Raw genomic sequence first — 72,089 nt, 5'->3', positions numbered from 1 at the left:
TTAATTGCAAAGATTGCATTTTTGGAAAAATAAAGTCTATTCCATTTCCAACTAGAACTTTTCTTTCATCAAGACCTTTTGAATTGGTGCATTCGGATGTTTGGGGGCCTTCTCCGGTTATGTCTAAAGGGGGCTATTCATATTATGTTACGTTTATTGATGGCTTTACTCGGTATGTTTGGATTTATTTTCTTAGTCATAAATCGGAAGTATTTACTTTCTTTAAAGATTTTCATAAAAATGTTCAAAATCAATTTCAAAATAACATATCTATTTTAAGATCTGATTCCGGTGGCGAATACTTATCTCACGAATTCCAAAACTATTTGACCCAAAATGACATTTGCCATCAAAAGTCATGTCCTAGGACTCCCCAACAAAATGGCCTAGCGGAAAGGAAACATAGGCACATTATAGAAACCACTAGAACATTACTTGTTTCTAGGAATATTCCAAAGAAGTTTTGGGCCGAAGCCGTTCTAACCTCAACCTATCTAATCAATAGAATGCCCTCTTCTAAGTTAAAAAATGCTTCTCCCTATGAAAAACTCTTTAAATTTTCACCCGATTTCAATCGTCTTCGTATTTTTGGTTGCAAATGTTTTGTCTTATTACATAAAAGGGATAAGTTATCTCCAAAAGCAATTGAATGTGTTTTTCTAGGATATGGTGAAAATAAAAAAGGGTATAGATGTTATGATTTTAAGAATGATAAACTATATGTTTCAAAAGATGTAACATTTCTAGAAGAAGAAAACAGTTTTGATAAAATAGAAGAAACAAATGAAATTGATTATATATTCTTATATGATCTTATTGATGACATACAAGAAGATTTTCTTGAAAACATAGACGATACACGTGAGGTATCCCCTCTTGACATAACACCCTCAAATGATAGTGATCCAAATATAAATGTTCATGATAGTGATATAAATGTTAACTCAAGAAGAAATCAAGAAAATCCTATTAGTGCCCTCGAAAAATACTCTCAAATTTCTGAATCCACTGAGGAACCACAAGTTAGGCATTCTTCTAGAATATCAATACCCCCAAATAGGTTTGTATCCTATGATTCCTTAACCCCCAACTATCGGGCATGTTTAATAACCCTACATTCTTATTTTGAACCGGCTCACTATAATCAAGCTAAATCTATACCACATTGGGTTGAAGCAATGCAATTTGAACTAAATGCTTTAAAAAAGGCCAATACTTGGGAAATAGTTAATCTACCCTCACACAAAAAACCTATTGGTTGTCGCTGGGTCTTCAAAGTTAAAACTAAAAGCGATGACTCCTTAGAACGATATAAAGCTAGATTAGTTGCTAAGGGATATTCCCAAGAATATGACATTGATTATGAAGAAACATTCGCTCTCGTAGCTCGAATGACCAGTGTCAGGACCTTAATAGCTGTCGCATCAACAAAAAAATGGCCTATTTATCAACTTGACGTAAAAAATGCCTTTTTAAATAAAAGTTTAAGTGAAGAAGTTTACATAGATCCGTCACCCGTAATTAATATTAAGCAAGGTCAAACACTTCGGCTTTTGAAGGCATTATATGGTCTTAAACAAGCTCCTAAGGCTTGGTATGATCGTTTCAGTGATATCATGATAAAGTTAGGATTTCACTTTTGTTATACTGACACTGCTCTTTTTGTTAAACATGCAGGTTCTAGTATCGTAATTTTGTTGCTTTATGTTGATGATATGATTATCACTGGGAATGATCAAAATAATATTATTGCTGTTAAAAATATGTTAAAAAATAATTTTGATATGTCTGATTTAGGTTTTCTCAGATATTTTCTTGGAATTAAAGTTGCATATTCTCCTAGAGGATATATTTTGTCACAGATGAAGCTTGCTACAGATATATGTTCTAAGTCTGGGATTTCTGATGACAAGAAAGTAGAGACTCCCGAGGTTATTAATGCCAAATTATGGTTGAAGGATGGGGTTCTTCTGGAAGATCCCACACCTTACAGACAACTCATTGGGTCTCTTACCTATTTAACCATCACCAGACCAGATATCACTCATGCGGTTCACTCAGTTAGCCAATTTCAACATGCTCCTACAACTGTGCATATGAGTGTTGTTCTCCGAATCATCCGCTACATTCGGAATACCATCAATAAAGGGCTATTTCTATCCTCCTCTTCTTCCTTGAATCTTCTTGCTTATACTGATGCCGATTGGGGAGGTAATCCCAATGATCGAGTCTCAACTACGGGTTTTTGTGTCTTTTTAGGGGACTCTTTGATTGCCTGGCGATGCAAGAAGCAACAGAAAGTTTCACTATCATCCACTGAAGCTGAGTACCGGGCTATGGAAACCACGACAATGGAGCTTGTATGGCTTCGCAGTCTGCTTAAAGACATGGGAGTTGATATTACCGAAGCTTCAAAACTATGTTGCGACAACAAGAGTGCCATCTATATTGCGAGCAATCATACTTTTCATGAGCGTACAAAACATATCGAAATGGATTGCCACTATGTTCGTGACGAATTCTTACGAGGAACCATTGCTCTTCCATATGTCACTTCAGAATATCAGTTGGCGGACTTCTTCACTAAAGCTCTTCCGGCTCCTCGCTTCATGTTTCTTCTTGGCAAACTTTCTGTCATTTCCCCGTAAAGTTTGAGGGGGGGTGTTAAAATGTATCTAATATATATATATATATATATATATATATATATATATATATATATATATATATATATACTGTATATTACATCAATACTCGATAGGTGTATTTTTGTAATTTCACATAGTTGTTTTAGAAAACAACTATTTTCGTTTTTTAATAAAATGTAATTTTATTTTCTTATTTTTTATTTCTTTTGAGGGTTAAAAGGGGCTCCAACCTTAGAGTCGTTGGAGCCCCCAACGGTCACAAATGTGACCGTTGGGGGCTCCCAACGACTCTATGGGAGCCCCCTTTTGGCTCTCTTTTTGAGGCCTTTTGGCCATCCCTTTGCTCCTCTCCCTCTTGTATAAATAGGGGTGAACCCCTTGTATATTTCTTATTTCTTGAGAGCTTTCTCTCTTCTCAATAAGAGGCTTTTTATATTGTTGCCTTCTTAAAGGCTTGTGCTTGTATTGTCCCTTTGTGGACTTGTGATATTGTCTCTTTTATTCATTGTTGTAAGTGCTTGTATGCACTCTTTATATTTCCGCAATATCTCATTACAGGAGAAAGGGCATACAGTCACTAAAAGTAGCAAAAATGTTTTGGATGACAATTACCAAAAATTATTTTCAGGAGAGCAAGCAGACACCAACAAGCCCCTTGCGGTAATAAACCAGTATGCCAAATTTTCAGCAGCCAATGTGGTAGTCGAATTGCAGGCACATGTACCATATAAGTAAAAGTCAGTGAGGACTCTTCAAGTTCAAACTACTTCAATATATATATATATATATATATATATATATATATATATATATATATATATATATATATATATATATATATTAAATTTAGTATGTAGGCATCACTTTTGTTTGTGGATGTCTAGATGCACACAAGTGCCTATTTCAAGCTCAGACTCATGCAGCCTGCCAAGGAGGCAAATGCAGATAAACTATCACACATTTTTCAAACTGGAATATAGAGATTTCAGTTGAAGACATTGTTGGTTCTCAAGAGGACAAGATATCACCTAACACTAATATACACATCTTGATTCAGCCTACTCTTGGCTCAAATGATGAGATCACGGCCACAAGAACATTGCAATGTGTTAAGAAAGAAGCCAAAGAATAGAACAATGTTTTAATCTTAAGCACGTTTATCGAAGAAAAATAAAAGTAATCAAGTCATTAAACACAAAAGGTATTGCTTAACAGTGAGATTCAAACTTCGATTATATTAGTAACCATAAATAATCAATTCAATATTCAACCACGTTGCTGCATGAGCCAGAAAATATTGTTATACACAAGAATTTTAATAATTTTGCAAACAAAAGGAAATACAGAAGAACAAATTATAGTGATTTATTAGAAAGTAAATCATAAGATTAAGTGAAAAACCTGTAAAGGGGTCAAGTCGAATGAAAAGTGGGCATCACTTTCTATTCTTTGAACACACACACATGACAGACCTCTCCCAATCCAAGCTGCTGATCCTGCAACAACCTCAGCTGTAACAATTGAAGAACAAGTATCAAATTTGATAATTCAAATTTTTATCTAGTGAAGTTGACAATTTTCAAGAGTTAGAAAAGAAAGATATCCTGAGGTGGCAAATATGGCAATTTTCTCCCTATATCCCATTACTGTGCTTCCATAAGAAGAGAGGAGGGTGGCACAGATGATTGACATGGGCATGTGTTCTGATAATGTAGCCAGCTATACAGCTATTTTATCAATAAAATTGTTTGATAACTGATCACAAACACAACAGTAAGAGTAACAACAGCAGAATCACAAATCCAATAAAAAGCAAAATAACTGACCCCACAAACAAAAAGTATTTTCTTATCCAATATAAGACACTAAACTTGTCAGATGACCCCGCCAAAGAGAGCCTTACAGGAACAGAAATTATGGGTTGAAAATTGAAATCCCCAGAAATTCAAACCTGAACGATAAACTGATGAAGCTAACGGAGAACCAAGTTTCAACAACCACATCCACGTTCTGATACAAACGCAGACAATCAAGATTCACAAAATTACAAAACCATCAATACTCATACGACTTAATTCATGTAATTATCCCCTAATGGTGGTGGAAAATCAAGCAATTTTCCATCAAAAGGCCTTTACTTATCGATATTCAAAGTTGACATCCTCTTTACCCAACAGCCTAATTGAGCGCTTACTATTTCTCATCGCCCAACTACCCACCAACAAAAAAGTTTCCCAACAAGAACCAAAAGATTAGTAAACGGAAGAAGAAAATCCAATATCTGAAGCATTTGGTTAAGTAGAATAACGGCACTCTTCCTCTAAACAATTCAAAAACACATAATTCCCAGAACCATAAATAAAAAAGAGAAGGAAACCTACCCAACTCATGAAACAACAAGAAATGTGCCATATAAATTGCGGAGCAAAAGAAAAAAATGCAAATCAAATTGAACAAAATCCAGAGAAGCTACATGACAATTCAACAAAAAAACCAAAAAAAGAAAAGAAAAAAGAAATATCAATTCATACCAGAAGTGGAATGGCACCCGCCGTTGCCGCGTAAACCGCGGAGCAAAAGAAAAGAAATGCAAATCAAATTGACACAAAATCCAGAGAAGCTACATGACAATTCAACAAAAAAAAACCAAAAAAAGAAAAGAAAAAAAAAGAAATATCAGTTCATACCAGAAGTGAAATGGCACCCGCAGCTGCCGCGCTCGATCCCATGAGAAATCCTCCTCACTGCGACAAACGACCCCCCTCGCTTGTCCATTCTCCCCTCCACCTCCGGAAACGAAAACCACCCTACTCAATCAATCTTCCTTCCTCTTAACAGCATCAAACATCAACAAAACCACCCTAGAAAAACTGTCCCTCCCGCTCCTCCACCGAGAAATCCAACAAGAACTCCTAGAAAAAACGGCACCAATACCACCAATAAGGGGTGCCTTGCCGTTCCCGCAAAGAAGAAAGTTCGCGGGTTCCAGAGATGCTTTTGAACCACGGTTTCCGAGACGCAAACGAGAAGAAGCGGAGGAATATGAAGTCGGGGAATTGTCTAACGATGAATTAGTTTTCCCGTTTCCTCTCTCTCTCTCTCTGCGAGAGCGGGCGAGTCCTCGTTTCTTTCATGCAAGAAAGAGCGGAAGATAACGAGACAAGGACAGTAATTTATAAATAGCCGTTATAGTATTATCTATTTACAAAAAAAAAGCTCAATTTTGGGTTAATACGATTCTGCTGTCTACTTTGCCGATTACGTTTCAAGGACAGATTATTGGTTCTAAAAATCTTTAAGCTGACTTGGCTTTTTGTGTAGTCAAAATAAAGTGATTAAAATTTAAAACGCAATAATTTATTCATTGAAGAGAAAAGGTTGAGTTTTAAAAAAAAAAAAGCAAATTGGTGTTTTACACTGAGAGTGCCTACTTGAAATGCATTCAAACAAAGTAATAAGCATGTAAACCAGTTGGATACAGTTTGGGTGTTGGTGTTACTGAATCCAACCTAATCAGGTATTTTCTTGAATTCAAAGTTGGTTCTTAAATCTAGATCCTACTAGCTTGAATAGCTAACCAAATTACAAGTATAATTTGATATCCACAGATTGTAATTCGAGTCAAATTCTAATTCTGATGTAATTATTTATATGGCGTTATGTTTATCAGTTTATCACTAAATCTGATTAAATGAAATCCTAATCATTGAGATGCCCAAAAGATTTTTGGGGTTGAATGCAATAACTGAAATATTTGGCAAGGTTTTCCAAATAGTTATTAGGTTAAGTGGTTATTTTGTAACTTTTAATAAAAATAATTTTCAAAATTAATTTCTTTATTATTAGTTTATTACACAATTTCGGTGCTTCGTGAATACCCTTTTGCCCTTGTGATTCAAGAGAATTACGTCTGTGGTTGATGAGGTGGGGAGAAGGAAATATTCTTATGGAGCAGTGTAAGAATTTAATTTAATCCTTGGAACAAGTCTCAACAAGTCAAAATTCAGTTGCAACTCATTCAAGTCTTATCCAGATTAGCTCTTTCAAGCAGCGTGGTTCAATTATCAGCTCAAATCCAAGTAATAGGTTCATCCAAAACTTCATCCTCTTGGTATATTAGTCAGATTTGGCTTGAGAAATGCCTGATTAGTCTGCGTTTCTTGGTGAATTTCCGTGCAGAACCTAACCGAGTCCGGCTAAGCTCACCGAATCATGTTCAGTGCAAAGCATGACTCGCCATATAAACTTGGTATTTGGCATCAAGGTGGACATGAGGGGAGGGTAAGTTGCAGTATCTCTGTTAATGTCCAAAGATTATCTTTTTTTTTTTTATCATCTTATTTTGGAGAATGTGATTCATTAGTTTAGATTTTAGTCGAATCAAATTAAATTTCATGTCATTATTGTATTGTTTGTCAATATTATACCATGACCCACTTCCAATTTTCAGTGACCAACCTTTTTTTGGATATGCTAAGGAAAATTTTAGATTGTTGACAACACACCCTCTTAGATTCACAAAGGGTAGGCTCGGTGCTCCTTTTTTATTGAGATTTAGAATCACATGGGTTGTCTTGTGATTTTGAATCTCAAGCAATTAATTAATCTCATGTGATTTTGAATCTCAAGCAAATTAGAAAGAAGGCAAATGAGATTTATTTTCTCACAACTAACTTAACTTTTTATGTTCAGCTTCTTATACAAATCAGAAGTAATTCAGAATGATCCAACCGAATGTGTCGTTTGGTTGTGTTTTTGAAAAAGTAAAAATTAATACTGTTAAAAAAAGCTTCACTTTCAAAATCTTGTGAAATTTCAAATCTCAGGGTTTCTACCTTGAACCAATCCTAAGATCAAGGACGATACCAAACTCTCTGGACCCTGCAAATAGAAGATATTTTGAATATGAATCCAATTGAGTCTTTGCCTGGATCCACCTTGGATTTTGACCCACATCCAAATAGTTGGCCTTCTAGAAGCTAGAACAAACACACCCAATAAATTTATCACCGCAGTGAAGTAATTTCCAAATTTGTTTATATTAGGCAGTGAATAAATTAAGCACGTACATCAAGAAATTACAGTTTGGCCAGAAAATATATTTTTTACTACCAACAGTTATCATAAGGAAAGTGAATCTCACACAAATAAGATTTTATTTTTTAAATCTCACTTTTGGGTTACGTGCTAACTCACTTTGCATGAGACTTGCTTTTGGGGTTCCGTACAAAAAAAAAGAAGTTTTATGTTTAATTGATTTCGAGAACTTTTCAAATGAGATTCAGCGTATATTAGAAAGTAAATCTTATGTGATCAAACAAAACATACCCTAAGATGCAAGTACTTATATTGACCCTTGAATCGATAAGTTTTTTTTTTTTTTAAGAAAAAGAATACATAATATTAATAAAACAAAATTTTGAGTACAAGGTTGAGGATGAGATATCTGAAGCCGATGAGGTGAGATTCAAATTTACAAAACCTTCAAAGCCCGATATGTGCACGTGCATCTCAAGATGGATTATTTCATCCATAGAAGATATATGTTACTAATATTAATAATAGCGAGGAGGATATAAATTCGCTACGCACGTGCAAACTAAGTATTAAACAATTTTTTTTAAATTTTTTTTGTAATCTTATACATGTGATGTACATTGTTTATTTAAGTAGAAATTCAGTTGTGGATCATGTACTTGCAAGTTGCAACAAGTCGGTTTTTAAATGACTTCAAAAATTAATGACTCAAAAAATGATATTTTTATATCTAAAAATGTTGATTCAGAGTGTGATCCCTAGCATTAGGGATGTATCTGAGGTTAGATTGGATAGATATACCTTGCACATATTATTTTTCCACTAGATTGTATATAGAGTAGGTAGTAATAGAGCTGTCAAAGGATCTTGTATCAAACCCATGCATCATGAAGGTGTACCCATACCTGCCCACATAACTAGTTGTCAGATTCGGGTCCGAGTCAGGGTTTTGTTGGGTCAAGAAAATGAAATCTTAAATGGTAATCCATATAATTGAAGGATCCTACTTTCACCAAAAAAACATATAAATTGCTATATCCAACAAAAATCATAACTCAAACCCAAATTGCATATATCACTCGGGTCAAGTTTAGGCCAATCTGAGTGACATTCGGGTCAGTATTTTTTATACGTCCATACCTAAGAATTCGTGTTCAAGTCGGATTAATTGGGTATTCAATACAAACCCGACCCATTGGCAACCCTAGATATATAGTAGCAAATGAATATCCTAATAGCGTTGATGATAGTAACTGTAATAGTAATTACAAAAACTTGTTAAGTTGGTGTTGGGTGCCCCCATGTTGAAGCAAGAACTATATGACTTTTGGGGTGGGGTTGCTCTCTCCCCCTCTTTTCTAACCAAACTTTTGACCAAAAGGATCAGTTTTATATGTGGAGAGGATCTATGGTCACATGGTAGGGACGCAGGATCATAAACAAAATTAATTGCCACGGTCTAGTGTTGGCTAAAGCAGGTTCAACTGCAATTCAATAGTCTTACACAAATAGTCGTTCTAAAAAGCTAGTCGATGTCGGCATTGATGAACAAATCCACCATCAAAACTTTTCTCCACATGTGGTCAAATAAATAAATTATATGTACTTAATTTTTATGAGATTCTGGTCTTATAGATGTGTTTGGCATGATTGATTTACTAGGAATCAACACGATTTTAATAAAACTACTGTATTTGGAGTTTTCAAATTTATAAAGATTTTGGGTTATTGATTTTTTTTTTAAACCTTATAAAAACCCACACGTGTAGGAATCTAACAGTCCAAGAGCTGATCCATATAAAATCAAGTAGGTAGATCACATCTATGCAGTAATTAGAATTTAAAAGTAAAATAAAAAAAAGAACAAAAAAATCCGTTTAGCATGTTTCCATCGTTGTTATATTCACTAAAATATACAACAACAAACAACAACAACTACGCCTTCACCCCAAAACAATTGGGGTCGGCAATATGAACCAAAAAAAAATCATTCTGGGTCTTCCACATGAATCCTTCTCCTCCAATCATTTCTATCCAATGCCATGTCTTTAGTGAGGTTCAAAGCATTCATATCATTTTCTATCATCTACATCCAAGTCTTATTAGACTTACCCTGACCTCTTTTAACTAATATATTTTTCCATTTCTCCATCCTTCTAACTAGAGCATCATTAGGCCTTCGCCGAATATGTCCAAATCACCGTAAACGATTCTCTCTCATCTTATTTTCAATGGATGCAACGCCTACCTTCTTACGTATCTCCTCGTTTCGAATCTTATCTTTTATTATATTTTCACACATCCATCTAAGCATATGCATCTTAGCTACACTCATTTTTTAAATATGATGTCTCTTGGCAGCTCAACATTCCGTACCATATAGTAAAGCGGGCCTAATTGTCGTCTTATAAAACTTTTCCTTCAACCGCAATGGCATTCTACGATCGCACAACACTCCAGTTGCACTTTTCCATTTCATCCACCCAACCTTTATCGTATGATTTACGTCTCCATCAATTTCTCCATACTTTTGAATGATAGATCCCAAATATTTGAAACAGTCATCCACTGGTATTTCTTGCTCACCAAGCTTCACTACACTCCCATCACTACTTCGTTACTTACTAAACCAGCATTCCATATATTTTGTCTTACTCTTACTCAACTTAAAACCTCTTGCTTCCAATGTCTGTCTCCATAATTCTAACTTAATATTAACCTCAGCTCTAGACTCATCAATCAAAATAATATCATCAGCAAACAACATACACCACGACACATTTTCTTGAATTGATCTCGTAAGCTCATCTATTACTATAGCAAATAGGAAAGGGCTTAATGCAGAACCTTGATGTAACCCAACCGTTATAGAAAAATTGGTTGTCACCCCTCCACAAGTGCGGACATTGGTTACTACTCCTTCATGTATATCTTTAATTATACTAATGTACTTGAGAGAAACACCTTCATCATTGTCCACCAGAGAACATCCCTAGGTACTCTATCGTATGCCTTCTCCAAATCAATAAAAAACATATGCAAATCTTTATTCCTCTCTCTATATCTCTCAATAAGTTGTCTAAGAAGATGTATAACTTCCATAGTTGATCTTTCAGGCATAAAACCAAATTGATTCTCCGATATCATGACAACCTTCCTCAACCTAGACTCAATCACCCTCTTCCAAAGTTTCATAATATGACTCATGAGTTTTATATCACGATAGTCTGTGCAATCTTGTATATCACTCTTATTCTTATATAGATGCACCAAAGTACTCTTTCTCCACTCATTAGGCATCTTATTTGTCCGCCAAATCTTGTTAAAAAGATTTGTCAACCATTCTAAACATTTTTCACCCAAGCATTTTCAAGCCTCGATAGGTATACCATCTAGACCAATTGCCCTTCTTGATTTCATTTTCTTCAAAGCCTCTGCAATTTTTTTCTTTTGAATCTTGCACATGAAGTCACGATTCATCTCATGAAAAGGAATGGAGAAGTCTTCAAGATCCTGAGCATGACTTTCATTAAATAGCTTATCAAAATAATCTTTTCATCTCTCCTTAATCTCCTCATCTTTGACTAAAACCCTTTGCGTTTCATTTTTGATACATCTAACCATACACAGATCCCTCGATTTCTTATCTCTCGTCTTTGCAAGCCTATAAATATCCTTCTCGCCCTTTTTGAGATCCAACTTGTCATAAACCTCCTTATATACCTTATTCCTCGTGTTTCGAACTACTTTTTTAGCTTCCTTCTTTGCTATCATATATTTCTCTAAATTTTCATTATCATGACTCTTACTTAGATTTCTATAACACTCTCTTTTAACCTTAATAGCTAATTTGACATCCTCATTTCACCATGATTTATCCTTACCTAGCAGTGCACCGCCTTTAGACTCACCCAATACCTTCTTAGTCACCTTTCTCATGCCACCCGTTATCTTATTTCACATTGATTCTGAATCATCCTCGAGACACCAATCAACTTCTTTAACTACCTGCTCTACAAACATTTATTATTTAGCTCCTTTCAGTGCCCACCACTTAATTCTAGGATCTATCCTATGTCTATCCCTTTTGCGGCATTTTCTAATTCTAAGATCTAAAATCAAAACTCTATGTTATGTAGCTGCACTTTCTCCCAGTATAACCTTACAATCGACATATGCAAACTAAAAATATGTGAACAAGAGTGAAGTAAGCATTTTCAATATTTCTTTTTTTTTTTTTGCAAATTCGACCCTGTAAATGTGCTCGACATAGTCCCTTTGCTAGGAATCGTCTATTAGATCATATTTTTTTAATGAAAAGACATGAGTTTTGAATGCTTGATTATGAAAATTTTGAATTAATTTTCAAGCCTTAAGATATCTTGCTTATGCATACTAATCAGACGATCCAAGAGCCAACCTCTATAAAACCAAGCATCTAGATCATCTTGGTGTGGTGAACTTTAAGAAAAAAAACAAAAGGAAAAACCATAAAATCTCATTCACACTCTAGTTCACATATTTCAGCTTAACACACATGCGGATTAAATGAATATTTGAATTATTATTATTTATATTAAGCTAAATTTATAAGGAATAACCCTAAGTGGGGAGTTGAGCCAGAGACCCTCCTGCGGCTTTACCAATCCACCCAACACGGCTAACTTGTTTGGTTAGAAGAAAAATAAAAAAACAAAACAAAATAAAAGAAATAAGCTTGTTAAGGAATTCTTTGAAGTACCAACGGGGAGTTCGCTTGTTTGATAGGAGTTGTTAGCGCACATCACCCTGTGTTGGGAAGTTGCAAGTTCAAAACCCAGTGGTATGTTGTGTAACTGGTGAGGGTCGGACTAACCCCAGCTTGCCTACCTAATTAAAGAAGAAAACTTTTTCAAATAATTTAAAGCAAATTGTTTGTTTTATTCAAAAGATCGAAACTGTAGTTAAAAGAAAGGACAAATTCAATGTAGATAGGATGGGATAACCCAATGAGGTGCAAAATTGACTTGTTTTTCTCTTTCTTTTTTTTTATTATTATACTTAAAAGTAATGAATGGAGAAGCGCCAAGCAGAGCCAGAACGACTAGGTCTCTGATCCTGATCTTGGGGTGAGGTGGTTTCTTGGTGTAATAAGAAAAAAATAAATTTTTTTCTTTTTGGCTATGAAAAAAAAATATGTCTTTTTCATGCCTCCACATTACACCATCATGATTTAGAGCCAAGTGGAAGAATTTAACCTTTGGGTAAATAAATAAACGTGTATACATGGATAAAAGTAAAAATGCAGCAGATGGTGGTATTCACCATGCCAAAAGTGATGATGAGATTACATTGGATTTTGCTGTACATGAACCTGAATTTAGTCTTGAGATTTTGGTAGGATATTGCTATCTATTTGGCTCACTATTCAAGATACACAAGTTGCTACTATAGCATCTGGATTGGCTAATACCAATGAACAAATCTTTGAGGGTGGTGCGCGTTTGACAGACTTCAATCTTAGATCTGAGGATCTGATCGAGGTGGTCACATTTAGATTCAAGGTACTCGAATGACATATCTCAGGCCTTCACTTTTTTGAGGATCTGAGATACATATTTGATGAGGAAACAAACGGTTCTTTGGCCCGACCCAAACGGGTCATGCACGAATGAGAACCTCAGTTCTCAAATCCGATTAAAAAACAGCATGCAAATCTCGTACAGTTTGGTGTGAAAAACCATGGAACCAAATGTATAATTATCTTATGTTGAAAAGCAAACTTTTGTGATAGAGGGTTCCTCATTATCAAAAAACCAAGTAGGGCATGACTTGATCTGAATTTCTGAACCGGTACTTGATCTGATGGGGATTCGGATTTGTTAATAAATAGTAAGGTTTGACTAGACCCGAGGCGGTAGCATAGTTGGAACAGGCCTCGGCTGTTAGACGGGCAGTCGGGGTTCTATTCCTGCGGGCTTGTGTAAGCCGAAACCGGTGGCTACCTGGGGTCAAGGAGTGCGCCTGGGTTTACACCCAGTGGTTTTCCTGTTCTTATATTTGAATAAAAATTCAGGTGGGACCCATAGGATTCAATTAGTATTCAGGGTGGGTGATATAAAATTTCATATATACCAGCCCTGATCCGACTTCAATTCTGATTAACATCCTATTTTTTTTCAATGTAAAAAATAAATAAAATATATATTATTTTACTCGCATGAACTGGGTTTAGTTTATGTAATCCTAATGGAACCCGGGTATAGGTTTTCCTATGCTAGGTCTGGTCGGATCTGCATCTGGACCTAGAACCAGCACCTCAAAGTTAGACCCTGGTCTGGGCTCACCAAAGTCTGCTGAAGGTCCAACCCGTTGACACTCTTATGTCTGATGCAGATCAGGGTCCAGGTGTGTGCTGGCGCGGTCCAAACTTTACTATGCCTTACTCGGTTACAGTGTGGATCTGACCCGCAAGTCCCTGTTAGACCACTTTACACGTAAAGTTGGATCTATAAGCAAATACTATGAAGGATCTGGTTTGGGAAGTAAACAACTCACCCACCCAAATATATGTTCAGTTGGTTCCTTGCATCTGAATCGGAATCCAAGTCTGTATAACCAACTATTGACTCCATTTACATGCAAATTTGTATCCCATTAGGATAGGTAATTGGATGTGGGTCCAGTAAAGTCTTTCTTTATCCGACTCTAAGTCCGAGTATATAGGCCACATCTGATTACGTCCAACCCGGTCTGACCCATTAACATCCCTAGATATGGGTAAGTTGTTACTTGCCCTTGCCCTTGCCCTTGCAAATGTTATCCATGTCCTGAATATAGACATTTTTAAGTTTATGGTCGTGGTACACTTAAACGGGTTCAAATGGATCGGATACAGATAAATATCTGATCCAAATATGACTATTTTTTGGGTTCAGATCCTTAAGGTAAGATCTGATTGTGCATTTAGATCACATACAGATTTGCTAAATCAGATCTTTTTTTGGACTCAGACCATATTCGGATTAAAAATTGGGCAGGATCTAATGTGTATTTGGAGCAAAATCCAATCCAATTTCATTTTTACATGTAAAGAGCTTGTTTTCAATCTGTGTTGCCACATATGTTTGGATCAGGATTCAACCCTACCTTGTTGGATCTGATTCAGGTCTTGACTCAGATTTAGATCCACTACTTGCATTTCAAATTTGAATTTAGTCTGGCATGATGTAGCCCGTATATGATCCATTTGAACCTCTATGTACATGTAAAAAGGATGGATCTGTGCAGGTTCAGATTTATGTCCGACCTCAGAAACCCTTGCTTAGATCCAGATCCGACATGTCTTTGTTAAATTGAGGGTAAGTATAAAACTGTGCTTTTGATCCTACCCTAAGTCTCAATGTGACAGTTGCTGGGTGAATCCAGATCTGGTCTTATTAAGCTGGACTTGGGTCAGGGTTGGCAACTAAACCTCCTTTTTATTTTTCAATTTAACCAATTTGTAGCCATGAAGATTTTCTGCTAAACTGGATGAGGAAAGAATCCGTTCATCAATAATTATAAGACCTCCATGAGAAGGAGCATCCTTAATTCTTAGGTCTTTAAGGCATGTTTAATGGCTTGTCCAAGAATGGACGAAAGGAACAAAAAAGACGGAACATAACATGATATTGTATGTGTTATCCTGATTCGCATGTGAATGTTGTGATCATGTTCCATGCATGGACCACCTGCTGTTAAATACATATTCTTGATAATTGCACAGTTATAAAAAAATTGCAAGGTGATGATTGTATGAAAGCGAAACTGAGCATGCACTTTCGTAGAACCTTTGTGATGTCACACGAGCACTTATGCGATTTATTTATGACATGCTATGAATGTGTAATGTTGCAATGGTGTGATACCTGCACCAATGTGTTTTACTCAGAAATGGACATGAAAATGACTAATGGAGTACGATACATACACCCAACTTATAAAATTAAATATTGAATGCACAGGTGCTTGTCTTGTATATGAGCCTATGATTAAGAGAGAATTGTATTGGTGCCTTATGTGCACTAAGTTTGATGGTGTTCATACATTTAGATTGCCCCGATTGTGGGTTTGAGGTTACGATAATCTCTTGAGCCGCTCTGACTCGCGTCATAAAATAAACAAATTTAATATATGCACATGTAACCTAAGTTACTGGATTCTAGGTATACCTGAAATACAATATATGCTATCAGTTTTACTAAGTTTTGGGTATACCTGAAAGATGGTATATGTTATCTGACCTATGATCTATCGTAAAGAGGGTAGATGGTACAAACTCTGTAGGTCATTTTTGTTTTTGTGAGAGCTATGTGTTTCACTCGGTTTCCAGTCCTCGGAGTTAGGGAGACAGGACTATCAATGTGTCATATGTGTAAAGTCTCGGGATGCATCATATTCTAATTTTTGCTATTAGAGAGTACTCTCTCAAGCACGGGCCGTCTTCTTTGGGTATCTGTATGGCTAGTCATGAATCAGGTTATTCAATGAAAGCCTAACAAAGCCTTGTATGGTCTCGGCCCGCTACAATGTGTGAGCCTATGCATACCCATAAGACAAGTTAAAAAGCAACCTAATTTACATTCCTTACTTGATATTGCAACTATTATAACATGATTGCATGAAATGGTGTTCTTAGTTTTACTAGAAAAAATATATTTTAGTGAATGTCTATGAGGTCCTCAAAACATTGCTATCATATTTTGTATGCATATCAGCAGTTAACACACATGCATTTTTGCTGTGATAGCTGATCTATTATTTGTGTAGTAATGGAAAAAAAAATATAGTGAATTATCTTGTGACATTCGTGGCGATTTTTGCATACTTCTGAAACAACATTCATAAAAAACTTTCATTAGACTTTCTGCATCTATATGTAGTTATACAATAGAAATACATGTAAAACTCTGATCATGGATTTGTATAATCCAGTCAGCATATCCCTGGAAAAAAAATCCTGGCTATAGACATGCATGAAGGTTGCTCGCTAACTATGTAAGGTCGCAGGTTGGACCAAACCAACCTGCACACATTCACGTGTCAATCTGCACCTACCATCGTGAGATTTATTATTCAAGAATATAGAAAACAAATGTAACTGTAACTTCACATTTTTTTTTCTGTGTGAAATTCGATCTGATGATGTAAAGATCACAAAGTTCATCGAGGTAATATAGTTTAAAACCGGAATGGGTTATTTATATAGATCTGTAGCAAAGTGGATACATAATACTACAGGTCAAAGTACCTAATTAAACCAACGGTTTATCTACATATTTTGGTGTACGATTTAACTCTTGTTTCTGCATCACCGAATTTATGTATCCTGTAAACAAAGGGATATATGACCTTTCACGCATATGAGTACACACTTCCAGTTTAAAAAAAAAACATATATATATATATATATAACAAATGGTTGAACCGGGAATGGATTGAGGTTCCGGATCAACCACAATTAAGATTTTTGTTTCTTGCTATAATATTGTGCTCAAACCTGGTGGACGGTCTGATCCAGTTTGGGGTCGACAGACTTGGACCGACGACAGTGGGTAGGGCAGGGAACGCTGCATTCTGCCTACAGATGCTGCTGTCACATTCTACATAGTAGAGGCAGTGGTCTGGAATTCATCAGACTCCTGCACGCTGGTGCATCCAGTGGAGGGTCAATGGCCTTGGTGTGCGACAGGGCATCTTGCGCCCTGCTGAGCCTAATCAATTGGTGGATTGTAATGACTTCAGCCATGACATGTCGCACCTGGCGATGGGTTACTGCAGGACCAAAATAAAATCATAGTGAGAGAACCCAGACGACTTGAGCTAGAGTGTGGGCAGAGTAGTAGTCACCGTTGCCTTGGTGCAATGGGCTTTGACAACAATTGGCATTTAGCTAATCCTACAAAAGAAAAGGTAATTGACAATGCATGTCTCCTTGTGGTGACAACTTGTAGGTTTAAAACTCAATGGTATGTGGGATAACTGGTAAGGTCTTCAAACCCCGCTTGGAAGAAATATATATATATATATATATATATATATATATATATATATATATATATATATATATATATATATATGGATAAATAGGTATCCATACACATTGATAAGCTGGAGGTTCTGCACGACCATCAGACTGCCACTTGGGCACAAGTGACTCCGTTGTTATGCGTTATCAGGTAGACCAAGGGGTGCTATAACTGACACCAAGAAAATAATGAAAATAAAAACCTGAAACATATAGATGAGGAAAAAAAAATTGATCTGGGTATACCGAAAAATGGTATATGTTACCAGCTCTTATGGGGATTCTGGGTATACCTGAAAATGGTATATGTTACCGGTTTCCCCAGGGTTCTTAGTACACCAGAAAGATGGTGTATGTTACTAGACCCATGTTCTACCTTGAAGAGGGTAGATGGTACAAGCTTTGTGGAGCGATTTTTGTTTTATGAGAGCGAGGTATCTCACCTGGTCCCCAGTCCTCGAAGTTAGGAGGCAAGGACTACCAATACGTCTTAGGTGGTAGATCCAAGTCTTCTGCAGAAGTTATCAAGTGCACCCAAGTTATTACTTTTTGTCATATGGGAAATACTCTATCGGTCGTGAATTGTCTCTTTTAGACATCCGTACGGCTAGTAACACGGGGCATTAACTAAAATTGCATAATAGACTCCTGTGTGGTCTCGGTCCACTACGATGGCGAAGGCCTGTGCGTACCCACAGGGTAAACAACAAGAAAATTTTTAAAAAATAACTCATCCTGGCCTGTCTTAAACCACCATTTTGGCTACCATTGACATCGAAATTGTTCTTATGAAGTGCATGATTCTTGTATGATTTGCTATCATCGCATTCAACATTTCATTTTCCTTAGTACAAATCATTATCACATTTGCATCTAACTTTCATTACCGTAAATCGTTATAATGTTTAGCATTCTTAACTAATAATCGCATTCAACATTTTGTCTTCTTTAGTACAAATCGTTATCATATTCAGCATTTTGCATGAATAATTATATCTATATCTAAACCACAATCTCGATTGTACAGGTTGTGTGGAGACCTTATGGGGATGAGGAGGACGAGAACAATGAGGTTGTTGTCAAGGCTGCGAGACTGTCTGTATGCGATATTTGGCTCTTTAGCAAATGTGATGCCAAGATGCAACATGGTAGTCGAGTACTCCTACAAGCTGGCTTGGGACAATCGATACCAAAATTGCCTCTGACACTAAAAAGAAAGATGAATAGTGGTGGGGTCACAAATATAAATTGGCACGAACGCTTTAGGAAACAATTAGATAACTGGAACAAATGAGGTGTTCATGCCATACCATATGATTATAAAGAACGACAATATGACCCCAACTATTTCAAAAAATATTGGCAACCCATGCGTAAAAATCGACAGATTGAGGAGAAACAACTTGAAAGTGAGGTCACTCTTGTCCCTAAGCATGCCGTCCTCCAGCATAGACATAACGTCCATCGTGTCTATTCGACGGATACTACGAAACCATTTGTTGCAGTACACGATAAGGAGCAAACACAACTCCCAAAGGAGAAGGTATCGTCCGACCAAAGGTTTGCGATGCTAGAGAGTGAGAATAAGGAGTTACGGAAGGATACGCAGAATTTGAGTAAACAAATTGGGTCGCTGGTTGAGTTGATTATCAATGGGTTATATAAGATCAAGGGAACGAAGATGCACCAAATAAAGAGACTCCACCAAGTGCATGCAAGAGATGAGTTATAGGTCTATCTGACTCGTCAAGCACAAGTGAATAAACATATGTGATTTGTGTATCCCAATAATTCTATGTTGTAATTTTGACATTTTTGTTGTAATTATATAATTCTTTCCTTAATAAGTGTAACACAGAAGTGCCACTAACTCTTTCATGATTTATACTTACGTATAGCAATTACTGGCTTCGGGTTTATTATGTATCGTGATTCCTGTGATAGCGATTACTTTGTATAGCGATTAATATGTATAGTATTTAGGAAGTTACAATAATTTGTACTTACGTTTGCTAAATCGTATAGCGATTACTAGCTTAAAGTTTATTACTTTTAGCGTTTCTTGTGATAGCGATTACTTAATATGTCGATTACTCAGTATAGCGATTATGAAGATACCATTATTTGTACTTACGTTTGCTAAATCGTATAGCGATTACTGGTTTAGGGTTTATTATTTATAGCATTTCATGTGATAGCGATTACTTAGTTTAGCGATTAATAGGTATAGCGATTATGCAGTTACCACGATTTGTACTTCCTATGATAGCAATTATAGCGATTACTAGTTTTGAGTTTATTATATATAGTGATTACTAGTTTTAAGTTGCAAGAAACATCGCATAACATTAGTATAGGGTTTAGGATCTGACAGGCTACTGATGTTATGCTACGTGTCATTCATTTACATATACTAACATCGTGTCGATGATACTAGCAAATAAAATGACGTCTTTTAATTAATGTGCAATGTAATTTATTTATTTGTTAATAAACTTTCATTGCGTGATTTTTGAAAATCGGCAGGTTATGAAATGATGTGAACAATAAATGAATGAATCATGGTGTTTCGCAAGGCATATAAGACGTTTCCTTTGATAGCATGGAACATGCGGCATTTCATTTAAAGAAGAAAATGAGCCTTTTCTATAACCTGCTTCGTGAGCAACGAACAAAAAAACTGACATTTCCTCTAACCTCCTTCTAAGCGCAAGCTGTATCGATGTCGAAGAAGGACGCTACGATTCAGTCGAACGTCCGCAAAAAAGGATACCTTCGATTTCTATAACCTGTACAAACCTCCTTCTAAGCGCAAGCTGTATCATTTATAGTTCGTTTACTGAATATAATGCTACAGTTATTTTACTGAATATTCAGCTAATTTCAGTGCAGTATCTACAAAACAAGGTGTCAGAAAACTCAACAAAGTGCTCGAAGAGAACATCGACCGGATGCGAAATAAATTTGTAGAAGGATACACTATCAGTAATTTTGTACGTATAAAACCACTTTCAGTTATACATTAACGTATGTCATGGGTATGTATATTAACAAATGCACATTTGTTCTAAACAGACTATACACGATTTTGTCATGTATATTCAAAGCAAGGGAATAACCATATCGGTCTGCATCGTCACTCCTTATTTTATAGTATCAGTTATCTGATATATTTATTATTGAAGGATTTTCTAGTTGAGGATGATACCAAAACCCAGACTGCAAGATTACCTAGAAAGTTATGAAGGACGCGAGGCCCCAAGAGTAAGAGGAAGTCATTTTAAATGTCTATTTGTTCTCAAGGATAACGTGAAGATAGTTACATTCTACTGCTGAGAGAGAGAGAGCAATTTTTTGTTCAACTTTCATTTTCCAATTTTTTTGTGTACAGACATTTGTAACAAATTTTGTAAGACTGTAAAAAATTCATATTGATCCATAAACCAAAATCACGAATCTGACACATGTGTGTTGAACACGCAAATCGCCACCTCAAGCACCCAAATCGCAACAATATAAATTCTGCAATAATTTAAGATATTATAACGATTTTTGTGAGATATTGTACAAATTGTTAATATCAATTTGTAATATATTATGTTGAATTGCCGTATATAGATTTGTAAGATATGTATTTTCTATTGTCGATTTGTGAGATGTTGTTTGATTGTTAATATCGATTTGTAATATATTATGTTCAATTGCTGTATATCCATGTGTAAGATATTATGTGTTTGCTAATATCAATTTTTATGATATTTATAGTATGATTTCTATTGTAGAATTATAACATTACAACACAGAATTATCGTTTAGCATTTTATAGCGTGAAAATGCCACTGATTTGCTTTTACGAGCTGTGTTCATATCGTGATTTACATAATGATTGATAAAAGTCAAATGATTTGCACAAACATTGACCGTGCAATTTTACCGTGATTTGTACTCATGCACAGTGCAATTTTTATTCAGATGTGACTGACAAAGACGTTATTGTGTAAATCGTTATACCGTTGCGATTTACACAATGACGTATGTCTTTTAGACAATGAGCTTTGTCTAATTGAATGACACCTACCATCGCGATTTACACAATGACGTATGAAGGCTACGTGCTATCACGATTTGCTTTTATGGGCTATGTCTATATCAACGATATTTCCTAATTGCTTTTATGGGCTATGTCTATGTCAACGAAGGGCAAACATTACAAGCCTTTGTTCAACACATACATCGCTAATTCCTTTTGCGATTTTCATTCACGTAGGGTGAGCATCATAACGATTTATGAACAATACATGTCTCTAATCACTTATTGGATTTTCATTGATGAAGGGCGAACATTACAAGCCTTTGTACACCGCATACATCGCTAATCCCTTTTGCGATTTGTAAGATATTATATGTTTCCGAGTATCAAATTGTGAGATATGGCTTTGTTTATTAATATCGATTTGTAAGCTATTATGTTGAATTTCAGTATATCGATTTGTAATATATTATGCTCAATTGTTGTATATCGATGTGTAGGATATTATGTATTTTCTAGTGTCAATTTTTATGATATTTGTAGTATGATTTCTATTGTAGAATTACAACAAAGAATTATAACATTACAACAAAGAATTATTTATTTACAATAAAGAATTATAGAATTACAATAAAGAATTATCGATTTACAATTAAGAATTATAGAACTACAACAAAGAATTATAGAATGCTAAACATTACAACGATTTGTAAGATATGAAAGTTAAATGCTACAATTATTTCGAAGCTGAAGAATCCACACGTGATTCCTGTGTTGCGTTGCTCACTTTTGAATTGAACTGAGCCTGTCATGAAACAAAACAATATCAGACACTACATTAAGTTCAACAAGAAATGCTAACATTCTCCTAAAATTGTTACATACCAAAAGACTTGTCATACTCATGACATCGTTCCACTCAAACAGGTCGGGTGGATTGCAGGTTACAACATTGTAGTGTACGTCTGTATGGTATTGCTGCATGTTGGAAATTACACAAGTTAGATATTGATAGGTTGCACGTAATACAATTTACATGAGAAACAATATACAATATTACATACCTATTCATGCAAAGAGCTTGGTTGTTTCTTAGACATTTTCTTGCCAACCAATTTCAGTGCACCCTTTGTCCTCCGACGACTGCGATCAGAAACATGTTTTCTTTTGATACCCTTCGCTAGGTGAATATTCTCATCATAATCTACAACATTTTCTCTTGACTTGTCGAAGATGATGTTTACGCTTCGTCCCAACATCTCACAAGGGTCAAGGGAAGCATGATTTTCACCTACGTTGTTCGATCCTGTTTTCTTAGATTGGTCTTCAAGAGCTGCAATGAACTTATGGTAAATTAACTGCACTTTTTCAAGTAATTTTCTTGACACGTTTCTCATACATACAAAGGCTTCTTCGCTTTTCGATGCCAAATCTGCAACATGCATAAGTGACCTACATAATTGTTGATAACGGGAGGCTATCTAGCACTTCTCATCAACACTAGATGGACTGATATTATTTGTCTCTAGTAGTTCAATCTTTGTTTGTCTCGTCCATCTTCGCATTATATATGACTCAAGTATTTCTTGTATTTTCTCTTGATTAAGTGTTTTTAATGCATGATGACATAAAATACCTTTGAATTCAAACATTTTGCACGTACATTCAACTATTATGCTGTCAACATTTTACGTAACATGTGTTTCTTGCCTTTTTGAATACTCTTCGTCATTCCATACAACATGGTATTTATGCACATTCCCATATTGCATACGTCCTTCTATGTTGCAATTCATAACCTGTATAACCTCCTTCTTAGTCCATTCAAACACAGTTAGTGTATACAGATCTGCAGGTCGCGTCAATATTTTCATGCCCAAAGTTACAGAGCGAGTATTGAAGCATTTTATATCTTGTTCAAGCTCATTTTGTCTAAGACCATCTACAAATAATTCATATTGTTTCATGAAACGAAACATTGTTAAACATGAATACAATATTTTTTTCAGTGTGGTATGCATAGATTCAGCTCTTTGTGTGATTATCATATATGCACAAAAGTATTGTCTTCCATATGTCAATGCCCACTTTTCTTTGTCTCCATATAAATGTTGTAACTACACACAGTCTTCAAGGTCGTACATCTGAATCATTTGCTCCTAATCAAACATAAATGTGACCTCGTCTATGCACTCAAGTACACACTATCTAAACTTTTTATCAAACCCTGTCTTCTGATTAAAAATGTGTCCTATGTTCTTTGCTGCATTTTGAAAGATATGCCATAAACATAGGTGATGATGTGCATATGGCCATACATAAGACACTGCAGCTGCAATTGCATGATCACCATCTGTAAGTACAACTCTAGGGTGCTTCCCATTCATTTCCTGTGTAAATACTCTGAACAACCACTCAAAGGTTTCCTTGGTCTGGTCATAAAAAAAAGCGCCGCCTAATATGCAACTCCGTGAGTGATGGTTCACTACAACAAACTGCGCAAATGGCCATTGTTCCGTATTAATCCTCACAATCGTATAAAAAATAAGCACATCATTGAAGCATTCATAATCTAGTCTTGATTTTGAATCTGCCCAAAACATATTCAGAGCATACCAATCTTCATCTAATTGCATTGCACTAAAGAAACTAGGGTCAATGTTTGATTTTTTCTGTAGGTAATCAACCAAAGAACATATTCCTTCATTCATCATGTTTTCTGACCTCTTTCTTCTCAAGTGGTTTCTTAGATCCATAGGTGTGAATGGTCCATTCTCGCGACCACCATCTACGTGCACGCAGAAATTATATGTCTTCCTTGGTGCAATGCCGACGGTATCAGCTATTTTAGCAATTGCAGCATGTACTGCAGTTACTTTACGATGTGACCTTAACATAGGAGTTATAAATGAAGCAACTAATTCATGGTTATGATCATTGATTAAAGTATGAACTACATATTTCCCATTCAGAAGTCTTTTTAACACCATTCTCGCTGGACAATCGCATCTTGAATCTGGCTTGCTCTTTATTGGATTTCCACTTAACTTCTTCCAACCTTGCTTTGAACAAACATATGTCTTTCTCACCACGACACCCTATGCATTTTTTGCCCAAGAATACCTTCTAACACTGAAGTCAATTTTTAAGGCATAACCATTGTAAAATTTGTATGCAGCTTCCTCATTATTAAACTGCATTCCCTCTATGGGAACAAAGTCAATTGTACTATCATGTAGACTTGAGGTGCCTGCACCTTTGTCAAATGCATTGAAATGATCGTCTACCTCATTATCGAATTGCAATTCGTCTGCTGGAATATTCAAGTCAAGATTGAATCCAATGCTTGCACCCTTCTTATCATGTGCATCATTAGTGCACATATTCAATTCTTCAAGTGCGTCGATAGTATGGATGTCTGTTGCTCCATGACTTTCCAATGATTAAGATATGCCATTTTCACTGCAACTAGTTGATATGCTCAACATTGTCATGTGCAAAATATCAATTTGCGTTAGCCAGCGCATACGTTTACTACGATTTATTGAAGATGCATATAACAACAACTACCAATTAGTTAAGTATAATAGCTTACAAATCGATATTAACAAACACCGTATCTAACAAATCGATACTCGAAAACACATAATATCTTACAAATTGATATACGACAATTCAACATAATATATTACAAATCGATAGTAACAAACAAAACAATATCTCACAAATCCATAATAGAAAATACATAATATCTTACAAATCGATATACAACAATTCAGCATAATATATTACAAATCGATATTAAAAAATAAAACAATATCTGACAAATCGATAATAGAAAACACATAATATCTTACAAATCAATATACGACAATTCAATATAATATATTACAAATCGATATTAACAAACAAAACAATATCTCACAAATCGTTATTAGAAAACATATAATAGCTTATAATTCGATATACGGCAATTCAGCATAATATTACAAATTGATATTAATAAACAAAACAATATTTCACAAATCGACACTAGAAAATACATAATATCTTACAAATTGATATAAGACAATTCAACATAATATATTACAAACAAAACAATATCTTATAAATCGATATACATGTTACTACAACCACAATTTATGTTACATTGCATATACTGAGTGAATGGACGATACTGGATGGGGTAGAGGCCCTTGTTTGCATCTGTAACCAAGCATTCTTGTCAACAGGTCCCAACGTCTTACAAATGTCTTCAAGTTTCCAACCATTAAAATGATAAATTTTACTTGGAATAACAAAACAACGCCTTAATGATACTCACAATGACATACGTTCTTTAACAATAGCACGATGACATGAAAATGTACTCACGACGCTTTAATGGCAATTGTTGGAATGTTTGTGCTTCATTGTTTTTTTCCATACTGCCTAACGAAAACGAAGAAGAAGAGAAGACTGTAAAAAGAGATGGCCGACAAATCTCTCTTGACGCCCACCAATGATCGAACCAGTCGTTCGATTTATAGTTATCTCCATGAGGTAAGAACGAACCAGGAAAAGTTTTGTATCTAACAAGTGGCTTTCTTTGTTTCTTCCTCTCCTCCTCTTCCTCGTTCTTTTGTCTTTGTTTTTAGCTTGTACTACAACAAAAGCGAAACGTGCAAATGTATATATTGAGGAGCGAGAGAACATTTTAGTCCAACACATATCTATTTTATGAAAAGACATTTTTGTCAAAAGCAACATTGGCATATGAGTTATCCTAGGTCCCAAGATATTTGTCCGTACACATAGGAACCCCCCAATTTGTGTTTTTTTTTTTTGGGGGGGGGGGGGGGGGGGGAGGGGGACACACAACACCCTCCCAGTATCTGATAATGCATAGCATAGGGTCCGCATGCAGTGAAGACCCATGTGCAAAAAATCTAAGGCTCCTATTGTTTAGCAAGTTCTAGAACATATCATTACACTCAAAGACAAAGGCCTCATCACTTCCCCCAATCCCCACACACACAACACACAGAGAGATGATGTTGGCTCTCCACTTAGCCGCCCCTCCCACCGTATGCCGTCTCTCCTATCCCTTCACCTCCAACCCTCTCCTCCTCCTGAGACACCGCCCCTCAGCCCCAACCCCTCTCAGAAGCCCTAACTCTATCACAACCACCACCGTCGCCATGAATTGGCTGGGGAAGCTGGGGCTGGGGAGCCCCAGGGCCTTCGACGGGGCCGCGGAGGCGGCGGCCGCCGCGGCGCTGGCTCAGGGCGCCGACGACGACATACCGGCGCCCGGCCGTCAGTTCGCTCAGTTCGGCGCCGGATGCTTCTGGGGCGTGGAGCTCACCTTCCAGAGGGTCCCCGGAGTCACCGCCACTGAGGTCGGGTACAGCCAGGGTAACCTCCACAACCCAACCTACAACGGCGTCTGCTCCGGCACGACCAACCACTCCGAGGTCGTCCGGGTTCAGTACGACCCCAAGGAGTGCAGCTACGAGGCGCTGCTCGATATCTTCTGGGCTCGCCACGACCCCACCACCCTCAATCGCCAGGTACCCTCGTTCCCCTGCCCTCTTTTTTTTTTTTTCCCCTCTTTCTGTGTGCTGTTTGTTCGTGTGTTGAATGCGAGAGTTTGGTTGTTGGAATTGTATTGTGTGTGGTTGGTTTCGTTGGGGATTGATTTAGTGCTTCTGATGCTAATGTTGAATGCGAGAAATTTGGTTGTTAGAAGTGTATTATACGTGTTTGGTCTGATTGGGGATAGGGAGTTCTTTATTTTAGTCCTGATGATGCTCCGTTTTGAATGGAATTTGGGTCATGGTGAGATATTGATTTGTTGGTATGGTGTGTTAATTTCAAGCCGTTTTTGTTTGGATTTTCTTCCTTTTTTATGTATTATTTTCGCTGGGCTACGGTTTTTTTATTTATTTGAAATTAAAGAGTTTGTAAGTTGGTGGTTATCTGATTTTATAATTTGGAAATATTTGAATGCTATCTCTAACGGTTTGATGGTTAGCAGTGTTGCTTGTTTTGGATTAATTTATTTTTCAAGAGATTTTAAAGCTGCTGGAGACAAAATTGGGTTTTGTTGTTAATTTGATTGTATTTCTAGAATTACCTGCTGTATTACGCGTTTATTAGTTTGGAGAATTAGGTAGCTATGGTGGATCGGTTTATACTCCAGTTGGGTCTCTAGAACTACGTGTATCTCATCAATTTACACTTTTGTTATCAATAGTTTCGTTTTTCTATTTCTCCTTTTGAGAATATATCGGGCATTTTTTTTTTTATATTTACACGGAGAAACCGCCCCCAAGAACAGAGACCTAGCCGCTCTGGGCCTGCCCTACTTACTGTCACTGTCCTGACAGCGTAAAACTCTGTGAGCTTAACCCTTGCCCCCAGGGATGAGCCACGCTTGGGCTTGCCCATGGGGTGGCGCCCATGAGATTTGAACCTATACCGCCTGCCTAGCAGCTTAGGCCCCATCTCACTACGCCAAACCCCTTTCCGGCATGTTAATTGATTTGTAACATTATGTTAGTAGTGGTGGCTTGGATTCTAATCAGAAGTAGTTGTTGTGATTCAAGCCGTATAATCGTGATGGTGATCAAATTTACTTAAATGCATTATGAAGCTAACTTGTTTGGTTGTCTGTGCCATGGTTGGAGGGGGGATGATGCCAAAACACACATCGTCTGTAGCTAAATTTGCTTTCTTTTCGATGACCAAGATACTTTTGCTCTTTAAGATCTAAAGTTTGTTCATTGGATTCAAGAAGGCTTTTTCATTGAAGCGAGTTTGTCAAAGAGTTAGAGGGCTCATTCATTATCGCTAATAAGATAATTAAAAGTCTGTATGCAATCTAAACAGCTTTCCACTGTCTTATGCGTGCGGTATTCCACCACGCAAATGTAGAGACATGGCATGTGGCAAATAGGTTATGCTGGTGTTTGTACATGAAATACTAAGTGACTGTTCCTGAATTTTCAGGTGATTGCACAATGTTGCCTAAAATTGGCTCTATAGTGATTAATGAAAGTGAGTCATGACTGAAGTTTTGATTTGAAATGAGTGGCATGCCAGACAAAGTTTTTGGATATTAAAGTTGCTATGAGTTAGGCTTTCTTTTTTTGTTATATGGAAAATTTTCGTGGTCATATTGTTTGAAAATTTGTAATGGGTGATTGTAGTCAAGGACCATGGCAGTTAAAGGTGTTGGGTTGACAGCATGCACATAATAGCTGTGGGGCTGTTGGTTTTATAGATCTTTCAATATGAAAATCTTGAATAAATTTCAAATAAAAATAATTGAAAAACTTGGTAAATAATTTTGAAAATCTGAAGATAGGTGTACGTATTGGTTATTTTTTAAATCAAAGAAAAGGTGTTTGAATTTTTTTGAGGAAAGAGTGACGTTGTGCATAAGTTCTTAAACTGTGCATTAGTGAAATATGAATATATGTCTATTAGTTGTTGTTTCTACTTAGATAATTGATGCTTCTTGAAGGCGTATTTGAACTTGGTAAGGCCCCACCAAGATGTAGAAAATATGTCTTGAAAAGACTAATAAAATGGCTGGTTTTGGAAATCAAAAAGTACTCCAAAACTTTTGCATGGGGTTGGGTGTTCGAGGACTGATAGAGAGTGTGTGAGGTAAGAGAAATAAATATGTATTAGTTTTCCTCTAAAATACCCATAATGAGTGCATTTGCTATTCAACAGTGGTTGGATATTCAATTAATATAAGTTAGTGTAATTTTCTATCAACCACAAGCTTTTTGATATCTCATAGTATTTATGGATACCCTAAATCATTTCTTTACTACTTTCAATTTTCTGTATTTCTTATTAAATTTCTGGATCTCCATCGACACTTTCTGTATATCTCGTACCATTCCTGGAGCAAATATAGATGTCCTTTGCCCTCTGGATATTATCGTTTATTCAATTGAATGTGTAAATAAGTTTAATCTTCTAGGTATTTTAGTTGTAGAGATGATAAATATATTTGTGGATGCTGAACAAACCTATAAATAAATCAAATCAATTTTTACTTATTCTCAATGGAAACATCAATTCGTGGTTCAATTTAGTTGTGTGTTTTTGTTACCAAACAATTTTTTTTTTCTAGTCTTATGCTATTAATTTCAATGTTCTGGCCCATATGTTTCTAACCATAACCAGTGTGTACCTTCCAACTTTATACTGTTGGGAAGTATACGAGCTAGTTCATTGTAGCTCCAGGCCATGGTCCTGACGATACTTCTGTAAGTGTTTTGAGATGTATCTATTTACTTCCATAACTAGAGCTCATAGTTTTCAATATGCACCATTTGGTTCTATGCTAGAAGTTGTATATCTTTCTTATCCGAGGATTTCATCAAATAATCTCTGGTCGTGGATAAACTAGTTGGATACCTAAATTCAACAAAACAACAAAACAACAACAACTACGCCTTCATCCCAAAACAATTGGGGTCAGCGATATGAACCAAAAAAGAAATTCATTTTGGGTCTTCCACATGAATCCTTTTCCTCCAATCATTTCTATCCAACGCCATGTCCTCGGTGAGGTTCAAAGCATTCATATCCTTTCCTATCATCTCCATCCAAGTCTTCCTAGGCCTACCCCGACCTCTTTTAACTAATATATTTTCCCATTTCTCCAACCTTCTAACTGGAGCATCATTAGGCCTTCGCCGAATATGTCCAAACCACCGTAAACGATTCTCTCGCATCTTATTTTCAATGGGTGCAACACCTACCTTCTTACGTATCTCTTCGTTCCGAATCTTATCTTTTATTGTATTTCCACACATCCATCTAAGCATCCGCATCTCAGCTACACTCATTTTTTGAATATGATGTCTCTTGGCAGCCCAACATTCCGTACCATATAGTAAAGCGGGTCTAATAGTCGTCCTATAAAACTTTCCCTTCAACCGCAATGGCATTCTACGATCGCACAGCACTCCAGTAGCACTTTTCCATTTCATCCACCCAACCTTTATCCTATGATTTACATCTCCATCAATTTCTCCATACTTTTGAATGATGGATCCCAAATATTTGAAATAATCATTCACCGGTATATCTTGCTCACCAAGCTTCACTACACTCCCATCACTACTTCGTTGCTTACTAAACCGACATTCCATATATTCAGTCTTACTCTTACTCAACTTAAAACCTCTAGCTTCCAATGTCTGTCTCCATAATTCTAACTTAGCATTAACCCCAGCTCTAGACTCATCAATCAAAACAATATCATCAGCAAACAACATACACCACGGTACATTTTCTTGAATTGATCTCGTAAGCTCATCCATCACTATTGCAAATAGGAAAGGGCTTAAAGCAGATCCTTGATGTAACCCAACCGTTATCGGGAAATAGGTTGTCACCCCTCCACAAGTGCGGACATTGGTTACTACTCCTTCATACATATCTTTAATTATACTAATGTACTTGAGAGAAACACCTTTCTTCATCATTGTCCACCAGAGAACGTCCCTAGGTACTCTATCGTATGCCTTCTCTAAATCAATAAAAACCATATGCAAATCTTTGTTCCTCTCTCTATATCTTTCAATAAGTTGTCTAAGAAGATGTATAACTTCCATAGTTGATCTTTCAGGCATAAAACCAAATTGATTCTCCGATATCATGACAACCTTCCTCAACCTAGACTCAATCACCCTCTCCCAAAGTTTCATAGTATGACTCATGAGTTTTATACCACGATAGTTTGTGCAATCTTGTATATCACCCTTATTCTTATATAAAGGCACCAAAGTACTCTTCCTCCACTCATTAGGCATCTTATTTGTTCGCCAAATCAAGTTAAAAAGATTTGTCAACCATTCTAAACCTTTCTCTCCCAAGCATTTCCAAGCCTCGATAGGTATACCATCTGGGCCAACTGCCCTTCTTGATTTCATTTTCTTCAAAGCCTCTGCAATTTCTTTCTTTTGAATCTTGCGCATGAAGTCACGATTTATCTCATGAAAAGGAATGGAGAAGTCTCCAAGATCTTGAGCATGACTATCATTAAATAGCTTATCAAAATAATCTTTCTATCTCTCCTTAATCTCCTCATCTTTGACTAAAACCCTTTGCGTTTCATCTTTGATACATCTAACCATACCCAAATCCTTCGATTTCCTATCTCTCATCTTTGCAAGCCTATAAATATCCTTCTCGCCTTCTTTGGTATCCAACTTGTCATAAACCTCCTTATATACCTTAGCCCTCGCATTTCGAACAACTTTTTTAGCTTCCTTCTTTGCTATCATATACTTCTCCAAATTCTCATTATCACGACTCTTACTTAGATTTCTATAACACTCTCTTTTAACCTTAATAGCTAATTTGACATCCTCGTTCCACCATGATGTATCCTAACCTAGTGGTACACCGCCTTTAGACTCACCCAATACCTCCTTAGCTACTTTTCTCATACCACCCGCTATCTTATTCCACATTGATTCTGAATCCTCCTCGAGACACCAATCAACTTCCTTAACTACCTGCTCTACAAACATTCCTTGTTTAGCTCCTTTCAGTGCCCACCACTTAATTCTAGGATCTATCCTATGTCTATCCCTTTTGCGGCATTGTCTAATTCTAAGATCTAAAATTAAGACTCTATGTTGTGTAGCTACACTTTCTCCTGGTATAACCTTACAATCGATGCAACAACCCCTATCTCTCTTTCTAAGTAGGAAAAAATCTATCTGACTCGTATTAACCCCACTTTTAAATGTTACTAGGTGAGACTCCCTCTTCCTAAACCAAGTGTTTGCTAAGATCATATCATAGGACAAACAAAAATCTAAAATCCTTTCTCCACTTTCATTTCTTTCTCCTATACCATAGCCTCCATGGATATTCTCAAATCCATCCCTACTAATGCCTACATGTCCATTAAGGTCACCGCCGATGAAAAGCTTTTCTCCATAAGATGTCTCTTGTACTACTCCATCTAAATCTTCCCAAAATTGATGCTTAATGGAATCATCTAAACCTACTTGAGGTGCATAAACACTAATAATATTAATAATATCCGTACCTAATACTAATTTAATAAGTAAAATTCTATCACCCTTCCTACGGACCTCAACTACATTATCTATAAACTGACGACTCATAACAATCCCTACTCCATTCCTATTCCTATTTATTCCTGTATACCAAATCTTATATCCCCAAGGTCCTATCACTTTAGCTTTCTCACCTACCCATTTGGTCTCTTGAAGACATAAAATATCAATCTTTCTCCTACACATAACATCTACTAACTCTACCAACTTACCAGTTAAAGACCCTATGTTCCAAGTGGCTAACCTAATTTTATGGTCATGCTAAATTCAAAGACAGCTAAATAGAGTACCGTTCTGTGCACCAATTGCCAAGTTCAAAAGGTGTGTGCATCTCTGTGATTGACTAGGAGGGAGGAAGTCCTTTACTGTTTGGACATTGACAAATGTCACACTAAAGATTGATAACCTTACAAGAAACTAGCTGTGCATATGACCTAAGTACGTGCCTTAATGTAAGGTGCACAATGAGAAAGATTACTGGCATTCACCTTTGACCATTTTGTTTGTTGGTTATGCCCGACTTTGATTACAAGTATGATGTGGTAACAAATTCCCAAGTATAACTCAGCAAACTGTACAGAAAAAGGTTAGCTATTCTTCACAAAGTGAGCTGACACTCCAATAGAAACCCGACTAATCTTGATCTCCTTGAGTTGGAGACAGAAGCACAATAGATGTCACACCTAATTGACCTTAGCCCGGTTCCTTTAGTCATATTCAAGTTCCAGAGAGCAATGAAACAACTTTTATCCTGCAACTGTTGTGAGATGGAACAAGATACTCCAAGTTAGAACAATAAGGGATAATAGATGGGTGATCATGTCCTATTCCCCATCAGGATAGTTCTTCTAGCACCGCGGCAACTTTTCCGCGGAGTTGTCTTCTGCTGAAAAGGTATTGGACCCCTCCCCCCAAATGGGAAACCTTTCTGCTGAAAGGGGGCGTCCAGCATTGATTTTGGGCTCCCTTTCCTCGCGAAAAGGGAACCCAACATTTGTGGTGTCACTGTGGGCCCCGTGGAAATGCATAGACCGGCGTGCATTTCCACGGCACACAAACGGTCCCTTAGTGTTATTTGTTGGATCACTCCGGCGGGTCGTCCTTCGAAAACAACCTCCACGAACCAAATGTTGCAGAACACCCTTTCGGGAAAACTCAGGAAAGAGAGAGAGAGAGAGCAACAGAGGAGATGGGAAATCGCAGAGCCAGAAATTTGTCTGTCTCGGTCTGTGCGTAACCCCAGCCCTCACCACGCACAGACTGAAAAGTGGAAGGACCCGTTACGGATTCTGAGGAGACGTGATACCCGTTACGGAATCCGAGGGGCCATAACGGGCACGAAATACGAGGAGTCGTGACCCGTTATCCATTCCCACAACCCGTTACTGAATCCAAATAACCGAAGAAACTTTGGGTAAAAAGATACTTTGTCTTGTTTGGATATGGCCCTAAAGAGCCAATTACCCGAACCGGCCCGGCACGGCACGACGGGCAAGCGCGCGCATGCGTGTGTGTGTGGGGGTCATCCCACTCCCTTGTTCTCAGGAACAAGTGTATGAGTTCACTAGTTGCTTATAAAGCCCTCAGAAAACTCAAGCAAAAGCAATATGAGACTATTCCACCTCATCAAGACCACTTTCTCTAAACAACCCATTTTCTTCTTTGAATTTTCTCTCCCTTCATTCTTACACCTAACATTATTTGCATATAGAAAATTCATTGTTGAGATTGGATTGTCTTTAGGGTAGTGATGTGGGTACACAGTACCGGTCCGGAATATACTTCTACACTCTGGAGCAGGAGAAAGCCGCTCGCGAGTCACTGGAGCAGCAGCAGAAGCTACTGAGCAGAAAGATTGTTACTGAGATCTTGTCGGCGAAGAAGTTCTACAGAGCAGAGGAGTACCATCAGCAGTACCTTGCTAAAGGTGGCCGCTTTGGTTTTAAGCAGTCTGCAGAGAAGGGCTGCAATGACCCCATCCGTTGTTATGGTTGAGTGAGAGACCTCTCATGCAAACTCTTTCTCTGTTATATGTTTATAAATCAGTTAAAAAAAATGCTGTTTAGCTATACTTGTTCCCTCCTTATTTTCTAAGATGCATTGAATGTACAGGAAATAAATCATGTAGTGCGTGGCCCTTTATTTAAGATTAGAATATGGATGCTCGTATGAGCACCTTTATGCGATATCGTTTGGCAATATTTTCAGCAGGCGAATATCCTTGATATATTTTAGAAAAAAAAAGTTTTTTTTTCTCGAGAAAAGCTTGACCAAATTTTTAAAAATAAAAAAGGTTTTTTTTTTCTGTTGATAGGTAGCTTATGGACGTGGTAGGGGTGCACACAAGCTGGGTTCGATTGGAGCCTGAGCTGTAAGAGCTCGGCTCGACCCAAAAACTGGATGCTCAGGCTCAGCTCGAGCTCGTTCCGAGCCTAATGAAGTCTTGCCCAAGTCCGGATCGTGTGCAGGGTACCGAGCTTAGCTCGGCTTGACTCGTGTGCACCAGTCAATCTTGAACCCTGGTTAAGCAGAAGCAGGTGCAAATTTGAGAGAGTGAGAGAGGCCTCGAGTTTAGTAGCTCCTATTTAGAAATTATCACCATCACCACCTCTGAGTCGTGACCTCACCCGTTAGATTAGATGCCTAGCAACTCTGCTCGATCATTTCCACGTTGGATTCATCAGCCGGCAAATGAAAAAATGGGGCAGATTGAGCAGAGAGAGAGAGAGAGAGAGAGAGAGAGAGAGAGAGAGAGAGAGAGAGAGAGGGTTAGCAGAGGCTGGGGAGGCCTCGTCGTTGATGTCTTGCGGGGTTGTCATTTTAAGGTTGATGTTAAGGTCGATGGTAGCACAGGGTTGCAGGCAATGGCTTCGGGGAAGGGGGAGAGCCAAAGAAGAAAGGGAAAGGATAAGGGGTCTGTGCTGCTGATTAATCCTAGTCCTTGAGCCCCAACCCTCCTCCAAGATTTATATGGGCTATTCAGTCTATTATGAACCATTGATCATTTAAGATCAATAGTTCGAATTTACGACACGTGGTACATGTTATGTATAACATGTATACTATATAGTTAACTTTAATGCAAGCTTAACCGAGCTTAAATGGGTTTAACGAGCCCTGATGGTTGATCAAACTTGGCTCGTTAGTGCACCCAAGCCCTGCACTTAATGTGCGGGCTTGGCTCACTTACGCTGCGGGGTGACAATGGTTCTGGTTTAAACTAGCCGAGCCCGAGTCGTGCTCAGGCTAACCTGACTCGTTGTGCAGCCCTAGATGTGGGTCTCACCCTTAAACAATGTGAAACAGACAGCACCAAATGTGTTGCAGCAAAAAACTGGACATGACATACTGCCGTGTTCAGGAACGATGTTTTACTGTTCCACTCCACCCCTTGTTATAGTTAGAACGGGACATGGGGAATGACAAGGAAAAAAAAGGACATCGCGTGGGGTAACCCCCCCTCACCGCTCCCCGGCGACATCTCTTTCTCTCTTCCTCTTCTTCGTTCCTCTCTTTTTCTTCCTTTTTATTCTTCTTCTTCTTCTCTTTCTCTCTTGATTAGGGCTTTTTGAATTAGGCTTGAATTATGTTTTTTGAACTAGGGCTTCTCGATTTTGGGATTGAATTAAAGCTTTTCTATTTATGGTTTTGAATTAGGGCTTTTCATTTTGGGGTTTGAATTAGGGCTTTTCTTTGATTTTAATTTTATAATTTAAATTAAATATATAAATAAGAAATTTTTTATTAGGTTTTTTTTCTTTGATTTTTTTATTAGGGCTTGAATTATGGTTTTTATATTTAATTTTATGGTTTATTTATGGTTTCTTTGATTTTTATGGTTTATTTTTCTTATAGTTTAGGGTTTTATGGTTTATTTATGATTTATTTTTTGTAATTTAAGGTTTTGTGGTTATTTTTTTTAATTTTATTGTTTATTTTATGGTATTTTTTTATTTTATGTTTATTTTTCTTGTGGCTTGTCCAATCGAAACAGATGATGGACAATTACAGTTATTTTTCCGCACCAACCAAAACTAAATTGGGGGCTCATGGAGCTTTGGCTTTGGCAGTTGGGTGAGCCCCTAATCCAAACTAAAATTAGAATATGTTCATGATCCATGTCATTGAAAACAATGGGACCGAAATATATCCTTGGTAAACCAGTTCATTTGGTTGCATTCTGAGCCTTTGTTGAACCAGTTCATTTATGGTTTCGTAGAGTTTCTCAACAGCTTAGGATGCATTTTAATGATTGGACCTCAATCACAGATTTAAGCTCCGAACTAGAGATTGATACATTTTTGGCCCGATATCTCTTCGTAAATATGAATCTCTGGTTAGTAAACGGTAAGTGAATGCCCTGCACGGCTACACAGCAAAGGACACTCACTGGGAAAGCCACCTTTATGATTCAAGGCGGTCTTGTCATTTGCGTTTGATTCTGCGGGACACCCATCGTGGGGGACCCATGGGCACAGATGGATGGGACACTGTCCTGGATAGATGTGTTTTTGTGTCCCACCATCCTCCCTCGAACAGGGGATGACAGGACAGTATGGACAGTTTTGAAAAAAGCAAAAAAAAAAAAAATCCTTGTCTGGGGGCTATCGGTGGACAAGACAGGATACTGTGTCCTTGTCCTCCCTGTCCGTGAATTAAACACCCAAAATAAACTAAATTGAATAATCTATTGTGTCCATATAAACCTTTTGAAATAGGGGAAAAGAGCAATGTAGTGCAAAAATAAGTTTAGACAATTGATATACAGACAAGCAAATGATGCACAATGTTTCTTCTTCTGTGTGAATATTAATTGAAGAATGTAGCCAAAAGAAATGCAGGGTTTATAACTTTGTCCATTAGGTCCACTCCATAAGGGCATGCACGTCTCAAGCATCGCGCGGGATGAAAAAGACGTCAAGAACGGTGTTTTTGACAAACATTGGACATGGCGGATAAGCGAAAAGCCGTCCGCCATGTCCAAAAAATTGCATTGTTTTCGTTCCACTCACCTGTTACGAAAGGAATAGGGACGAGGGGAACAAATTAGAAAAAAAAATATTTGCATCGACGGGCACACCCAACCCTCCTCTCTCTCTCTCTCTCTCCTATGCAGCAGCCAGAGGGGCAAAGCTCTCTCTCTTGGTGATGACTAGCGAAGTGGCGGTAGCCAGGCTGAGGGGCGAGCTCTCTCTCTCTCTGAGGCGACTAGTGAAGGGGCGACGGAGGGGCAGAGGCACTTCAAAGTGCTTACTGTGATCTGAGTCGGGGGGATGGGTTTCGTCAATCTTCAGGTAGTGGATCCCATCGTGGTAAATGAAGATTTGGAGGAAGAGGGGGTCAAAATCATCGCAAAGGAAGAGTTTTTCGGTGAGATCTCCATCGTCAAGGGAGAGGCCGATGATGTAACGCCCCAAAATATTTAACTCAAAAATTTACAAAGAATTTGTTTTTTTAAATTATAGCAAATTTTTTTTTATTAAAAATTGGGCTAAATATCTCGGGCGAGTTACATGTGATTGATAGAAGCTTCCATACCATAAAGCAAAATATCTTGAACATTGTCTTCATTAATTACATGCTAAGTAAAATCTTAATCAATAAAAATAATTATTAAAAAAATGAGTTTCATAAGACATCAATAGAATTATATGGTTTCATGGTGCCACCCACGACGATGCCCGTGATTGCTCTGTGATTTTCATTCGTTACTTGAAAATTGATAATTTAGAGAAGGTCAGACTACTCCCAATTTCTGCAAGAAACATGGTATCAATATGAGTGTGTGGTACAAGTATACATGTAAAACACTGTATGTGACAGGGTATTGATAGATCTTTGAGAAATCGAACAGTCCCATGACACTATGCACAGGTATAAAGAGACGGTACCCCTACCTCTTTTGAAGATTTGAAACTCAAATGCGAGAGTGGTTCAACGTATCCACTCGATTCTCACACCCTCTTGCCTTGTTCTTCACGGAGGTAGCAGGGAGAAAAAAGGATGTATCAAGAACTTTCATGGGACAGTAGTGGCTAGAGAGAGAGAAAAAAAAGAAATATGAAGAGAGGAATGGTGCTTCCTCTATGCGTTTTTGTAAGGACCTCCTTGTTTCCTTTTCTTTCATTTTTGTTGAAATCTCTCCATTTAATAATCCATCTAACTCTCCCTTTTCAAAACTGGTGAATATGGAAAAGTTTGGTCTTACCTTCCAAAAACGTGATCATTCAAAACTCCATTCCCCTTTTGCACCACCTTCTTTTATGAGAAGGTCTACTAAGGAAGTTTTTTTTTTTTTTTTTCAAAATTTCTGAGATTAACCCATTCATGCTTTAACTGGGTTTCCCATTTGGGATTTTCTGCCAGCCTATTGACTTAAAAACGTGTGATTCCATTGAATATCGGATCTATGATAAGTTACAAAAAAAAAAAAATTACTGTGTGAATAGAGCCCTGGTTCACGTTGTCAGTTTTGACTGCTTGATTAATGTTAATTGAGGAGTCCTTCACGTCCACATCTCTAACAGGATGGACAACTAAGATTGAATATAGGATCGATCCTATGATGTATCAAATGATGGAATCCATACTCGCGAAAAAGTTCAGATCCTCAGTTCGAAAACGGATGGGGACGGATATGTCCTAAAACCCAAGGATCTCTTCAAGTTTTGAGATCCGATGCTTTCAATCACGGCTTTATGGCGCCTTGCACCCTAAAGAGAGTCTCAAAGAAATTCCTTGGAACGTGCCCATGAGAAGGCAACCTCTTTTCGTGGTTCCATACCTTAGAAGAAACTGTGTCATAGGGTCACACAATTTGGGCCTTGGGGTTCAATTTGTGGGACACAACACAGTTTTAACATTTTAATATATGTTAACAATATTTTTAAAATTTTATTATTAATAAATTCATATTCATGTATTATACCCCTTAAAATAACATTTTTATTTATATTACAAAAATAAAAAGTACATGTTCTCTTTGTCATGCTTTTCATAAAAATGATGCATTTGTGTGTCAAATCCGCACCATACCCAGATCCATGCCTGCATCCTTTTGACATAGCATAGAAGAAACTAGTGCACCAACAAGGTTTGGAATGAGATAGGAAACAATAAGTTTGAAGAATATATACAAGGGCCATACTTGGATTTCTCAACTATATTGCTGGACTCAAACACTACCGAATCAGATTTAATCTTTTGCATTCATATCTCTCCACCCATGCCATTCCTTTTTTTTGACATTTAGAAGGAGAAACCGCCCTCAGGATCAGAGATCTAGTCACGCTGACTCTGCCAGACGTACTTACGATCACTGTCCTGCTAGCTTAAAATTCAATGAGCTTTTGTCATCCTAGCTAAAATAGCCCTGTGATCCACAATGTTCCTACAATATGATCACAAGATTCATTCCTTAGGCATTTCGTGTAAGTGTTTACGGGGGGCAGGTTATATACGTATGGATAATTAACCTTATTTGAGGGAAGCCCACACGAGGGCTCGACTTAAGGCATTCAAGTTGAAGGACATAATAAGTTTGATACAGTTCCCTCAAAAAGTATTTATTTTTCTTTCAAAAAAAAAAAGTTTGACACAGGAATGTGCCTCATTGGCCGTAAGGTCGAAGCCAGAAAACTATCTCTAATGGGGCATAGGGCAAACACCGAAACAGGGCTATGGTCAACATGACACCTCTTGGCTTGTAATGGAACATCTGAACCGTAATGTTGTTGACCTCTCTAGGTAACTTACCCCGAAAATCTAATCTAAGTCTGGTTCGAGAGGACTCCGAAGAAGCAACGCGAGCAAGACTCTGATAAGTTGAAAAAATGTTAAACCTTCCCTTTTATGCTCAGACAACAAAGAAAGAAAGAGAGAAATATAGATGTCACTTTATATCCATGCATAATATCATAAAAAAAGGATACAAATTTGTGACTGCTACTTAGTATCGACAATGGGTCTTAAAAAGTATCTAAAAGGTTGAAATTTATTTATTTGCACCCTACCGAAGTAAGGGACCATGACATATATGTTTGGAACAGATTACATTTTGAGAGATTTGAAAAAGCACTAGCTCATTGAAAGGCTCTATACATCTGCCCTTTCTCAATGCATTTCTTTAGACAAAGATTCTGTTTTTTTGCGGATGGTAAATATTTCTCAAAACATGGAGTGTGAATCAAACCCATGTTTGAATTGAAACTGAGATACTAATGCAAGTTCTTTCCTTCTGAATGAAATAGATTTATATCTTAAAGAGGATGACAATAAGTTGAAAGGGGTTGAGATTTGTACAAGTTATATGTTTCGTCACCACTTTATGAAAAATCATTAGGTGTGAATATGTCAGATATCTGTGACTTGATTGGTGAAATAGTATCTTTCTCCAAAAAAATGTTTTTTTTACCAACACAAAGAAAATATCTTGCTGCGGATGAACGAGATATGGAGGAATTGTTCATATGTATGGAGGAATTGTCCATATGTAAGATCATAATTATCGATACGGGTCTTTTCCGCATAAAAAAAGAATCTTTTATTAGAATAGAAGCAAAAGTGAAGTGAATTATTCAAGAATAGAAGTAGATTTGCTTTATAAAAAAAGATATCAATGAACTTCTATGAAATGGTTTCACTAGATTTAGCCAATTGTCCTGATTGTGAGATATCATTGAGAAATAAGAATCAGTGTCATCAAAGAATTTTCTGCGATTATTCCTAGTATGGAGTTAGTCAATCATCCACTTTGGTATCTTATTGAACAAAAATGCTGATATTGTTCCTCCATTGATCAAGAATTTTGATATTTGGGAAGTATCATGATCATCCAATAAGAAAGGTTTCAATTTATTCAAATGAATGATTTGAACACCCATTGATTCTAACAACTGATTGCAGAGTTGATCATTCACACCTTTCAATTCATAGATGTGGATCTCGAACCTATGAATGAGGATATTCCCGATACTCACAAAGAAAAAAATGACTTGGACAAAAAGGAATGAAGTGACTTAGACAAATCTTGTTTGTCGATAACCTTGGACCAATCAATCGAATGTTGATTAATACGTAATTGATCGAATACTACTTGAAAACGGTTCTTCTGTTCAAAAACAAAATGCTCCAAATGTTCCTAGAAATTCTTGCTCCCATTGGACCATTTGTATCTATATGCATTAGGATCCTGATTCATGGATCTCTCGGTTCGAGGAATAAGAGGATCAAACCATTTCTTCTGACTCTTTTTCACATTCGATAAATGTTGGTTGATCATATATTTCATTATAGTTATATGATTTAGAGTATCATTTCCTATTTGATCCCTTTGAATTTCATATTCAAAGTTGTGATCAGATCTATTCATTAAAGAGAATTTATTCGATAGATTTTTTATGTACCCATAGGTGCTATATTGGATTTGAATAAGATTTTGGATCAATCTATATTGATTGACTGCCTCCATTATGTTGTTCCTAGCAAATACCACTATTTTTTGTTTTAGATCTTCCAAACCATTCCTGCAGGAGAACCAGAAACATTTTTTTCTGATCCTTCGATAAAAAGATTCATTCACTTCATAAAAAATATGAGGTAGAACCAATGAAGAGTTCTTTTTCGATTCATCCCTGGAGTTGAATATCTCATTCAAGAATTTTTTTTATCCAACCCATAGGAATCCATAGAAAAGGTAAATCCCTTATTATCATGGTCAATTCTTCAAATTCCATTGTGGGCGATTCTTCCACAATGGAATCTGATAAGTGAGATTTTGAGTAAGTGTTTACATAATCTTCTTTTGCCCAAAGAAATGATTCATCGAAATAATGAGTCACCCATTCCGTTGAAATGGGCATATATGATATCACCAAATGCTCAAGAGTTACTCTATTCAATTCTTTTCCTTCTTCTTGTTGCTGGGCAGTGGCAGAGCTAGAAGTTTTTTGTTGGGTTGGCAGACTTCGGGTCTCAGGGACAATGCTATGATCTTGAAGAACGATCCATTTATTTGGACCAGTGGCAGAGCCAGAAATTTTCCGCTGGAGGAACAATCGTTCGCGGAGAGATAAAACTTAAATAAGCCTTTGAATTAAAATAACAATTGTTACAAACACAAACAACTAAAATAAGATAAAACCTTGAATTATACTTTTAAACTAAAATAAAGATTGTTCACTTAAGAAATACAAACAACTAAATTCATGAAAATTTTACAACGAGCATCTTCTATTTTTCATATTTTGAAAACAATCATAATTGCATAATCACTGATGGTATCAAATGTCTCCTTCTTTATGTAAGTAACCAAAGCATCATTGATCCATTCATCTCTCATTCTATTACATAGACGACTTTTGATATTGTTCATAGCTGATAATGCTCTTTCAACACTTGTTGTTGCAATTGGCAAAGTTAATGCCAACTTAATTAATAGATACACATGAGAAAAATGTGCTTTTGAGTTGCTACCATCATCTCTGCTAGCTCTGCTAAAGACTTTAAACTTGAAAACTGATCACTGTTTCACATTTCTGCAATATATATATATATATATATATATATATATATATATATATATATATATATATATATATATATATATATATATCCAATTGATTTTCAAGTCTAATTATGTTTACTCTAGAAAAGTCCTTAGGGTAAAGCTCAACAAGACGAATGAACTTATCTTTATCAAAAGCAAAAAAAGAATTTTTTGGACTCAAGCATGCCATTAAAAGGATGAGCTCTGTATTTGCTTCAGTGAAACGATCATTCAACTCTTGAAGTTGCAAATCAATAATAGCATAAAACACATCAATACGATAATGATGTAATGTGGTGATCTTTTCAACCTTACATCTTAGTCGTCCTTGAGGTGTACATGAGTCCCTTAGATTAGGAATCAGAATATCAAATCTCTTATAAAATATGGATACTTTGTTTATGAGCGAGTCCCATCCATTGTCTCTCAGACCTTGAAGGCACTGTTTTGATGTAGTGACTAAACTCATAGCATTCACAATGTTTTGATCTTTTCGATGAAGTACTTGTGAAAGGTCATCAGTTATTCCCAAAACTTTACACATCAAATGTAAGCAAAAAACAAATTCAAAATCTTGCAATTGATGATATAAAATAAATGCATTTAAACTTTTTTTTGAATATGTATCTTCTGCAATAAAATCTAACACTTGAATAATAGAAGAATACATACTGAGTAAATTAACCAAAGCATCGTAATGAGAACCCCATCGAGTATCACCAGGCCATTTGAAACCTTTATTTAATCCTCGTCCTGTTTCAAGTTCACCCAATGCAAGTGCTTTAGCAATTCACATAAATTTTTTTTCTCGAATAAGCTCAGATCTCTTGCATGAAGTGGAGAAAAAAGTTGACAACCTGCCTAATATATTGAAAAACACATCAAGCAATGCTTTTTTTTAGCAACACCAACTAATGCCAATTGAAGTTGATGTGCAAAACAATGAATATAATATGCAGATGCATTTTCATGTAATATAAGACTTTTCAATCCATTAAACTCCCCTCTCATATTACTTGCTCCATCATAACCCTGTCCACGCAAACTTGATATGCTTAATTTATTCTTACAAAATGTTTCTTCAACTGGTTGTTTGAGTGACATATAACTTGTTTCAAGAACATGCACAAGAATAAGAAATCACTCAACCACTCGACCTTTTTCATTAACAAACCGTAAAATAATAGCTATTTGTTCTTTAGTTGATACATCACAAGAATCATCAAGTAAAATAGAAAAAAAGTATCTCCAAGTTCCATGATAATAACATTTATGGTTTGTATAGAAACAACCTTGATAATATCCTTTTGTATATCAGGAGATATCAATTTGTTATTTTCTGGAGCACTTTTCAATACAACTTTATTTATGTTATCATTGATCTTTAAAAATATCTTCAACAACTCAATAAAATTTTCTCTATTAAAAGATTCTTCAGTTTCATCATGCCCTCGAACTGCCAATCCTTGACTTAACAAGTATCTGATTGCATTAACAGTTGCCCAAAGGCAAAGTCTATATTCATCTTTCTGTCGAACACTTTGTTTATAAAGTATAACATCGATATGTTGTTTTTGTTGCATCAAATTTTGACACTTCATTTGTGCTGAATTGTGAAAACTGTTAGAGCTTTCAACATGTTTATCAAATCTCTTCTTGTCTTTCCAGTTATCAAATCCTTCAGATACGAATGCCTCTGCACTAATCTTCTCTGTGTCTTTTAGCCTGAAAAGATAACACTGCAAACAATATGCTTTATGCTTACTTGTACTATAATCCAACAAATCCTTATACTCATCATACCAAGCTGGAATGAACCTTCATTTTTTGTGGTTTAGTTGAAACATACAATCTCAAGGTTGATAAGGACCTCAGATCATATATACTCTACAAACATTATCTTGGATATTAGGATGATAACTAGAAATAGAAGGACGAAGTGCAGGGTCTGCAGGTAACTCTGATTCATCAATTTTTGTTTTGCTTATTTTTTGGCTTGGTTCTCCTTCTCGAGTTATATAAGATTGATCAAAGATTGGCCTTTTCATTACAAACTTATCTATTCCTATGCAACAAAAAAAATAAGACAATGTTCTATAAGCCAAATCTCATTACAAAAAAGGATCAAGCAAAATGAAAATGACAATCTTCTATGAGGTTAGGTATCAAACTATGTTTTGTAACTAAGCAATGAGTATCAATAGCATGATATGAACTAAATCTAAAGCTCTCAATCATCAAGTGAAGGTAAAATTCTAGAGAAGGTGGCAATAGGTACCATAAAATTCTCTAAAGTCCAAGCCCGATGTGATCTCCAGTTCTTCCTCTTACATGAAATAATCAGTTTACCTCATCTAAAGTAATGCCAAGTAAGTCCAAACTTGATTTTCAGTTTGTAAGTTCTAGCAAGTAATGTCAAATCATTAAAAAGATACAAAAAAATTATCCAAGTTCTGCACGTTTCAAGAAAATCACATAAGAGAAGCATTCAGCCCGTGACTACAGGGGCTTTGCCCCTGCTGATGATCAAAATGATAAGGGGTGGAGTCCCCTGTCTTGCCAAAAAGATCAAATGGCTCATGGGCAGGGGTGAGGGCCCCTGTCCTGCCAAAAAGATAAAAGGGGCAGGGGGCAAAGCCTCCTGCCAGCAGGCACGAGGATAGAGGTGAAGGCCCCCCTGTTCTATGGGAAAGAATAAAGGAACAGGGGGTAAAACCCCCTGCCGGCAGGCACGAGGACAGGGGTGGAGCCCCCCTACACCCATCGACCTCAGATGGGTGGGGAGGGCCCGACAGAGGCAGTCAGGCCTTGCCGGCCCTCCGACAACCACTGAAGGAAAAGGGGAGGCTTTGACAGAGGCCACCCATCCTCTATCGGACCTCTGACGGCCCTAGGAGAAGGGGAAGGCTCCGACAGAGGCCACCGGCTCTCTGTCGGACCTCCAACGGTCATGGGGGAAGAGGAAGGCTCTGGCAGAGGACATCGGTCGTTTGTCGGTCCTTCGACGATCCCGATCGAACGAGAAAAGAAAAATAGAAGTCAAGGTTTACCTATGGGAGGCACTGGTGCTTATCGCGACAGGGTTGGCGCGGGGGATCAACTCGCCAAAAATCGCAGAGGAGGAAACAGAGAGGATGAGAGGGAGCTAATGGCGCTGGGGCTGTCGAAAGTCGCAACGAGAGAGAGAGAGAGAGAGAGAGAGAGAGAGAGAGAGAGAGAGAGAGAGAGAGAGAGAGAGAGAGAGAGAGAGAGAGAGAGAGAGAGAGAGAGTTGTGAGGAGAGAGAATGAGAGGGGAGGGAAGAGGGAACAAACAGAGAGCTCTGCCCCTTCCCTTTGATGATAAAGAACCCCTCAGGGGTCTGAATAAGGAAACCCCGAAGGGTTTCCTTTCACAGAGTAACGTAACGGCCGACGATGGTTGTTACAGGAGGTGAGGAGGAAGGGAGAGGGCGACATAGGGAAAGGTGTTACGAGCCCTTCCCCGTGACCCTACTCACTTAACCCTATTGGGTTCTCAGATCTGGGTCAGGTCTGGACCCAACCCGGGACCGATAAGAAATTTTGAGGTGGGAGACCGCCCACCCCTGGCTCCGCCACTGTTGCTGGGTATCTCGTTCGTACGCATATTCTCTTTATTTCCTAAGTTTCTAGTGAGTTACACAGAGAGTTAGAAAAGATCAAATCTTTGATGATTCAATCATACATGATTGAGTTGTGAAAACTTTGGGATAGGTATCCTTCACCTGAACTGAATTCTTTTCGGTTAAAGAATCTCTTTCTAGTTGCTATGGAACAATTAGGAGATTCTTTGAAAGAAATACAAAGTTCTTCTTCTGGTGGCAACATGTTATTGGGTGTTGGTCCCACTTATGGGGTTAAATCAATATGTTCTAAGAAGAAAGATTTGAATATCAATCTCATCGATATCATCTATCTCATAAGCATCATACCAAATCCCATCAATCCAATCATTTTTTCAAGAAATATGAGACATCTAAGTCATACAAGTAAAGAGATTTATTTATTGATAAGAAAAAATGTGAACAATGATTGGATTGATAATCAAATATAATCATGGGTCACGAACAATGATTTGGATTGATAATCAAATAGTTCAGTTCTCCACCTTAACGACAAAAAAAAGAATTGATCAAATTCTATTGAGTCTGACTCATAGTGATCATTTATCAAAGAATGACTCTGGTTATCAAATGATTGAACAACCGAAATCCATTTACTTATGATACTTAGTTGACATTCATAAAAAGTATCTAATGTATTATGAGTTCAATAGATCTTATTTAGCAGAAAAACGGATATTCCTTGCTCATTATGAGACAATTACTTATTCACAAACCCCGTGTGGGGCTAATAGTTCCAATTTCCTATCTCATGGAAAACCCTTTTCGCTTTGCTTAGCTCTACCCCCTTCTAAGGGTATTTTAGTGATGAGTTTTATAGGAACTGGATGATCATATTTTGTCAAATACTGAGTGAAAAACTCCTATGTTCCTTTCATTACGGTATTTTTGAACAAGTTCCTGGATGACAATAAAGGTTATCTTATTAATGATATCGATATTGATGATAGTGACGATATCGATATTGATGATAGTGACGATATCGATGATGACCTTGATACGAAGCTGCTAACTATGTTGAATGTGCTCACTATGTATATGATACCGAAAATAGACCGATTTGAGATCACCCTTCCATTAGAATTAGCAAAAGCAATGTCTCCTTGCATAATATAGATTCCAAACATTCATGATCTGTATGTGAATGAGTCGAATTACTTATCTCTCAGTCTATTAGTGAACCATCTCCCCAGAGATTATGAAAGATGTTCCACTAGAAATATTCTTGTTATTGCTTTGACTCATATTTCCCTAAAAGTGGATCCCGCTCTAATAGCTTTGAATAAATCAAATACATGCATTAAGATACGAAGGCTTCTTATTCCGCAACAATGAATGCACTTTTTCATTCTTTCATATACTAGGGGATTCTGCTTGGAAAAGAAAATGTCCCATACTAATGGATTCGGGTCCATAACCATGGGTTCCAATGCACGAGATCTTGTAGCATTTACCAATGAGGTCCTATCAATTAGTATTACATAAAAGAAATCAATTATAGACACTAATACAATTAGATCAGCTCTTCATAGACAAACTTGGGATTTGCGATCCTAGGTAAGATCCATTCAGGATCATGAGATCCTTTTCTATCAGATAACGACAACATAATTGTTGTCATTATAGAGTAAAACCCTATAACGGCAAGATTCTTTGGCCATTAGATATTGACGTTAAAGATCAATAACGACGAGATAAGGCCCTTGTCTCAAGGCAAGGTGCATTTTTTGCGTCTTGGGGTATACTTTTAACAACATTGATGTTACTCTATAATGACAACATAACTATCGTTATTATAGAGTAAAACCCTATAACGGCGAGAACCAGATCTCACAACTTTTTATTTATAACAGTGACATCTTTTGCCCATTAAATATAGCCGCTAAAGTGTTTTAACGATAATATCTAACAACCAGAGAATCTCATTGTTATACATATGTTTTTAACGACGAGATGTATGCAAGGTCAAGACATTCCAGAGGATATCCCGATCGTCATTATTGATGAAGATAATAGCAGCGAGATTCATGGCCGTAGTAAAGTAATAGCGCCAAGATTCATGACTCACTTATTGATGAAGCTAATAGTAGGGATAAAAATCTCACTATTATTGCTTTATCAATAGCGGTGAGATTTTTTCTTGCTGAAAAAGAGTCGCCACTATTGATCCTCATGCTTGTAGTGTATACATGGGTGAATTTTCATATTTCACGGACTATATATATATATATATATGGTCACATTTGGTCATGTCACCATTACCTACAAACATTCCTTTTTTGTTGTTTTTTCGTAAAACCAACCTTACAGATGTGACATGCATGTTTCACTTAGTAGGGATCAGCTTTTGAATTGTTAGTTACGATTTTATAAGGCATAAAAAATTGATGGCCTACAATGTGTGATACTTTACCCAGTCATAAAATAGTGTTTTTGGAACAAAAAAAAGATATGATCCAAAGCCGGTTCTCACTATTTTGAACATAATGAATCTATCAATGAGATCGGTTTGGATCAAAACAACTTGCACATAGGAGATCTAAACTCGGTTTGTATCTAATGACACCATTACTAAAACATTATATATATATATATATATATATATATATATATATATATATATATATATATATATATATATATATATATTACAGTCGATTGTAAGTGCAATCAACTTAGCAAAGTGGCAGTGGCAGGGCCCTGTTTTTTAGTTTTTTTTTCTCATCTAACACCATATATAGATGTGATCTGTATGTTTTATTTAGTGGGTACCTGTTTTTTTATCACCATTATATGACCTGTATAGGTTTTCCAGCAATCCAAAAATCAACAGTTATAAATGCATTGATTTTTTCCCGACTCTTAAAAATTGTCTTTTCATCGAAAAAACAGGATCCAAGAATCTATTCTTACTAAATCAAGCATGCTGAAAACATCTATTAGGTTAGATTTTGTCAAAACAACTCTCACAGTGAGATTCCAATTGCATGTAAATCGATTGTGGCAAATATATATATATATATATATATATATATATATATATATATATATATATATATATATATATATATATATATATATATATATATATATATATATATATATATATATATATATATATATATATGAGAGAGAGAGAGATGCTTGATTGCTTGGACTACAACTTCTTGATGCTATCGTGCTACCATTGCAATAGTGACGTTTGATTTTTGTTTTGAATATGATCTTATGTTCAAAGTGGACAATAGGTCGGTAACCATACACGATACCTTACCTAACCAAATAATACAGCAACTTGTTTTGTCAAATTCGACAGTTTGGCCAACCAAATTCGATCTCAATGGTGGGTGAGAAAGCACTAGCCTACTGGTCATCTAATTATCATATTGAGAGAGTGAGGGGTCGTGCTATCACTCCTGTTTGACCAAAGAGAGAGGGTGAAAAGGGTCACATTTGCATCCCTTTACAACCAAGAGATATGCGTTGCTTGGGGAGTCAACAAGGATGACAATAATGGATGCTGCGTGAGAGAGAGAGATTCCCTCTCTTTCATGTAAGATGGATGGATGGAGGTCCCTTTTGTAAATGACTAGAGAAGGATGTGGAAGAGGGAAAACAAGCCAAGCAAGAGGAACCCGCCCCCCCCCCCCCCATTTTTTTTTCTCTCCTCACCACCAAGCACAAAATTCAATGGTGTTCTATGTCACTTCAAAAGAAGGCAAATGAAATTTAAACGCAAGAGCATGTGATTGACTTATGCAGACAGAAAGTGAATCTGCTCAAACCCCACAATGTAGCAAAATGCCTTAAAAGCCTCCCAACTTCTAATATAATGATACAAAAGTACTGGATTTTTTTTTATATATATGTGGCAATTTAGCAGTAGAATAAGAGATGATAGCCGACCAAGGGCTCCACTCATCTTTGGGGCGGCTCATGACTTCACAAGCTGAAGGGCCAACATGAGTTTGAAACCTGGGGCGAAGGGTCCCTCGATGCAAGGTCGAAGTTTTTTTTTTTCAGAGAAAGCTGGGGTTAGGCATACCCTTACCAGTTATACAACCATACCATTTGGGTTTGAACTTGCAACGTCCCAACACAACGTGACATGCACTAACAGCTCCTGCTAGACAAGCGGAGCCCCTGGTTGGTTGCAAGGTCGAAGTTGGGTGTACTCCCTTGTGAGCTAAAGAGACCTAAGATTTCATAGGATATGGGTCAATCAATTGTACCTTTCAGTGAACAGAAAATCAGAGCTTCGGTTGTTTTCTTTCTTATCATCTAAAGAAAATAGAATTGGTCTCTGACTTATAAATTATAAGCATGTGAGTCTGAACCTTTGACCAACGTTCTATGATTGTGTTTCTTCATTCTTTTATTTTGTGGGTGTGGTGCGTAGAGATTGAATTAATAGCTTTTGAAGGTGTGAATGAAGGGAATTATGGGGGATGAGGAGAGGGTGAGAGAAGAAAACAAGGCAACGTTGATGTAAAGGAAAGGATTGACATATTGCTCTCTTAGCAAAAAGAATTAATCAATCCCACCTATTAATAATTATATGTTTGCCTTTATTCCTTTCTTTCTTCCAAATTTTTCATATACATCACAGTGAACTGATTCTGACAACATTTATGTATACTTCAAAATTTGGTCATTTATTAGATGACAGCTAACTGTAGACACTTTTTTTTTTTTTTTACTGAATACCTCATTGAGATCACACCTTAAAATAGTTTTAACTTGCTTTGGGAAACTATGATATACATCTTACCGATAGACAACCGACAATACATTCTATCAAATAGTAAAAATTGCTTCCATGATCATCTTCTATATATTATCCAAGAAATCATGGTCCAAATAGGCAAGGCCAAGGAAGTTAGTCAAGATATTGTGTATGAGCTTCCTGCTTAGACCAAGGGCACGTTTTCTTGCACTTCTCAATTGTGCAAATGAATCAAAATCAAATGTGAAAATGAGAATCTGATTCCAATTCACAGGTGGCCCACATGAAATGGACTCCTACCATATACACAAACATTTTCGCATGGTGTAAAAATGGGTTTGTGAGATTCATTTACACAGTACATTTTCTCATTCTTGCTGGATGATGTGAAAATGTGCTTGTATCATTCTCTTACAAATGTGAGAGAATCATTCTCATTGGTGTCAAACAAACATGCCCCAAGTACATCAATATGCCTGATTCAGCATTCCTTGTGTGCCTGTTTGATGCCTTCGCCCCGCCTCGCCCCGTTTGGACCGGGGGGAAATTGAGGATCCTTTTTGGGGTATTTAAGTGTGGACAGAGACATAGGAAAGTAACTGTCTAGGAAAACAGTACACTGACTTTTCTCTCATCAAAGGCTAGTGCTTTTTGCCGGGGAGGGGTAGGTTAACTTATTTGAGCATCTTAAGATGTTGATAGATTGTCGTATAGTTGGCGGTCCACATACCTATTCCACTTATAGTTTTAAAGCCTAAATTATCTGCAACACCTAGGGAAGGTTTGTTAGGTTTGGCGTATCTGAACTCTTGCTTAAAGACAAGCTACTGGCTTTGTACAAGCCACACCATGTTTATTGTAACACTTGCTAGTCTTTCAATGGTTCAGGTGTTCCAAGTGAGCCAACCTAGACCATAAGTTATGGGTTAGATTGAGTTTGATATGTTAGTAGCTGGACCTTTAATAGGTCGGTTCCATATGAAAATGGTCAATCACTCGAATTAATTAAGATGGGGGAAGGTGTGACCTGTTGTCATGCTAGGTTTTCTACATAGTTTTTAAAATTTATTATCTTTTTTTTTTGTACTTTCAATTATATGAGAGTTTGTGGCTGAACAGACACAAAAATGGCCAAATATGGATGGCTTTTGAAATATCAGAATTTATGTGATTTTTAAGCTTCCCATAAAAAGTAGGATCTAAAAAAATCTAAAAGCTCCTAAATCTTCAATCAGATTTTCATTAGCACTTTGTAAGACCCACAATTTTTTAATAAAAATTCTGAATAAAACTAAGTATTTTATGTAAAATTATCATATTGACCCAGAATGCAAAATGAACGAATTTTATCGAGCCAATTATGTTTAAGACGTATATATCCTTAGAGATATATACTCAAATAGTCAAGGAGTTATAACTCTTTTCCTGAACAAAATTAGGAGATTTCGCAGAACCAATCCGTTTCGTCTTATCGAGATGAAGAAAATAATGTACTCACATTTTTTGTGAAAAATATTGACAAAACCTCAAAAATATGTGTGCCCCACAAAAATATCTGGTGGACCCTACAAAAATATCTCACTAAAAGTATCTTATGAGCTCCACATAAATATCTTATAAAAATATCAAGTGGGCCCAACAAGGACATGAATGTCATTTAGTTGCTTTGCTATTAAGTTTAAATCTTGAATTAGGTAGATTAACTGAATTGGATTCAGACCACATGTAAATCCAAGATCCACAAGATTTTCTATAAATATAAGGAGACCCCTCTTAGAAAATCGTCCCCACTGCCTCTCTCTCTAGCATCTCTCCCCTCTTTCCTCTCTCTTGGTTCTAGCCTAGACAAAAACTACTTTCAGTGAGTTTGGACCTGCCTAGCCTAGGTTGAACCCAGTTGGGTCAAGTCGACTTGACTTACCAGGTTAGCCTTTCTCTCTCTTCCTTTATTTTAGTCTTAGCCTAGGTCAAGCCCACTTGGCCTAGACCAAACCCAGTTGAGACAAAACCCCTTAGCCTTGACTATTTGACCTCCTCTACCATTTTCTTGACTAGATCTACCCCATTTGACCTAGCCTAGCCTACTTGAGGTAGGTTTGAACCTAGTTGAACCTAAACTAGGTCCAATCCGATTTTAGTCCAAACCTTGTCGTTTCTATCAGACGTAAAGGACATGTCGGTCATGACCTAAGAGTGCCTCAAACACCGCATTAAGCCTCTGTCGCCTATTCTTGGTAGGTTTGCACGTTGATCCCTCTCTTTCAAGTTATTTGGTGAAATAACTATCATGTAAAATAAAATTTGCTTTTTCGTACACCTTTCCAAAACAATATTCGGTCATAATCCTTGTTCCACATCTTCTAGGATACCATAAGCTTGCTTCAGTGTCCACACACATAACCTTGAGATGATTGCTCAATATTTATGGTGAACTAAGTGTTATAGAGTCTTAGTCATTGGATTATGCTTTCTAGGGCATCATAAGCTTACTTCAGTGTCTACGTGTGTATCCTTGTGACTAATTTGCTATTTACTATATATACGTAAAAATATACATATACTTTGCTTATGCATTTTGTCTTATCGTCACATTGTATGGTACTAAGACTCTTGCTTTCTGTAATATATATGTTGTAACACCCTAATTTTTAAGTCTCAAAAATCATGAAAAAATTATTTTTGAAATACTTTTAAATACTTTTATAAAATTGAAGAGAAAAAATCAAATGGGACTAAAACTTGGTGTGTTACTTCTCGTTTACATTCACATTCACACATGCATTTGAACTTAGAAATTAAACATTTATAAATAGAATAAAAGTCCATGCATGTCCAAATTAATAATAAATATCCATTAGACAAATTAAATCAAATATCAGAGTTTTTTAGCAACTAAAATTGCTCTCAATTCAAAACGCTCAGAGATTAGGAAAGGCATGGCTCAGTTCCCATCGCAACCTTTCGCCATCGCATACGAACCCACTCACTTCTTGAAAACATTTAAAATTAAAAGGGTTAGATAAAACTTGTCTCAATAGGGTAGAACTATAAAGAACATATAAATTAGAATACATAAGCAAAAATTACTTCAGATTCCCATGCGTAACAAAATCAAATACAATAAAGTTTAACATGTATTGCAAATATCTCATGTAAGCATACAACTACAAAATTTAACATTTATCAGTCATTCATTCAATCTTAAACAACTAAAAATACATGAACAATTAAAAATGCATGCACTTACCAATGCAAAAGTCAATCTTATGCATAAACCAATTCTTATATTGAATTAACTTTTCTTTCTTAAATGATACATGTCATGCCTATATAATGCACATTCATTTAGGTTTCACTTTTTAACCCTATAGGTACAAATACAGGCTTATACATGAATTAGGGTCGTGGCGTAGACAATTTTTTCAAATATGGGTGGCTTTGGCCTAGCTAGGCACCTTTCTCTAGTATCATATGAGGGACGACAAGAGCGAGAGGAGCTCCCAACACCACCATCCCAATGCATTGGACTTCCACTCATGAGTTTCTTTCTCCTATACTACATTCTATTGCAGAGGGCTTTCCCTATCTTTGTGGTTGGGGAGAAGCAATCTTTTACGCTCAAAAATATATTTTCACAAAGCCATAAGTACCACTTGCCCTTTACTTGCAATCCCTTGCTTTAGTGTTACATGTTTCACTTATTTAAATTAAATGTCTTACATGCAACATCGTATATGAATCTATAAAAGATGGTTTAGCCTTTGCAGGGTTAATTGATGCATTTTTAAACATTCATTCTAATATATGCTTATGCTTCATTCTTGTCAATCGTATGCGCATATGCATAAAAAAATGTTGAAATTCTTATACATTGTATGCACCCATTCATTTACATCATCATTATAACAGACATATAAGAAAAATTACAGCAAGAATTGTCCTCTTTATCATTGTAATTCAATTCACAAAATGGACTCTACAGTTCCTTAATTAGCGAAAGGTCATGCAGGTTAACTTAGGCATTCGTTTAACATTTAATTTATGCCTCATAGGTGGGCATACAATTTCCTGCAAAAAATTAACTTATGACAGTGCATATACAGGATGACAATCATTCATAACAGCATGCATATCAATATATATAATTTTCATAAACATTTGGGGGTCATTTCCTAAACCAATTCCAAACTTGCGAAAAACCCAACTTTGTCTGACTGTTACAACAACTACATAAAAAATTTCATTTGATGGCCAAAGCTAAAATCTTCATACCTTGTAAAAAATTTTGTCTCCGTAAACTATTCATAAAAATTCATCTGTATGAGAGAGTTATGAATGTTTTGGTACAAACTTATATATTTCTGTTCTGACTCTCATGAAACAATACTCAGTGTATGAACAAAGCTTAAAATTTTATAGTAGCTGTGAAATATTGTGAAATTTTGTTATCCTTCCAACGCAATAAACTACTTATAAAAACTCTTCTGGACGAAGGAGATACAAGTGATTTACTGGTCAGGTGTCAGGCTGAAAATACGTGATTCTGAAAAATATGCATTCGGGTGGGCCAAAACAGGTCACCTGAATTCATACTTTTAAATTTTTTTTACATTAATACATCTCAAAAATTCATAAAAATCACATCAACATTAATTCTAAGTACTCTACCATGGACAAGTCATATTTTCACAGTTGTTAGGTCAAAAAACAAACCCATCTCCCCGAAGCATATTTTCTTAGAAATAGATTCGGTAAATTTTATAATTAAGCATGTAAAATACATAATTTTTGTATGAAGTAAAATAAAAAAATCATGCTATGATTTCAGAGTATTCACATGCACATACACTACAATCTCTAATTAAATATTGCATGAAAACAATTAGATATATCATGGTTTTTGCTAAAATTATCATTTTTTTTAGAAAACTGATAACATAAAACACGTATTTTTCTATGACGAAAACCACAAAAATTATTCTAATTTTTACAGTATATTCATATGAATATGTTTACTATTTCTAACCAAAATTTATAGAAAAATAACTAGGTAATACACGTGTTTTATAATTTTTATGAATTTTATTTTTGACAAAATTTAGCGCATGTATATACCTTTTCTCTTTTTAATTTTTAATTAAAAATGCGACTACTTTTGGGGATGAATCAAATTCTTCTAAGAAAATTTGAAATCAACCCCTTATCCTTAAGTCCAATATAGATTTTTACAATTTTTTACCTTTTTATTCCACCTATCAATATTTGGTTTAAGTCCTTGAAATTGATTTTGAGAAAAATCAAATTTTAGAGGGGTTTTCTTTCGAAAACCCCTTTCTAATTCATATTTCGACAACCCTAAGCCAAACTCACGTATGGAAGGCATGGTTTAGGGTCTGTCCATATGAAAAATTAGAGAAATTTGTGCCTACAAATTATGATTTATATGTAGAATATAGGAACCCCTACCTCAATCGTCGGATATGAACTGCTACATGAAGGGATCGTACGCTTGAACCAGTTAGCACTTTCGAACCGTTGGTTGTATCTCCTTGCTCAGCCACACCACCACAATGCTTCAGACCTCCAACCGTATGAAGGAAGAAGATGATAAAGAGGGAAAAAATATAGAAGGAAGAGAAGAATAGGAGAGGGGAGAGTGAGAACAATAAAAAGAAAATGGTGGGGGCGTGAATAGGGGTGTTTAAATAACCCTTAGGCCCTTTCTCAATTAAGATAGGTTTTTACCTTCCTTTTGTTTTTTTTTTAAATTCTCCTTTCTTTCTTTTTTATCTATTTTATTTTTATTAAATTTTAAATATGGCAGGGTAGCGAACGTCCCACCTCCCTGGCCATGTTTCTCTTTTTAATTAAATTCTAATACTCCTCATGTATAGAGTACCCAAAAATGGTGGTAATTTTTTTTAGCAGGTAATAGGCTTTCCTAAATAGTTCATGATGTTACCCTTCTTAGTTCCTAATGCATTCAACTGATTTCCGCAACATGACATGTAGAAATGTAATATACATGTGCATGCCCTTAGCTCCTATTTCTTAGTCCAGGTTACCACACCTAGTTACCAAATGAATATTCAACTATGTTTAATTTGAAGATGGTGCTCCTCTTTGAAATGGTTACCATAACCATGACATGAGTGTGCATCATAGCTTTGTGTCTACAACATGGTAATGATATCACTTATATATAACTAATAAAGTTCATTTTATTGGGTCTTACCATAAAACCTTGAAGTTACACATAAATACTTATTGCCATGTATATCATAATATAATTGAAGTAGAAAACATGTTTTTTTTATCTTTCCCATTTGTGAATCTTCTTTTAGACATTGCACATGGTAAGTGGGTGGGGACGTCCCACCCAATGAGCCTACTTTACATTAATTAGATTTTCAATTTAACTCAAATTGGAATCCAAATCCAAGGTACCATATTAACTTTAACATTGTATTCAAATCAGAATCCACAACCCATTCAAAATTCAAATTTACATCAAATTGAATCCAAATTCAAACTCATATTTTAGATCCAAATTCAAATACGATCCAAATTCAAATTCTCAAATCGAAATCCAAATTGATAAAACTTCAAAATTTGAAATCAAAATTCAATAAGACTTCAAATTGAAATGCACATTTAATTCAAAAATGGACTAATATTGAAACACAAATTAAATTTCATTTAAGTTCAACTTAAATCCAGATTAAATCCGATTAAAAATAAAAAACCCAATTCAGAATAAATTCTCAATTTAGAATTTATTCTAAATCCTAATTAATGGTCAAATTATAATTTAATTCTTATCTTCATTTCAAATAATATTTTAACCTTAAATTCATCATTATTTCTCGTAAAAATATCAAAAATTTGCAGGTTTTACATATGTATGTTGCTTATACATTTTGTCTTATTGCGTTGAACAGTGCCAAGGCTCCTATTTTTCATAAATATATATGTACTTTACTTATGCATTTTGTCTTACCATCGCGGCGAATGGTGTCAAGGCGCTTTTTCTATAATTTGCTCAGCCCAATGAGTGGTTTCACTCACTGGGCCTTGCTTATATTTTTTATATTATTGTCATGTTGTTATGTGTATAGGCTTCAACTTTTACTAAATATAGTTGCACATAATAAGCATACAAATGGAGACTGCTCCTTGTCGCCAAAGTGATTCCAAAAGCCCTCCCTCGTTCAAGATACTATTTGATGAAGAAACCTTTATTGGAAAGTTTTTGCAATTTCTGCAAAAGTGCTTTTACGTAAACATCCAAGTCACCAGCATATGGCCTAACTGTAAAACCCAAGATTTTTCTTTGGCAATTAAAATGAATAAATAATGAACTTTATCTGCATCTATGACATGAGTGTAATTTCTTGGTTTTCTTGAAATTCTTGATTTTCTTGATTTTTTTTTTATTTTCTTGATTACGAATTATTATGAAATTAAGTTCTAAGTTATGAAAAACATTATAAGAATAATTATAAAATTTAAAATATGTGTACTAAACAAGAAAATAAATGATTTATATATGTTTAGATTATGGATATTGGATTTGGATCTAAATCCTAGTATTTGGGTCCAATATAGATTTGGAGCTTAAATTAGGTAGTGGATTTAACTAATGGTATTTGGATCCAACCAAATTAGGTTGGATATAATCCATGACATTTGAATTTAATTAGGAATAAATTGGGTTGGATATAACTCAGGATATTTGGATTCAACATCATTGGATTGGACCCATAGGGTAGGATGCTCTAAACAACATCATTATTGTTTTGATAGAAATTTTGGCTGATTGGTGGCTCACCTATTAAATCGTAGTTGACCTTGACGTTCTTTATTTTGAGGGCATCGAAATTGACTATCTACACGATAAAATTGGTGTTGACTTGAGCATTTTATTATCGACCGAAGTTCATGCCTAATTATAGGTCAAAAATCAATATTTTTCGACGTCGACTAAATTTGTTTGTTGATCCGTGTGCGTATGATTAAATATAAGACTACCATGATGATCTAAGTTTTGAGGGCTATCAGATCAGTTATTTAAACATCGAGTTATGTTGAGTCTTTGGGTTTGTAGGCCTCCCGAAAGGTTACCTTGTCATTGAAGCCCAAGATAGGGTAAGAAGCCCACACCTTTCTTTTCTAGCTTAATTAATTTTGAAATCTAATGAATAAGGACTTACAATCTATTTTAATATCTTTTATTAGAGATGAGACTCTTGTCTAAGCTCATCTATAAATAGAGACCCTCATGAGGAGAATTAACAAGGTTAGTTCTCCTTCCCTCTCTCATTCTCAGTAGAATTTTCTAATCTTTCTCTTTTATCTTTTTCTTCCTTCTTCTTGAATCTTTTTCAGCAGTCATTGAAGCTACTCCAAAGTTTGAAATTAGGAAACAAATGTCATACTTTATTTGAGAAATCGATTAAGGTTGGTGCATCAATAACATAGACAGGTCTATCCAAACATATGAGATATGCATAGGGACAATTTTCAAATTTGAACCAATGAGGATCAAACCTTAAAATACCTCTCTAATATTGGTTTTCAATTTAGAGAACACATTTTTGGTGGATCCATGTCACCTTGTAAAAAAAATAGTTTTTAAAACAAAACTATTTTCAGGCTTCCAATATAAAAAATGATTTGGAGAAACTTGTTTTCTTGTTATTTGTTAGATTTTATTTGTTTCAGCATAATTAAGATGTCAATATTAGATTATATTTATGAAATATAAGTTCTAAAAGTTATGAAAATTTGATATATGTTTGAATCCATGTTCTTGTATGCAAAAATTATTTTGAAGAAGGTTTTGACAAAAGTATTTTAGGGTTTTGATGTTTTATAAACAAGAAAGTTGATCTGAGCATATATGGTAGTTTAATTTATGATTAGTATGTTTAATCATCATGTTATTGCATGAATTAACCATGATTTCATGTTGTTTAAGGTTTTTTGTGCTTCATGAATAGATGAAATTTTATTTGAGATATTTCATGAAGATTTTGTGATTCTTGAACGATGGATGTTAATGTTTTAGCAAGTTTAGCATGAATATGATCAAAGATGTATTGTATGATACTGTAAATATGTTTAGAGCATTGAAATTTGTGACTGAATAGATTATATCATGACTCTTATTCTTGCTTAATGGATATTGCATGAGTTTAAATCTTGACTATTCTGTCTTCGTTTTGTGTTCCGACTAGTTTCAGAAAATAATTAATATCTTTGTGAAAACAAAGTTAATAAATAAATAAAAAATACTAGAGACTTCTATATATCTAAGACTTGAATTTAGAATCTTGTTTGTTCCATTTGGGTCAGTTTTGAGGACACATCCATTGCAACAGAGCACAGGTTTTTTGTCCTGTCAGCAAGACTCTAGAGATTTTGAAAGTAATAAAAACTCAATCAAAACTAATCAAAATAAATTATAAAAAATCTAGGTGAAACCTAACATGTATAAGAAGATCTTATACAAAGATTTTTGTCAAAAGATTTATCTAAGTCTTGGAAAATTCCCCAAACTGAGATGAATTTTTGTAGTTAACAAGATCTGTCTTATATTTTTTCTTAACAGAGTTCAGTCCAAGAATTTTCTTATTACGGCTAATTTTGCAGTTCTATTTCTTAGACTGTGTTCCTAAGATGTTAGGGCAGTTCCAGTTAAATTCGAAAAGTGAAAATTTGTTCCTATGATTTTTTGGGGGGTTTTCAAAATTGAGTTAACAGGGATCCAAACTGCACTGTATGGCAAGTGTTGGTGCCTAGTTATGTTTTGATTTATACATCATGATTTATGGATGCTTATATTAGAATTTGGTATGACATGTATATAAACTGAATGTATTTTATGTTATTCTTGATTTATAACCATTCATATGACAAGAATGTTAATGAACATTGTGCATCATAAGGTATGATCAGTGTAAAATAATTGGTTACACATGTTTGCTTGTTGAAGCATTACTATGATTGCATGTATGTGCAACCTTTATGTATGTATGTGGTGAGCATGTGTGTGAACCTGTGTTCGGTGGAACCTATGAGTGCCTGTACTGAAATAAATAAATGAAAGATATCCATACACATAATTGCCTTATGAAAGTCATGCTTATGGTGTGAATTATGAGTTGTTTGAATGGTTCAGAACAGACTTGTGTTTCGGAATCTCCGGTGTGGATATTGCGCTTGTGAGCTCGGGTGTGTGTGCTGTGAGCATATTAAATTTAATTGATGAGCCTAATAATTAAATAACACATATGACCCATTTAGACCAGGTCCGCTGGACCAGGGACCACTTTAGAGAGTAGTGGTATACACGATCGGTTGACCATTGTTAGTTTTTGTTAGGCAATGACATCTTTCTTGGTCCCTAATCTCTGATCGTAGGGGGGTCAAACTACCTGGTGTCCTAGGTGGTATGTCCAGAATCTCTGCAAAGTATAAATCGATTTCGTGTTGAACCATTGGTAATTTCTCTAGGTCATGAACCACTCCAGTGGAACCTCCGTGGGAGGTCACTGATTTTTCAATTCAATGAGGTTAATAAAATACATGGAATAATAAAACCCTCATTTGGATTAGTTGAATCAGAGTTAAGAACCCGAGAGTCTACCTTCGGGGCAAAAAAAAGAGGAACAAAAGAATCAAGAATGAAATCATTGCAATGTTTCAGTTTGTGCATGAATTGTTATTTCATTGGCATGATGCATTTTAGCATGTTTATTCTGAAAATATGAATGCAAGCATGATTAATTATGTAAATGTAAATTAAGCTTGATTCTGATATGTTATGTTGCATGATTTGGATGTTATCTGAAAGTGTGTCAATGCTTATTTCTGTTATTGGAATATATTCATATTCATATGTTTTGGTGTTACCTACTGAGGCTTTGGTTTAATGCCTCTACTTTTAATATTTCAAGTAATAATAGGCTGGAGGGTGATGACAGGAATGATCGAAGTGGCGCCAAGAGGTTTATAGTTCTTTAGGTTGTTGAGAGGACTTGATATTTTATTATTTAGTTATTTTATTAAGTCCTGTAAACTCTGATAATTCATGATACTAGTGTTTGATTTGTTTAATGTTAATGATGGTTTGATTCAGTTATTATAGTCTTGCATGTGTGTATTGTATTTGTAACCCGCCCAAGGCTTGAACCAAATTTAAAAAGAGTTTTCGTTGTGTTTTTTACAATCGTGCAAAAGGATTTTAAAAAAAAAATCTATAAAATTTTGGTTTAAAAAATTTGGGTGTTACACTAACTAAGGCTTGGGTTTTCGATAAACCATAGAAGATGCAAAGTATGCACAATAGTGCGTATCTATCCTAGAATGAATGTAGCACTTCCTCTGTCAAAGAGATGAGGTACTATCAAAATTTTTGACAAGATATTCATCAAGCTTAAAAGAGTGTAGCGCTTTCTCCATCATTCATAGGTAGTGCTGCCAAATTTTTTGACAAGATACCCTCCATAGCAAAAGGGAACATCACGCTTTCTTTGTCAAACAAAGAAAGTGCTGCCAAAATTTTTGGTAAATTACTTGCCTGAGCTAGTATGAATAGCACAATGATGCCTTCGTTGTTGAAATCCTACTTGGATGACTCGTTCCACTTCTGCCTTTAAGAGCATTATACTCATAAGGACCGATGCACCAGAGTAGTCATTGCACCTTATTAAGCTAGTGTTTGATGCAGCTATATACGCCAAGCAGTTGATCCAAAGCAATCATTGTCTATGTATGCCCATGTGAAACATTGTACTACTACAACACTCGTAAGGGCCGTTGTGATAGAATTGTTTTTCACCCATAATGGGTGAAGCACTCATAAAAGCAGTAGATGCCAAGAGGGAGGTTCTGCACGCATATGAATAAAACATAACGGTAGTCCCTGAACACACGGGAACCAATCCATGCTTTAGAAAACTGAGTGGGGGTTTGGGGTATATATTTCCTTTGTGCAAGACGCATTGAATTGTCTATGTGGTACTCAACGTCCTAATAAGAAAGATTATGCCATTCAATCTCTTCAGAACTTGCATTCACCATGGCATGACATTTTTTATACCACCTCGAATGACCTCTATGATGTTATGGACCAAAGAGTTTAGGTGATCTCTCGTCACTCAGAGGTTAGGAGGTCGGGTTATACTTCAAATCTAGGGATTGAACCCCGCTACAACAGTAGAATGATGCATCTGAACATGCCTGGTAGAGGTCTCCTAGCATGAAAACTGCCACCTAGCCATGGACAGAGTCATCAGGTTTGATATATAATCGTACATAGTGTCTTGCAATTTTTTTTTAACACATAAGTGTTTTTGCAGTTGTTTTTCTTTTGTAGCATGTATTAGGGTTTTATTCTCGGACTTTTTTAGCAACACATATTAGGATTTTTGCAAAGATCTAATTTTTTATGGTTTTTTCTTGTGATATCTTATGCAAGGATTTTTTTATAGCAACACGTATTAGGATTTTTATTAGCAACATATATTAAGATTTTTGCAGAGACTTAATTTTTTGTTTTTTTTTGTGATGTTTTATGCAGAGATTATTAGGGTTTTTTAAGAGATTTAATTTTTAATGCCTTTTTCTTATGATCTTTTATGCAAGAATTTTTTTTACAGCTTTTTTTTAGCTTTTTTCTTTTGGAATGATGTAATATGTATTAAGGTTTTTGAAACTTCCAATATGAAACCAAACTTCCTTGATGTTGGAAGTGAAGCAAGAAGTGAGTGTTTAAGAAATGCACTTCCAACATCTAGGAGATATGCTTTGGATCTAATTGGAGGCTGTTGAGTTTTAGATTTTTTACACACAAAAAAAGAAAAAAATCAATAAAAGCTCGTGCTGCCATGTATATAATATAAGTTTGGGTATGGTAGAGGGAAACTATCTAATTTTGATTGAAGGATGATGCAACCATCATTAACATAGAAACTACGAAGAAAAGCCTTCCCCTTGACGATGCGAGTTTGTCATTGAAAAGCAAGACACAAAGCCTTCCCTTTGTGGTCAAGTTTTTGCTTTTTGACTCATTAGGTGGTAAAATTATTCATTTTTGTCTGTATTTCAGAGTTTGTGGTCAAATGTCATCTGTACATTAATTTTCATTTTAGAGATTGTGGTCAAGTTTTGTAATATAATTTATTGGTTCTTTATATAGATCCAAATACTTATCTTTTTTTTGTTTCTTTAACTTATTTGATATTTGTTTCAGTGTTTGTTTGAAGGTAAAGTAATAACTACAATATGGATACAAGTCGATGTTCTACTAACTTGAATGTGGCAAGGAAGTTAGACATGTCTTTTGATAGCAATATAAACATTGAAGGAGATATTCAAAGTAATACGGATGTTGCTAATTATGAGCATCCATCACTAATTCATATTTTTCTTGTAGTGACACATGAATACTTCAAAAAAGAAAAAGGAGTATTATATCGGAGGCAATTCACATGCACCAAACAAGGGTTCAAGAAACCTAACTTGAGAGTCAAAAAAACAAAGAGTTTCTAAAAGATGTGGATGCAAAGCCAAAATGGCCATCCGCTTATGTCCTGAAAAATTAAATGGGTTGTTATAGGTATTCAACTGGGACATACTCGTATTTTACACTCCCCTTCTAGAGCTGACATGCATAAATCGGCAAAAAGGATGGATACTCCTTCTAAGAAAGTCATACAGAAATGGATTGCATCTGGTTTACAGCCTTCTCAAGTGATGGGTGTCCTAGCATACTAAGCACATGAAATTGAAAACGTCTTTTTACTGAAGAACAACTTAGTCTTTTTTGGAAAAGATAAAAAAAAGGGTATTCTTGAAAAGATTGCCAAATTATAAACAATTATTTTAAAAAAAAAAGGAAAATTCTGATGTGTACTTTTCTATTCAAGTTGATGATGAGGGACAACTTGGCAATTGTTTTTGGGCTGATTCTACTGCACGTGAAGACTATTATTACTTTGGCGATGCGACATTTGATACAACCTACAAAACAAGTAATTATTTAATGCCATTTGCCCCATTTAGTGGAGCCAACCATCATCATCAGACCATCGTATTTGGGTATGCATTACTTATAAATGAAAAAAAAAGAGACTTTTATTTGGTTGTTTCAAGAATGGTTACATAGCAATGGATAACTGATCTCCTGCAGGAGATCCAGCTACGAAGGCAATTATAAAAGAAGTGTTTCCAAATACAATTCATAGGTCTTGCGTGTGACGTATTATGCAAAAAGTTTCATCAAATGTTGGAAATTTGTATAAAAATAATCTAATATTTAGAAAACGTTGGGATGCATGGTTTCACAAATCAGAAACAGTTGAAGAATTTGAAGATAGATGGAATGAGATGCTTTCATTATATTCCACACTGCAAAGCAATAAGTGGATCATAAACCTTTGGGAAGAGCAGCCATATGGTAATGATACATTCATGGCGGGAATGTCTACAACCGAGCATAGTGAGAGTATAAGTAATTTATTCAAAAAATGGGTTGATACACATACTCTATTGCACTTATTTGTACAAAGGTATGATGCCACAATTGATAGACGCTATAAAGAAAAAATATGATTTTAGAATGAAAGAAAGTGTCATACCCACTCAAACAAGTACTAAGATGAAGCTTCAACTGTGAGAAATCTCTACTCCAACATTGTTTGTGAAATATAGGGTTGAAATTTTGGATTCCTTGGGTTGTTTTGTGAAGCTTGAACATGCGGGTAAGGTGAGAACATATAAAAGCAAAAAAGAGTACCATTATATTTGATGAGAATACACAGGAAATATCGAAGTGTAAGAGATGGACCAAAAGTGCAAAGAGCGGTGGCATATATCAAGTGGGTTGTTCAAAACCTTCATCTAATTAAATCAAGTGCATGTATGCTGATAAAAAGAAATTTAATGTCTTTAGCGGCAAACCAATGTATAAGTGGATCATTGAAATGTGATAAAGCTTATGAATATTTCTTAAGTGTCCTGAAAAAAGCAAGGGTTGAGTTGGATAAAATAAACAATGAAGTTTGCATTGATGAAGCGAATATTAGTGTAAATAATGAAAATGCATATAGTAAAGGTGACAACATCAAGGTCTTGCGTTCCACCGATGATGGCATAGATAATGAAACCATTATAAAAGATCGTGAGCCAGTGCGTGCGAAAGGCTGTGTTAAAAGAATTCCATCAGGCATCAATCAAAGCAATAATGCGAGGGCATGTGCAAGTTGTGGTCGGCATGGGCATAATTCACGCACATGTGATTATAGCATAAAATCAAGGCAATCTAGTTTATGTTGATTATGTTATTCATAATGCATTTTCATTTGGTTTCATGCTTAACGTCTTTTATCATTAATTTCTTTTGTAGGAACACTTCTACTAGTAAACCACCAAGAATATGCCACTTTTGTAAGGAAACGGGTCATGACAAAAGAAATTGTCCAAAAAGAATGAAAACAGGTTATATATGTTACATAGATATTAGCTGCATTTTTAAGTTTTTGTTTGTGAATTGATTTTCTTATATATAAAATGCATCAGTTGAAGGTGGACATGCGGCACATTGCAACAGCGATTGAGACTTTCAACTATCATGCTATGGTATTATTCTGCATGTCCATTGTCCTTTGTGCTTTTATGATTTTATTTTAGTTTCAGACTGATGGTTTTTTATTTGACAGTGTGCTGAGACCTACCTGGAGAAATCTTTTTTTGAGTTTTATAGGAACTGTACCCTCTGTTGTTATGTGGATTATCGAATGTAGTCTTATGTGATTCTAGGAAGACCTAATAGTTTTTTTGTGGTATGGATGATGAGAATAGCAGTTTCATTTTTTCCAATATCTTTTGTTGGTCAATAGAGATTTCTTATGAAAGTTTTTCATTGTGTGTTCCTTTTGAAATTTGAATTCCAGATCTTGAGACGTCTCATGCTCTGGTTATTTGGAAAAGCTTTGTCCTACACTTCCCGATGTGAGCAAGAGCGGTGGTTAACTGCAGTGGCCGTTGTAGGGATGACAGTGGACCGGGGGACAACGGGGCTCTGCCCTGCCTCACCCCGTTTGGAACGGGGATGAAGGGCATGAAACGGGGATGGAGGCAGGGATGAAGGTTAAGATCTATCCCCATGCAGGAATGAAGGCGGGGATGGACTTAAGCTTTTCCCCGCCCCACCCCGTCTCAATCCCCGCCTAGCCCCGCTCTGCCTTGTCCCCAATCCTTTAAGGGATGACTATAGACTAAGGGGAAACGGGGCCCAACCCGCCTCACCCCAGTTTGGACCGGGGATGGAAGACATGAAACGGGGGGATGGAGGTTGAAATCCATCCCCGTGCAGGGATGGAGGCGGGGATGAAGGTTCGGATTTTGAAACGGGGCCGGGGTGGAGACCCTATCCCCTGCCCCCGCCCCGGTCAACTGCCATCCCTAAGCCGTGGTGACAAGGGTGTCGAAAAGGCGCCCAAGTATCTTATTGTGTGATATTTGGCCTCCTGGATTCTTCGCCTGGTGCAAGAAATGTCATCAATCCTCGTGTTTGATTTTTGATATTTTATTGATTTTGGCATCTATTGGGTTTCTGTAATCTGTGCAGATTGTTGGTCTAGATTATAGTCGGATGCCTGAACCGATTTTGAATCACTTTAATTGGATTTGATACACCAAACAACATCTAAATACCAATTAAACTCGTATTTGGCATAAGTTTTACATCCAAATCTGAATCCAACGAATATCCCAATCCAATTACATACGTGATTAGATATTTAAGTTCATTGAATCCAGATTTGGTATGAGTTTTTTCCATTCAATCTTGAGGTCTCTAAATCTGATCAAGCGATATCTAATCAGGTCAGATTCAGTAAAGACTACATTTGAGCTGAAGACGGAGAAAGAAAAAGAAATCATCTGACGACTTCAAAGCTCTAGTAGTGTCAGTTTACTATACACCAAAGACCCCGTTTCCTCAGAATCTTGAGAAGGGAGCCCGAGGATTGATGGTTGGTTTAGTCCATCGATTTTCTCTTCTTCTTTTTCTTCTGTTTAGGAAGCTGAAGACCCACCTCGATCGTAGCATCAAACACCGCCTTGACATTCTGCAAACGTTTGCATGCACCAAAAAATTAAACAAAAAATGCCACAAGATGAGATAATAGTCAAGGTGAGCAGGTAGAGCCAGACCTGCTGAGTCTTTGAACTGCATTCATATAAGCAGGCGCTCCATCACCTGCTGTTGCAGGAATTGTCAAACAAGGTATATTTCAATTCCCATTTAAAAATAATAATAACCAACGTTAGATGCAAATGTCATAGCAAATCAAAGAACGTGCACACAAATATATAAGTGTGCTTATGAACCCCACATGATTGGTGTTACTTGACAATTTAAATTAGAATTTGTAAGAGTGGGACACCAACATACATCGATGGATATTGCGAGTTTGTTAAATTTTCAGTCATGACTAACCAACAGTAATTTCAGCACTCAAGAAAGACCAGGTCATAAAAGTTGAAAATTTTGAACAAATTATCTATACCTCACAAGAAAAAACCATAAAAAAAAATAGATCTTTGTACAAATCCTAATGTGTTGCTAAAAAACTCCCTGCATAAAACCCTAATACATGCTACAAAAGAAAAACAGCTGCAAAAACACTAATATGTGTTAAGAAAAAAAACATTGCAATACACTATGATACATGCTGCAAAAAAAATTTGCAAAAATCCTAATAGAGAAGGAGAGAGAGGGGTTACCTAATGCAGGGGAAAAGGGGAGAGACGGCTGGGACTTAGGGTCGCCGGGGAAAGCCCATCGTCGCCGACGACAGTGGGTGGAAAGAGATAACGAGAGGGGAAAGAGGACACACTAGCAGAGGTGGTTCTGAAAAAAAAAAGCTGCAAAAATACTAATGTGTTACAACAAAAAAAATAGCAAGACACCATAAGACATGTTTTTAAAAAAATTGCAAAAAACCTAATACAGATGGAGAGAGAGGGTTACCTAATGCAAGGGCAAGGGGGAGAAACGGCTGGGTCTTGGGGTCGCCGGGGAAGGCTTGGCGTCGCCGGCGGTAGCAGGTGGAAATAGAAAAACGGCTGAGGCTTGAAGAAACGCCGAGGAAGCCCTGTAATGGTCGCCGGAAGTCAGGCCACGCCAGGCCGGACGACCGCTGAAGTGGTCGCCGGAAATCACGCCACCAACGGTTGGGTCGCTAAAGTGGTCTCGTTAGGTATGTCGCTGGAGAGGTAGTGGGAAGCGAGGGGGGAGGGGACGAGAGGGGATGCCCCTTTTAAGTGAAAAAGGCTGGCCGTCCAATCTTACTTAAAATCGGACGGTAGGCATTGTTTTGAAGCTCGTTCGAAAAGAAACCAATCCGAAGATACGGTCATATATATATATATATATATATATATATATATATATATATATATATATATATATATATATATATATATATATATAAAACTGATCATATTAGGCTCATTTTCCCGTAGGTTTTAAGTGTTTTATGATAGATATGAACTGTTAGATGTATTTAGCATTCTCGATTTAGTGGGAATCGACTATTAGATCATGTTTTTTTGAGAAAAAAATATGTTTTTTTGAGCCAAGAAAAAATGATACTTTCATAGCCATTGATTTTGGATCACTGAAAAAACCTATATACATGTCAGATTCCCCCCGATTCAAAGCCATTATACACTAAACAAAACCTATAGATCATATCTATGGTGTTAGATGTAAGAAAAAACACTTAAAACTATAATTTTTGAATGAACCTAACGAAAAAAGAGACTTAAGAATGATATATATATATATATAAAGCAAACAATTATCTCTTCCAACAGTGGTCAAAGATAGGGCTTATTTTTGTAGTAGAACCAGAAAAATAAAAGAGTTTACAAAACCCTGACTGGAGGAATAAGGAATGTGAACATAGAAAGAGAACCCCCACACTCATATTCCTAGAATTATTATATTCCCCACCAACACGAACACCGCCACTTCCTAACTATGTACCTCAGTGATTTATTCCTTGCCACTTCTTTCCTTTGTTTCTTCCTGACCTACCAAGAATATACTTAAGATTGTTTGAGAGAAAAAACCCCACTAGGAAATTCTGTAGCCATTAGAAGAATATACTAAATTGCAAGATTTTCCACTGAGGCTATGCTTGGAAGTGGAGGGCAGATTCTGTAATCAGACCCTTGCAAGGTACTCCCTCCAATCACTCACAGTCATGTCCCCTTTCTTCTCACCTTTGAAAGGTGAGGGATTGAGTTGCAGTTGTCATTGATTGGGCAGAGAAACCTTTCTTAGCACTGACACTCTGCTTTCTTAGAAACAGGGTAAGATAGGAAAATTTGGATCTTTTTTTTTAAGAGAATTTTGAACCATTTCTTGCGTGTAAGGATGGCAGTTGACCGGGGGTGGGTGCGGGGACAAGATCTCCATCCCCCACCCCCATCTTAAAACTTTTTTCTCCATTCCCGTGGTGGGGGAAACTTTGGACCTCCACTCCTACCCACAGGTAAAGTTCCTGTCAACCTTTAGCAGTCATTAGGTTAGACTCATTAGAGGAAGGAGAGATGAAAGAAAGGGGTCATGGAAGAGGGAGATGATGACGGTGACTTGGTTAATAACTTAGGGTTAGGAAACAAATTTATATAAGGGATCTAAATGTTATTTTATAAAATATTAAGAGTATATTAGTAATTTTAATAACGCGGATCGGGGCAAGTGGGGGAAAGAGTAAGTCCACCCTCACCTCCATCCCCACACAGGTTTTGATTTTTACTTTCATTGTCATCCATCGCCCCCACCCCAAATGAGGCAGGTGATGGATCTATGTTTTCCCCCTATCCACTGTCATCCCTTGCATGTGTACATATGAAAACTTTTCTCTACATAAGTAGTTGGAAAAATTATGGCAAAAATTTTCACAACTTTTTTTTTTTTTTGCATTTTGGATAGTTTAAGGGAACCACCCAATTCCTTCCCAATATCACCGATTGTACATTGACTGGTCTTCAGTTGATAAAACCAAGGTTGCCAGAAAAGAAAACATCTGAGGAAACAAAAATAGAAAATGAGGTTTTTTCAAGCGCATGTGAAATGAGAATAGAGAAACAAATTGAGAAACTACTAACTGGGAAACGATTGAAAAATGCATGAAAAATGTTTTAAAAAAATAATATAACAAATTAATAAAATAAAAAACATGAATCCTACAAAAGGGAAACCTTTGGAAAATGCATGGGAAA

General features: G+C 36.3%; 2 protein-coding genes and 1 long non-coding RNA gene across 3 annotated transcripts in view; 2 read left to right on the top strand and 1 right to left on the bottom strand.

Moving 5' to 3' along the window:
- Positions 1-5,564, bottom strand: part of LOC149819121 (uncharacterized) — a 9,447-nt gene extending 3,883 nt beyond the window's left edge. The window contains exons 1-2 of the mRNA XM_089985169.1: positions 5,336-5,564; positions 4,050-4,159 (exon numbers count right to left, since the gene is read on the bottom strand). Of these exons, the coding sequence (XP_089841295.1) occupies positions 4,050-4,159; positions 5,336-5,423 (198 nt within the window). The 5' untranslated portion in view covers positions 5,424-5,564. The remainder of the gene's footprint in view (positions 1-4,049; positions 4,160-5,335) is intronic.
- Positions 5,565-26,758: 21,194 nt separating this feature from the next.
- Positions 26,759-34,988, top strand: LOC149819120 (peptide methionine sulfoxide reductase A1-like). The gene is made up of 2 exons (XM_089985168.1): positions 26,759-27,315; positions 34,612-34,988. Exons 1-2 carry the CDS (start codon positions 26,794-26,796, stop codon positions 34,861-34,863), a joined length of 774 nt encoding a protein of 257 aa, XP_089841294.1. The 5' UTR covers positions 26,759-26,793; the 3' UTR covers positions 34,864-34,988.
- A 32,217-nt stretch (positions 34,989-67,205) lies between these two features.
- LOC149819119 (uncharacterized) lies at positions 67,206-67,702 on the top strand. The gene is made up of 3 exons (XR_016427094.1): positions 67,206-67,286; positions 67,368-67,427; positions 67,508-67,702. It is a non-coding gene; the product is annotated as an uncharacterized LOC149819119 (long non-coding RNA).
- The last annotated feature ends 4,387 nt before the right edge of the window (positions 67,703-72,089 follow it).

The sequence above is a fragment of the Nuphar pumila genome, chromosome 13 (genome assembly GCF_984573655.1).
Source record: "Nuphar pumila chromosome 13, dmNupPumi1.hap1.1, whole genome shotgun sequence".
NCBI classification, from domain to species: domain Eukaryota; kingdom Viridiplantae; phylum Streptophyta; class Magnoliopsida; order Nymphaeales; family Nymphaeaceae; genus Nuphar; species Nuphar pumila.
This window is presented reverse-complemented; position numbering and strand designations above follow the sequence as displayed.

Bases quoted from the DNA above. Each gene is read 5' to 3' on its own strand.
- LOC149819120 (XM_089985168.1), top strand. From the start codon at position 26,794: ATGATGTTGGCTCTCCACTTAGCCGCCCCTCCCACCGTATGCCGTCTC. The intron at 27,316-34,611 runs GTACCCTCGTTC...GATTGTCTTTAG, and splicing joins CCACCACCCTCAATCGCCAG to GGTAGTGATGTGGGTACACA.